Source organism: Sapajus apella, unplaced genomic scaffold (genome assembly GCF_009761245.1).
Source record: "Sapajus apella isolate SASKATOON/1434 unplaced genomic scaffold, GSC_monkey_1.0 scaffold10, whole genome shotgun sequence".
In the NCBI taxonomy this organism is placed as follows: Eukaryota; Metazoa; Chordata; class Mammalia; order Primates; family Cebidae; genus Sapajus; species Sapajus apella.
In genome coordinates, this window is record NW_022436950.1 from 35,057,708 (window position 1) to 35,129,796 (window position 72,089).

The following is a 72,089-nucleotide window of genomic DNA, read 5'->3' on the forward strand; positions in this document are numbered from 1 at the left end:
ATGTTTAATGCCAGCCCTTCCTTCCTGGGGCTGTCATTATCCAACACCAAAGATGGGATTCTGAGTCTTTAGAAACAACGGTGCCGGCACTTACACATAAAAAAACTGTGTCTAATGAATGAGTCTTGAGTGGAAAGTCAGGCGGCTCTGCCAGCTAACGCGAAGGTGTATGACACAGCTTTGTATTTGTTGCCCTGTCTGTAATGTGGATGATCCTGCTGGGCTAGGATAGGGTGATAGTTAGAGATGAGCTCTGGAACCGAATTGCCTGTTTGAATCCTGTTTTCACTACTTATTAGCTATGTGCCCTCGGGAAAGTCTCAGACTCTCTAAGCTTCTACTTCCTTGCGTGTACAATGGAAAGATGATAGGCATTCTTCAAAGGGAGTTGAGAGACTCATAGGAGATAATCCCCATAAAAACATTCAGCAAGAGACTGACATGTAGGAAGTGCTCTATCAATGCAAACTCTCACTCTTATTATTATGATTATTGTTATACATAACAGTTTTGTCATAAATGTGACAACTGATTTAGAATTCATGCCCAGGAGGCTCAGGTCATGGGTTCAACCCCAGTGAACTTGGCTCTGCTCCATAGCCACAGATTGCATCCTAGTCCCAGCCAGCTGTCTCCTAGGCAGCCTGGTGTAAGCATGATTAAATCATCAAGCTCCATTGTCATGGCCATCTAGGAGGAGGGCATTGTCTGTAAAGAGGGAAGGAGACCTGTATTCTCTAAACCAACCAGTACTAGGGAAGTGCTGAGCCAACAGCCTTATGGAAATAATGTAGACAGTGTCTTAGTTCTGACAGGGAAAAACAACAAGAGCAACAAAATGTTGAGCCTGTGGATTTTTTCTGTCCTCATCTCTGGTAGCTTTTTGAAGGAGTGTATGCTCCAGTAATCCCTTTCTGAACAGACTGAGGAGCACTGAAATGACTTTTTCCAGATACAAGTTAAGGAGCAACATGTAATGTGTGTCTTGCTGCAGCTGTCACCAATTGATAGTTTTGTGGGAAAGAGCTGTCTGCATCCCTTTTGAGAGAATTTGCATTGGAAGTTCATCTTAATACAATTTATCTTTATGCTCTGAGGTAATGTGGTAAATGGAGGAGCATAGATTGCTTTGGTATTGAGTTTTGCCTTAGGTACATATCCCAGGAGGGAGCCAGTCAAGATCAGCTTTGAAAAACTGGGGAGAAGTTTCTGCAGCGTTTCCCAAGGGGAGAAACTTCAGTGGCTTTCCACACACCTACAACTGTAGGAAGGAATTTCTCTTTTCCCAAAATAATCACTTCAATATTCATCTTTCAAAAACCACACATCAACACACCTATGGCTGAAAAATGGCACAAATGAGGAAAATTATAAAAAGCAGGGTTGGTTTTTGCTCTTCATACTCATTGGGAGCATCTATAAGACATAGCAGTGCATCTCTGTCTCTGCCCCATTGGCAGGAATGTTTTTGAGGAATCTATAGAGAGCATCATCCAATATCCTCAATATAAAGGACTTACAGGAGAAAATCCTCTCATATCTGAGTGCCAAGAGAGGGTTTGCTTCTCCTGAGATACAGCAAGTCTTTTCCTGATGGACACAATGAGTCACATTTTTCTTCTTTTGCTTTCACTGCCTAAAAGCTCAGAGCTCAATTTACAAACTAATTTTAATTGCTATGTAGGAACTTGTGGCTAGTATTTTTACTTTTCTCCTGTCTTACATTTTTAGTCTATCTATATATTCCCTTGCATGCATTTTTTAAATTTATTTTTTAATTTATTGTTTTCTTGAGACAGAGTCTCTCTCTGTTGCCCAGGCTAGAATGCAGTGGTGTGATCTCAGCTCACTGCAACCTTCCCCTCCTGGGTTCAAGCAATTCTTCTGCCTCAGCCTCTCGAGTAGCTGGGATTACAGGCATGAGCCACCACGCCCGGCCATTTTTTTAAAGTGCAGTGTAAAATGAATTAGAATATGAATAAATCATTTTAGAGCTAACACTCTATACTAGCAAAAGCACTGGCTTTGGAGTCAACCTGTTTTCAAGTTTCTACTTGTCCTTTTACTGGTTTGTAACTCTGGATATATCATTTAACCCATTCTTCTGTACTTTTATCTGTCCAAATAGGAGTGGACAATATGAATTACTACTGACCTCATAATAATTCTGTAAGGATTCAATGAGTTAACACACATTAAAGTACTTTGCAACCAATAAAAATGTATGCACATTAAAGTGTGCTTGGTCTAACAATGTATACTGTTGAACAAGGCTCTTTTGAAATTGAGAGAATCAACTAAATCACTCAAAATCAGTGAGAGTAAAAGATGGCTTTTAGCAATAGATCCAATGTTACCTCAGTTTAGGCTAATCAACCCACAGAACCAGTCCATCAGAAGTCGAGATATTCAGAGACAGGCAATCTTCCCTTAGGACCAAGTCTGTCTCCTATTTCTGAGCCTTCTAATACTCATTTCAGCATGCTAATTATATTATCTCTCATGGTAAGTGGGGCCAGTAGGCCCAAATAGCAAAGGATTCAGCCCAAAGAGGGTAAACAGAAGCCATCATTTTAAAAACACAAATTTGGCATATCCATTCCCAGTTTAGAGCCCCTCAGTGGCTTCCCAGCACCCTCAGGACAGAGTCCAAATTCCTTTCGGGACCTTGCCGTTCTCTACGTTTCCATCTATATCTCCCACTTAACCTGCTGCACACAGCCTGAGCTTCAGTCATTCTAGCTCTCTGAATGCATGCAGCTTCGGGTACCTCTGGGCCTTTGCACATGCTGTTCCCCCTCTCTGGAATGACCTTCGTCCTCATTTCCTCACCTAGTTGACTTATATTCATCCTTCATTGGGACCTCCCATGACTTGCTCAAGCATAAAAATATGTCCCTTCTCTATACTCCCTGTGTAAGTCAAATTCTATTACAGCAGATTCCTGACTTGACGGAGCTGTGGAGGAAAGAGTCTGAATTGTATTCATCTCTTTATTTTCAGAACCTAGTTGTTGTTCAATTAAAATCTGTTGAATGAAGATACTGAAAACATGCTCAGGGACCAGATGAGTCATTAGCCAACAAGGAAGTAGAGACAACGATTGAAGAGCTGGGGGGTGGGGGTGGAGGTAGGGGGAGCCCAGATGGCTGTAAGACAGAAAGAAAATGGCTACGCAGGGTACAGAATGAGAGTATCAGAAGGCAGGCTGCTCAGGTACCCAGGACAGCTTACTGTGGGCACTCTGGCCCTGAAAGTTTCCAGGATGCAGGCATTTCTTAGCTTCCATGCTAAGAGTCTGGGATTTCTGTTGACTTTCAGGCCGATGGTTCACAGAACCCTAACCAGGGCTACTTTGTATGGTTATGCCCTGCGTCATTTGGTGAAATGGATGAATAGAATTTAAAACCCAGTCTGCCCTCAGCTCACAAAACCACTCACCCGGGAGCTTCTGTTTCTGTCCCCAGTGGGGGCGCCTTTATCCAATTCACACAGAGGCATAGGTTGGGTTAAGCCCAACCTGCCTCATCCCAGTAAAAGAACTCCTCTTTATTTCTGACAGACCCCAAACAACTCACTTTAGGAGCCGTCCAGGATACAAGAAGGGCTTAGAAAGGAGAAAAGATTAATCCAAGGCTTAGGGCTTGGTGCTGCGACTGTGATTTTGTCTCCCAGAGCTGCTTCAGGCAGGAGCTTTAGGAATCCTGTGTAAATGACAGCCGCCTCTGTGACGCCCTCCACCCTCGCTCCCACCTCCAGGACCAGGGGCCATGGCATTTGTTCTTGCCTCCAGCAGGCAGTCTGAGGGAGGAGTTTCCTCGCCTTTAAGGTCTTGGTTTGGGGACATCATATACACTATATTCACTGACCAGTTTGATTTGACCTCTGAAAACTATGTACTGTGTGCACCCAATAGCTTAGCAGGCAGTGTGTGCATTGATTAAAGATAGGCTGTGTGCTCAATTCCATCTCTGCCATTACCAGCTATTAAATTTGGCCTGTGTGTTAACCTTTTTAGGAGGAAGGAAGAAAGGAAGGAAGGAAGGAAGGAAGGAAGGAAGGAAGGAAGGAAGGAAGGAAAGAAGGAAGGAAGGAAGGAAAGAAGGAAGGAAGGAAGTCCTCTATGCGACAGACATGAAAATATCCCTCTCAGGTCTCTTATGCAGAGAGCATAATTGGCCTATTGCCCCAGCTACTGTTCTCTGAACTTGTTCACCACTTTCACACTGAAGCCACACTTCACATGGACTTCTCTCAACCAATAACTGAGACTTGCAGGATGCAGGTGACTGAGGCCTAAGATAAGGCACAGAAGACGTGGGTCTCTGGGGAACTTGGCATAAAAACTAACTAACTCCCTGATGGCCTTTCCAAGCTTTCCTTTGAACTTTATTGCTCCCTTCTTTGCTACCTTTTCTCCTTCACTCAGTGTCAGATCTGCTCCCCCAGACTCCCCTGACTCCCGTCTCATTTTCTCTCATAGACACTTCCCCTAGTAAGTTTCATTCCTGTTTAATCCTGTCCTGATATCCTTTACTTGGAGGATCTGTGCAAATACACTATTTCTAGAGTTGCTGTGAAAAGTAAGTGGTTTAATGTATACAAGGCGTCTTTCAGTGACTAAGATGCAGCATACTCACTGGTCCTACTCACAAGGCGTTGACCAGCTGCCATCTTTTCTCAGCTGTGGGATTTCTCAGACCTCCTTACTCCTTAAAATGGTAGCTTCCCAATTCTTATCTCTGGTTTTTATATATTCCAGAACAAAACTGTGGCAGAGACTACAGCTTCAGCATCCATTCTGTCATTCTTCCTTTGAGAAGTATAAGCCCCCTACTGAGTTGAGCAGAACACACGGCCATCCCATCGGTGACTATGTTTTCCAGTCTCCCCTGCAACTACTGATGATCAAATAAGTTCTTAACCAGTGGAATTGTAAACAGAAGTGATGTGTACAATATTACCATCAGTTCCTCAAAACACATTAGCTTGAACTCCTTCTTTTCTCTTTTCCCCTTAAAGATGCCTGGAATACAGATGTGTTGGTGAGACAGCTTCAACCAGGAGGGTAAGAAAAATACTATCATGGATGTCAGAGCAATGAGATAGAAGGAATATGGGTCTCTGGTTGATCTTAAGGGACAGAGCTGCCTGTCTTGGGCCTTTCCCCATCTCTGTTTTATTTTGTCTTAGAGAGAAATAAACTATCTTTTCTTGAGTAACAATATTTTATTTATGGCATTTCTTGTTACAGCAGCTTAGCCAGTACTTTACCTAAGACACCTCTCTTTCTGAGCTATTCCTATATTCCCTCTGCCTTGGTTGACCCAGAACTGGTTGACAGTCCTGTCCCCTTAATCCATTAATCCCTACTCCTCAATATGGCATTTAATTATATTTGATGGCTTTGAAGGACAGCAAAGCTAGTTCCCTTTGGGCACAGGATGATCTCCAGTCAGGGTTAATAGCCTTAATGGTTTAAAATGGCACTAAATGGTTCTCTACATTTGGGCAAGGCATCTGGTCATTTGTAGATAAGCATAATAATAAGCACGCGGCCAGATAGCCACATATGAGCTGAAACACAGACATGTTCCAAATTATATACACTACAAAATTTACCATCCCTTACTAAAACCCAAATCACAAACTATGCCTTACTTTAATTGCAACAGCGAGGAGTCACTCAGACAATGTCACTGAAATGAATCTGACAGTAAACAAAGCCCCACTAAACCACATTGCTCGGACTCTAGTCAAGGTCGAAATGCAATCATAGCTCTGGGAAGAGCTTCTGAGCATGCACATTTGTAATGGCCCTTGGCTCTGCCCAGGCACGTACCTGGCCAATAGGTTTGTTTAAAATTGAGCCATTACAGTTGGGTAAAATAAAGTGGTTTTGCTCTAGAAGCATTTACATCCTCCGAGTGTGCTTGACAAGTCATAAAAGCACATTGAGGAAAGAACAAAATAATTTTCTTTGCAATAATAGCATTTACTTCTATCTTTTGCCTTCCTTTTTTTCAAGGTTTCTGCATATAGGTAGACTGCATATAGGCCTTAAAAAATCTTTAGCACTGAAATTATGATGATTATTTCCCATCCATATTTCCTGTTATAGCTCTAAATAGTATTAATAATGAAACTTAAACTAAGAATGTCAAGCAAAGTTCTGATGTTTACCATAAAGATTATTTATATACCAATTAAGTTTCAAACATTGGTGCCTTAAGCTGCGTACTAACCTGCCCATTGAGTCATCCAAAAATGCCCCTTCGACCTGTGGTGGCATTGATGACAACTTTCCAATTCCCTGTAAAGCCTCTCAAAAACCGAAATCAATTACAAGAAAGATGTCCTTGTAATGAACAAAGCACCAGAGAGACCAGTCACTGGCATTCTTGAATGCCTTTGGCAACAATGCCCCAGCTGCTTAATATGTAAAACAGAGATAGACCATAAGACTTGCTGGCCACTTACCTGGAAGGCTGTTGGAATGAGATAACAATGGGAGAATAATGAAAGAACAGCAGTGACACCTCATAAGCTATCATAAATGAAGCTTTTATATGCAAGTCACTGTGGCTTTATTTCCTTAGCTAAAAGCCATTGACCATGAACTTGATATAATGTAGAAGTCTTATAGTTCCAGTAGATGATTTTTGTTTTATCTCAATAAGAGATAAAACAACTAAAACCAGGGCAATAAGTGGATTAAATTTCCTGTTTGAATGGCCTGCAGACAGGGAAGGTTGAGGCAGGCCAGGTCTTTTCCTTTGATAGGATGAGATTTCTTTATCAGATGGGGCAGGCCAGGATTGAATGGGATTTGGGCTGCCCTAGCATATTTTAAACTCCTACCTAATTTGCCATCCGGCATAGCACCTGGGTCTCCTCTGGCACCAGCATGGTCCAGATTTCTTTCGCCCAATGACTATCTGCTTTTTGAATTATTTTTCCCCAGATGTAGTTTCCATCTAGCCAAATTTAACCTTGTTTTATCATTTCCTGCCCCTCATTTCTAACCTCTTTGGGGACATTGTGATCTGTCAGGTGTTGACGATGCTGCCTAATTTAGAAGCATCTGCAATTTGCATCAATAAGTAAATTCCTCTTCCCAATTTATGAATAAAGACAGTAAGAAATAATATTTCTATCAGAGACCATGCCCCATATTTGAAAACACTGGCATTTCTCATGGACAATTTCATTTATTAATTCTCAACGTATTTCCAAACCACATTCTTCTCCAATCCAATTTGATTTTGATGCCAAGCAAAATATTGAAACACTGGTTTTGAGGGGAATCGTTTGCTCATCTCCAAGCACATCCAACTTTGCCTTCATTGCCTGGTGGTTGGGAGAACACCACTACTGAAATAGCTTTATTTGAGTCAGTCTGGCATGACCAGTTCTTTGCACGTGGCTCATAGCTCCATTTTCCTTTTGGATCTTACAGAGGTTTTCCTTGTGTTCTGGGACTATTTTCCAAGTGGAATATAAACCTAGCATATCTGTTGTTTTCTTATCTCCTGGAATTGTGGAACTCTCACAACAAGGACAAGAAAGAGTAAGTGTTCACTCAACATTTTTTGTTAACTATTTATCGGGCCTCTATGAAGTATTGGGCTCTTCCTGGAACCCATTTATAATAAAGTATGTATTCTCTATATAAATTCTCAATGGACATTGTTTCTCCCTAGAAATCATCTTGGCTTCCTCTCTTACTTTCATCCCATCCCCACTACTACCCTGGGACAGGCTACCTGGTTTAGAGTGATCCTCTCCTAATGGGTCTCCCTGCTTTCAAGATGACCACTTCCTAATCCATTCTCTATACCCTCAACACTGATCACATCCCTGCACTCTTTAAATTCTTCTGTGGCTCTGCAATTGTGCTCAGAATTAAGTCTAAACACTTTAATACTTCCTACAAGGTCCTGATTTGACTTTTCAGCCTTGCAGCTGTCTTACACACACACACACACACACACACACAGAGCTCTGGTCATATTTGATAGTTTATAGTTACCTGAATATGCCCTGCTTTCTCTCACCTCTAGGTCTGTGTGATGATGGTCCCTCCTTGTAGAATCATCTGAGGTCTTCTCCACCCACTCTCTTATTTCTCTTTCATTTGCCTCCTTTGTAACATGGCAAACTTCTATCCATTTTTCAGATTTCAGTTCATCTGTCATTCCTCGAGGAACCTTGAGAAAGAGTTGCCATGTCTGGATTCTGTGACTGGGTTCAGCCCCTACCTCATCCCAAGCTAAAGATCTTACCGTACAATTTTGGCCCCACCACGTTACCATATTATAATTGTCTGTTTTCTTGCAAACTACAAATTCTGTCTCTCCCAAATGTCTGTAGATGTTCCTTGGGCCTTGTGCACAACTGCAATAGGCAAGCAGGAAAATCAACATGAGTTAGACATGGTCTTGCTGTCTTTGAATTTACACTGCCACCCTCCCTAATGCAGAAGTGTACTAGGTTTTAGACAGCTGATCAACTTTTCCACTTGCTTATGCTCTGGCTGGATGCATTGAAAATCAATGCTACAAGAAATGGAAGGTGCTCCATAATCCCAGGTGACTTCCTGCATATGGCAGAAATTCCTGAAATGAAGACAGTGGCCTGACTTTATGGATAAGAGGTTCTTCTAAACATATGTGGCAGAAGAAAAGAAAATGTGGCATCTACAGCTGAGGGTAGACATGTTTGACCTTCTCTGAGGCAGAAAAGGAGAGGGAAAAAAGTATTCCCAATTCTTCCTTAGGCAAATTTTTGTTCCTCAGCTTACTGGCCAAAACTAGCCTTAGGAATGAGTGTAGCACCCATATTTCTCCATGTACACTCCTCATCTGCAGGTAGAAGATTTTCTCTCTAGCCTTTGTCTATTCCCTCAGCTTATCTTCACCTTAGCTTTCCCCCACTACGGTGCCTCTGAGTATCAGGTAAATGCCTTCTTATTCTTCTAATCCCCTCTGCTGGTATACTTTTGGTCATCCATTCTATCTGCCTGGAATGCTTTAATCAAAGCAGCACATTCTTGTTTGGCTTTATTTCCAGGAGGTTTCTGTCTTCTTACTTCTTTTTTCATCTTCTTTCCCTTTGCCCATAAACTTTTATTGGACCTCTGTGAAGCCAATTGAGAAAGCAGGGAATATACATTATAATTCATTTGAAAAGGAATCGGCTGCATTTTGATGAGCGGGATCATTTAGCAAGGCGTGTGGGAAGCGTGGCTATGATTGCCCCCTCTCTGTCTGCAGGGTTGAAAAGCACCGGCTAGCACTTGTCTGTTCTCACCTCGGCTTAGCAGTCCAGTCACATAGGCAGCCTGGCACCAATTGCTAGCCATATCTCACCCTCACTATGGCAGGAGGCAATCAATAGATGGATTAATCACACTTTGGGGAGCTCACACCCCGGGAAGGAGAGAAAATGAGCATTGGAAGAGGAAGCTGTTGCCAACATGTACTGCCTGGAGTTTGCAGACTGGTGGTGCACACAATACAGGACTACAAAGAAATCCACTATGCCCAGAAGGATGACCAAGACCAGTTGCATAATGAGCACTTCTAGAAATTTACCATCAGCTTGATTTCAGCTCATCAGCAATGCTTTAAGAAAAATTAATACATGGCAAAGATGGTTCAAAGCCTTTATAAAAATGTATAATGAGACTTAAGTGATCCAGTGAATAAGATATGCTTTTTCATGCAGACTAATCCCCACATATGCATACTTTTCCATATGAAAGGAACCCTGTGCGTCTATGTGTGTCTTTTAATGTATTTCTAAAGTGTCTGAAATTTCAGAGGGTATTGGGTTTTTTTGTGGGTTTCTTTTATTTATTTGTAACTGGGAGATTTGTAATGAAGAACCCTAGAGAGTAAAAGTCACGGCGGAGTGGAGCTGGAGGAAGCAGGATGACGAAGCCCTGATTATGGACTAAGAGGCTCAGGTGGTTCAGGAGCCTGAGATCTACTCTAACAGAAGACATTGTATGTGCAAAGAGCACTGCCTTTCGGACCAAAAAATTTTGGTGTGAGTCTTCCCTCTGTTACTGACCAGCCAAAGGAAAGAAACTGAGTATCTCTGAGTCTCAGTTTGCTCATCTCAATAATGGCTTAAATCTGTTTTGTGAAGTTGCTGTAAGAAGCAGATACAACGACACAACCTGAAGTGTTTTATAACCTGAAGTGGGCTCTGCAAGTTCAAGAATTGTTATAAAGGTGTGCACTTGCAAAGGGTAAGGGCGGAGAAATGTCTGCAGGTTTGGACTATCATCCTGTAACTGGACCTCTACATGGTTATTAAAGGTAAAAGGAAAGTCACAGAATATGGTGTTATTTTGTACTTAAAAGCATAAAAAACCCCTCTTACTCCTGATTTTTTTCCTCCTGAGTAAAGGAAGGTAAAGCTATTTGCTTTTACCAACACTTATCCTCAAAACCTACTCTGGTTCAAGAGGACTCAGGGCTACTGCCCTTGGCCTTCAGACTGTTTGTTCTTCCTCCCACCCTGGATGGAATGATCATCATTTACAAAATGGTTTGATTAATGTTTAATTAAGGAGTTCTGACCTTTTTGGAATTAGTCTCATCATTACAGGGCTGTGGATCGTCCCTAGCTTCTTGGCAGCTCCCCTGGTTCAGACCTCTTTTCAACGACAATGAGTGACAGGCATTGAGGAGCAAAGCCCTGCTGATTCTATAATCACCAGGTACCATTTAAGTGCAGCTCATATCTTTGCTGCAGAGTAGAGAGAAAATGAAGTTGCTTTTGGGGGCTTAGGTTCCTTTTGGCTTTTAACAGCTTTCTTAATTCAATCACCACCTCCATCCACACAATAGCCAGAGGGGGCTGGGGGAAGGTAGAAGACAGTTTGGAAGCTGAGTCAAAGCCTTCATCACACTACCTTGAAATGGCTGGGCTGGGAGGGAGAACCAGCTGGGCCAGTTGGCTGAACAGCCGAGGCCACAGAATAGGCAGCAGGTGTTCCCTGTAACAGGACACGCTCAAACCAGGCGTCACATGAAATGTGGAAAAAGGGCCTTCCACTGCTTTGTAAGTATGGCTCCCTTTGGCCTCCAGAGTTTTCAAAAGCATAAGGGAAATGAGGCAGAATGTGAGAATCAGCCTCTTTGGTGGGAATTGTCATGTTTCACTACTCTGTTTTATCCCATTGGTGAGCTATGATGAAAGAGGAAAAACAGCGCCCCCACAGTCCGGCCAGCTTCCTCCACCACTTGTAGAAACCCTCCAACTAATGGTCCGTGGCTTCTGCTCTCAGAAGCAACTCAAGGAGAATTTCTGTCCAATCAGCACTAAGTCTGGTGCAACATTTTCCCCTGAGTGTGTGGGTTGCAAATAGGGGTCACCCGAGAAACATGTCCTGGGCATAAATAAGTTTGAAAGATTCCAGATCAAATAAATTTGAACAGGTTGCTTCACTGCAGGACTTCTCAGAGCCTTAAATTAATTAATTTGCCTAGTGAATCTCTAAACGAAGGTTAAAAATGCAGAATGCCTTAAATTTGGTAGACCCGTGAAACTCTTATACAAAATATCATTTGGGAAATGGTGGTCAGGTCCAGTCTAACCTTTTTTTCTTAAGAATGCAGGTTTTCTTCGTCTTTTGTCTGCACTTCAGACTTCATTGCTTTCCTGTGCATGTGTTTTAAAAGAATAAATACACTTAAAAGCATTGCACATCAATGTTACCTGCAAAGCATTCCAATGACCAGAATTTGTTTAATTTACTTTATGTAGAAGCACCCTGATGGTGTAATCAGTACTGAGATTCCTCCAGTATTAGCAGCTTAAGTCCAGGGACCATTGGTCTCTTATGCCCCCATAGACCTTCTCTTGGAATGTAAGTCCCTGCAGGGAAAAGATTCCTTGGAACACCAGATGCTGTGGACCTTTTCTTCTTCTGACCTAGTTTTCTTGAGAGAAGACTAGCGTAGTGCAACAACACTGGGTTTACATCCTGGCCCTGCCACTTCCAAGCTATATGGCCTTGGACAAGTCAGTTCACCTCACTGTGCCTCTATGTCATCTATAAAGTGAGGTTAACAATACTACGTGCATTATAGCTTGGTGTGAGGATGAAATAGCACCATCTCTTCACAGCCCTGAGAAGGTCTGGCTCCTCATTAGGTACCAGCTACTTTTATGACCCATAACATCCCATTGCCTAGCATGATACTGGGTAGAACAGGCAACCAGTATTTACTTAATTAAAGTGGATACTCAAAATCTGAATGTCAAGCTACATTTCTTTTGAATCCTTTCTTTCCATCCCTGTGGAAATCAACAGATGATAGGTGTCCAATGCTACTAAACTCAGGAAAAAAAAAGAAATTTAATCTTTTCCCAGGGTCATTGAAGATATTACTCTTCATAATTTTATACTTTTTTTGAAGCTTCAAGTGTGATTTTGTCATTGGGAATGTAAAGAAAGAAGTAATCCAATTTAAAAAGTTTTACAAAAGAAGATGCTTATCCACAGCATTATTATACTAGTGATAAAACAGAAACAAACAATATTTAAATACAAACTCTCAAGAAATTATCAAGAAATAATCAAGAAATGACCAAGTAAACTATGTTAGACTATATGATGGGATATTGTGTTTCTGAAAATGTTTATAAGAAGAAAATTGTTATAATAAAGTATTAGTGAAAAATGAGTAAAATAGTATCAAGAATGTGATTATAATTATGTAAAAATAAGGATTAAAATGATCAGATGAAAATAACCAAAATGGACAGTAATTTATTTGGTAAAGGATTTTTAAACTCAATTTTCAAAATGTCTATAGTAACCATTAATTATATGTATATTTTTAAATGATGAGTTTGTTAATAAGAGTAAGAAGTGCTTATTCTTTCTGGAAGGTCTTTAATTCTAATCCATTACTAAGAAATAGTTATTTCTTTAGTTTGGCACTCAGAGCTCTCAACAAGCTGGCTCCAAAGCATCTTTGCAGGATCCCTTCTGCTACTTCACAAGGCTTTTGCAACAATTAAACTGGCTTATTCACCAGGCCCCAGAATCTCCATAAAAAATCCTGCATTTATGAGCATAGCAGTATTGTCATTAAAACATCTCTCTCATGTATACTTGATCAATAGTGGGCACTTGCAGAGGAGAGGACTAAGATAAAGATGATGATAGTTCAGCTGTGAAATATCCAAAAAAGGGCACAAACCTATATTTTGTCTCCGTCTAGAATAGCAGTTCCCAAACTTTTTGGCACCAGGGACCAGTTACATGGAAGACGATTTTTCCACAGAACTGGGGATGGGGATGGTTTGGGGATGATTCAAGCATATTACATTTATTGTGTACTTTATTTCTATTATTATTATAATATAGAATTAAGTAATTATACAACCCACCATAATGTAGAATCAGTGGGAGCTCTGAGCTTGTTTTCCTGCAACTACACGTCCTCATCTGGGGCTGATGGGAGGCAGTGACAGATCATCATGTGTTAGATTCTATAAGGAACACACAACCTAGATCTCTCACACGAGCAGCTCACAGTAGGGTTCACGTTCCAATGAGAATCTAATGCCACCGCTGATCTGACAGGAGGCGGAGCCAGGCGGTAATGCAAGTGATAGGGAGCGGCTGTAAATACACATGAAGCTTCATTCACTTGCCAGCTGCTCACCTCCTGCTGTATGGCCTGGTTCCTAACAGGCTACAGACAAGTACCAGTCCATGGCCAGGGAGTTGCAAACTCCCGATCTAGAATATTTCCTTTTTCTTCTTCAAATATCTAAACTGTATTATAAAGTAAAACTCCTATGTATTTACCCAAAAGAAGTGAAAATGTATGTTCACACAAAAACCTGTATGTAAATATTTGTTCATAAGTGCCCAAAGCTGGAAGCAGTGCTAATGTCCTTAACTGATGAACAAATGAGCAAAATTATGTCCATACAATGAAATGCTACCTAGCCAAAAACAAAGGAGCAACCCAAAAATTGACAATGTGAATGAATTTCAAATGCATTTTGCTAAGTGAAAGATTGCATTCATTAATATCATTACCTATCTCATCAGAAAACTCTAAATATTAGAACTCTAAGAATTGGTATTGGAAAGCTGTCAAGCTTATGGTAATGGATATGTATTCCCCCAATTTTTTTTGTTTGGTTTTTTTTGGCAACAAATGCTATCAGTTGTTTTCCTTGAAGTGAAAGGCTTACTTTCTTCAGTTTCTAGAAAATGTCTGCCAAATACCCAAGCCTGAATAGCTATAGTTTGTCTGTTGTAATTCTTTCAAGAAAAAAATATGGTGTCATATGAGAAAAAAAAAAAAAAAAACAGCTATTTCAGCTCACAACTCAGGACTACAATCCTTCATTACGTACCAAAAGTGCTTTTTGTATATTCCCACTTTATCACACAGTATACAGTATGAAAAGATCTGTTCTCAAGAGCTGAGAGTTAATAAAATTATTTTACTTTTCCACCAATGATATTCTTAAGTGAAATTACAATTCTTTAAAACTATAACTATGAAACAGTGAAGAAAACCTATGCACTACCTACATAACGTAGTACCATTGCAGTTTTATCCACATTATTTTGTGCTATAAATACAAAGGTGAACACAGGGAGAAAAGGAATCTTAAATTTTTATAAAAACAGTTTTGATCTTCCAGACTTCTTGAAATGGTCTCTGGGAATCCCCAGGAGTCTTCTGATCATACTTTGTGAAACACAGATTTAAACTTTTCTCATTTTTATGTCCTTTCTTAAATCTCTCTATCTCCTTAAAATGTTCTCCTACTAACCACTCGGTAGCTCGCACCTTTGCCTCTATCTTCCCATGACCTTTGTCTCTTCCACCAGTGTATCTTGTTATTGTCCACTTTTTACCTGTTCTGTCTTTTCAGTTACTTTTCAAACCTGTTAAGAATGAGAAAGTTTTCTCTAAATCCTTCCCCAGCCTCTGCTACCACCCCCAGTCCAGTACCCAGAGTATCTTATACCTAACAGGCACTATGAAAAGTTTTTGATGATATGCAAATGTTAAAAATTATGCACAAGTAGATAGCTCTTGGCACATAGAGTAGACACATTCCAATGCTACTCCAATTTAGAAAATAAGCATTATTTAATGGCAACATCACTTGTGAATATTTTCAAGCTCCCGTTACCTGAGGCCAGCCCATTTGAACTCAGATCTTTCTCTTCTGGCCATTACACATTTATATTTTCTCCTTCATCTGCCTTCACTCTCAACTTACGTTAAAAAAGAGACTGTCATTTTATGGGCATAGCCAGTACTTTAGAGCAAAAAATTGTAAGTTCATATTTTACTTCTACCACTGAACTGACCTTGGCAAGACACTTAAGATCTCTGAGCCTTAAGCTATCCCATCTGAAATAAAGACAGGAATAACCGCCTCAGCCACCTCATAATGTTGTAAGGATTAAAGAAGATAAGATCTGAAAAGCACTTCTCCCAAAGATTTGCTGGAAAATGTCTGTTCCTTTGGCCTAAGTTCCATTTGACCTTAAATACCGAGAAGGAACAGCAGCCTTGTCCTAGCTGACGTTGTGTGCCCAGGCCCACTCTCCTGATTGTAAGAATGACATTCCCTTCTTGGTCAGTAGCTTTGAAAGAACTTTTCTAATCCTTGTTTGCTCACTACTATTCTCCTTACTCTCTAGTCATTTTATCCTTGGGTTAGCTGACATCTCTCAGTCCAATAATTCCAGTCATTGCACTTAGGCTTAAGCCATCATCTGATGTGTTGCCGGTCATGAAACAAGAGGACAGATGGACCCCATAAAAAAGTGTGCAAGACGCCTTCTACCAAAAAACATTTTCTTTATCTAAGAAAGGGAATGTTTGTTCTTTAAATATTTTTTCAAGTTTTCCAAGATTTGCAATTATTACATATGTTATTGGTGGAATTTTCCTTAATACATTACAAGTTTAAGGTCTCATTTAAGGCAAGGGGGTAATTTGTTTTGTTTTTTCTCATTTATTCAACTAGTGTTCTTTCAACATTTAAAAAATACCAATGTGTGTCTGATACTGTTAGAACCATAGGAATAAAAAAGAAATTCTCAGTTGGTATGATACAAGTCTGAGCTGGATACTAGGAATAAATAGCTTCAGCTTCTCATCCACAGCAGTATTGGGTATGATTTTATTACATTTAAATGCTAATCCATATCCCGTGGCATTCTGATTCACTGGAGGACTAATGTTGCTGATAGCCACACAGATAGCCTCATCGGATATTACATTCTGAGCAGCAGCAGAGCAAAACCCTCTCAACCTTCAATTCCTCCCAAATGCCCATAAACACAGTTTTCTGACTGAGCTAAGAAATATCCACAAAAGAAGAGAAATTCTGTTCATGTATATATACATGAATGATAAGTTTTTAAAATTTGGGTAAAAGTTTGCCATTACATTTTTTTCTTAACCTGGGTGATATGATTGGGATCTGTGGCCCCACCGAAATCTCATGCCAAATTGCAATCCCCATTGTTGGTGCTGGGGCCTGGTGGGAGGCATAGTGGTGGATCTCACCCTGTGGTGCTCTTCTCGTGATAGTGAATGAGTTCTCACAAGACCTGGTTGTTTAAAAGCATGTGACACCTCCCCCTTCTCTTCTCTGGCTCCAGCCATGTAAGATGTGCCTGCTTCCCCTTCACCTTCTGCCATGACTGTAAGTTTCCTGTGGTCTCCCAGCCATGTATTCTGTACAGTCTATGGGACTAAGAGCCAATTAGACCTCTTTTCTTTATAAATTAACCAGTCCCAGGTATTCCTTTATAGCAGTGTGAGAACAAACTGTACATTGGGGTACAGTTAAATTTATTCCACTCTCCAGTTCACAGAATATTATCAATTAGTAAAAGGATTTTTGTCAACTTTATTATTTCCCTTCCTCTCTCCCCTCCACATTTCCACACTTATATTTTTCTCCCTCCACACCACAGGTACTCTGTCCAATGTATCTGATATATGTCCTGATGCACATATTTATTCTTATAAAATTTTAATGCTGTTTTCTATGTATATACAATTTTCAATTTATAGAAATGGCAATATGCTATACATTTTATTCTGTTCCCAGCATTTCTTACTTACCACCATGTTTTAGTATCAACACATTTGTATATATATTTATATATAAAATATATAAATATATATATAAATGTATATATATATATATATATATATATATATAATATATTTCCTTCTGCATTTGGCAGAGTTCCAGAACAGCATCCACATTTGATTCATGCACTCTTCCTCCTTTATCTTCAACTTCTCACTAGAGCAAACAATACATCTATGAACATCCCTGTGCATGTTCCTTTATGGAACTTTGCAAGAAGTCTTTATGATAAAAGACTAGATTAGGATTACCACATTATAGGATGTATATGTATTTTAATTCACCAGGCACTAGCTGTGCAGTGTGCCTGTACCAATTTATAGTCATTCCACCCTTCAGCAGTAAATTATCTCCCTGTGTCCTCACCAACACTTGCTATTACTCATGTTTTAAATTTTTTGCCATCCTAGTGTTATTTCTTTCCTATTTTAAATTAAAGCTAGCTGATTACCAGGGTAATTTGAGCATCTCCTTCCTTAGTAATAAGTCATTGGGACCTCTCCTTCTGTGAGTTGACTACTTATCTTTGTTCATTTTTCTATGTGGTTTTCTTCCTTGCATCCTTGCATTTATGTAAGCAAATGGACATGTCTATGTTCTGATAAAACCTCATTTTAGGAGGCCACATTTGTCCTCAGGTCATAGTTTATCAACTTCTAATGTTATTGTGAATAACATTTTATTTTTTATGATATTTTCCAATTTATTCTTGTTGGTATAAAGAAACATTATTGATTTCGTTAGATAATTTTGTACCCATCAACTTTGTTGAACTCGTAACACTTCTAATGGTTTCTTAGTTCAATTTGATTAAATTTTCAATGGAGACAAACATTATCAGTAAAATATGATTCATCTATTTTTTTCAAAAGCTTTCTTTTTTCTTAGCTGAGATAATTGGCGAGGACATCTAGCACTATGTCAGCCAGTAGTGATAAGAACAGATACATTTATTTTGTACCTAATATTAATTGGAATAAACCTAGAGATTTTTCTTTCTTTCTTTTTCTTTTTATTTTATTCTATTTTTTTGAGATACAGTCTCACTCTGTGGCCCAGGTTGGAGTGCAGTGGCACCATCTCAGCTCACTGTAACCTCCACCCCCAAGATTCAAGTGATTCCCATGCCTCAGCCTCCCAAGTAGCTGGGATCATATGTGTGTTCCACTACGCCTGGCTAATTTTTGTATTTTTAGTAGAGATGGGGTTTCACCATGTTGGCCAGGCTAGTCTCAAACTCCTGATTTCAGGTGATTCACCCACCTCAGCCTCCCAAAGTGCTGGGATTACAAGTGTAAGCCACGGCACCTGCCAGATTTTTCTGTTAATACAATGTTGGTTGCAGATTTTAGGTATGTAGCCTTCATCAAATAATGAATATTTCACTTTAGTCCTTACTTACTGAATGATTATATTATACAAAAATATGATTAATATATTTTCTGTATAAACATATTTATATTTGTATACACACTATAACACACACACACACACACACACACACACACACACATACACACACACACACACACATACACACACAAATCTAACCTGATTCTTCTGCTCAGGATTAATCACTGTCATCAGGCTTTATCACTGTATTGAACTATATAAAATGCTTTACCTATAGCTATTGAGATAATCAGTGATTTTTCTTCTTTTGTCTATTAATGTGGTGAATTACTGATGTTAAACTATCTTTTTATTCCTCTTGCTCATTGGGGATTTGATTCTACTTGGTTAATTACCATTTTCTTGAAGATCTTTGCATCTATTTATAAGTAAAATGATTCTATTTTTCTTTTCTTATACTTATCCAGTTTTCAAGTCATAGTTATATTAAATCCATAAAATTTAGATAACTTTTTTCTTTCTGAAACAACCTATATAAGCCAAAGATGATCTCTTATTTGAAAATATGATAACTCTCACCTCTAAAAACATCTGGATCAGGGACTCGTGGAACATACGGAGATCATGGATTATCAATTCAATTTCTTCACTGGGTATGCTCTATGCCATAATGTAAACACAGACACACAGGCACATATATACGCACACTCACACTCCACATATTTCAGACATATGTCTTCTTTCAGCCTGCAGCTGTGTGAGTAAAAAATAATTCACATTTTTATATTCTCCCCTGTAGGGTTCCGGTGATTAAATACGTGAATATTATACATTAATACTAAAAATGCAGAATCCCTACTTCTTCAACCCATATAAATAACAAACTGGTGACTATTTAAATTATTTTTACTACATGATCTATCTGAGATCTCATAAACAAAAGAAAGCATTCTGGATGAATTCTATTATGCTTTAGAGCAGTGATTCTCAAACTTCAACATATAAAATCACCCAGATTCTTGAGTAAGATACATATTCTTCAGCTCTAACCCCAGAAATCATTATATAATATTTTGGAGATGGGGTTTAGGAACACTTTGATGCAGCTGATTTATGAATCATACTTTGAGGGACAGGGTTCTAGACATTTTATACAAAATGATATTTTGTTCACCAAGATACCAGAAAGAAACAGAACAAATCCTTGGCTAGACGTGGCAAGGTCAGGATGTCAGGAAATCAAGTTTGGAGCTTAAACAATGCATTTTCTGTGGCACAGAAGCCAAGGTCTAAGAGATGTGGCCCCTGCCACTTACCAGCTGTGTGACTTTGAGCAAGCCACTTATTTCCTTTGACTCTTCAGTTCTCCCACATACAATGAGAAGAATAAATTTGATGACTTTAAGGGTTTTTTTAAATTTTTACATTCTGTTTTGCGATTCTTCCAAAAAGCATATGTTTTAACAGCATGAATTTATCAAGGAATTAGACAAAGTCAAGCGTTGAAACTGGACTTGTAAAATATTCGTAATGCAGATTCTTTCTAGGTTATACCTCTCTCTACAATCTCTGCCCTTTTAGGGTGGATATCCAGTAAACATTTCCTTGCTACTTTAGTCTTTTAATAACAAGAGCTTTCATATTTCATATTCAAGGCCCAGTGAGATATCATCCCTGAGGTCATTAGCACTATAGCCTCTCATTTTTGATGAGATATTCCAGCCCAGTCTGAGACTATTTGCTATACCCTGGTCACACTATGTCCATCTCTTACACCAAATCTTCACCCCCCAAGTCCTGCCCTCTTTTCTCCACATCCCTTCCCCAAATTCCATTCATTCTTCATGTCCATGTCCCAGTAACCTAGTCCTGGATGTTCTTCCTGAGACTGATTTCTCTGACCTGGATTGATCACTGTACTCCTGTAACTGACTTCCTATAACACATAATTCATATATATATATATATGTATTTTTTTTTTACTTTTCCTTTTAAGAGACTGGGTCTCACTCTGTCACTCAGGCTGGAGTGCAGTGGCACAATCAGAGTTCACTGTAACTTCCAATTCCTGGGGTCAAGCAGTCCTCCCTCCTCAGCCTCCCAAATACCTAAGTTTTCATTAGTAGTACAGATTGGGGTCTTGTTACATTACACAGGTTGGTCTCAAACTCAGGCCTCAAGCAATCCTCCCACCTCAGCCTCCCTAAGTGTTGAGATTACAGTGTGAGCCACTGCATCTGATCATTTTACAATTTAACATTCAATTACACACACTGCTTGGTTGTATAGCTAAAATGTTTCATATAGGAATAATTTTAATCTCCTTTAGCTCAGAGTTCAAATCGCCCAAAGATCTTAGGAAAGTGTTAAGCAGAAAACATCCAGTAAATTCAAATTCCAATTACTTGTTCTCTTTAGCCCTTCTCTCTCAAATAGTTCCAGCAGAAAACCTGAAATGTGTTGAAAGCAGAACAAATCTAGCTTTTAAGGCACACAAACTTTCCATGATTCTGAAACTCATTTTACCTCCAACTCATAGCAGCATACTGGCTTCTACTTCCTCCTGATTCTATTTTCAGGTTTATTCCATCCCATTCTAATAGCTAGATGGAAGCAGAGTGCAAATGGATAATATTTTCCGCATACTTCTCCTTAACCTCATGCTGAAGTTTTCGTTAACATTTTGGACTTTTCAAAAATGTCTCAGTCCAAATCCCTTTGGTTCCCAAGGAATAATTTCACCCCACTACCTAACCACCATCTGTTTTGCATTTTTAAACCATGACTTTTATCTATAAGTACAGTTCATCCACAAAATAATGACTATGACCACTCTCTTAAGTGTATACATTAGTTTCTGAACCTTTCCTTCCATGAACTAGTTCTTACATTTGCAGAGTTCTCAGGATCCAAGGGACCAGATTTAGTTTGCAAATATGACCTCATCAGAGAAGAATGGCATTTTGACCAAGGAAGGGGGCTTAAGTTAGCATTCTTGTGTTCACATCCCCTCTCAGTTACCAACCAACGATGTTAGAATCGTGGAATGTTAAAGCTGAAAGAAAAGTCCGAAATAATTTAATCCAACCCCTTTAATTTATAGCTACTTAAAAATATCCTTGTGTAGTTTATTTCCATATTGCTAATTTGGAAAGTACCAAGCTCCATTTGGGAGAAGGTTCAAATGAAGTTAAATTAATTAACTTTCGTAAAGAACTCTGTTTGGTTTGTCCTTGATATCAGATAAAAGAAGGTTAAAAAAATAAATCCAAAGTGTTAATATCAATTACATTCATTGAACTTGAACAATAATGAGGGAGACGGAATGAGCAGAGAAATAGCTCCCTAGTGCAGTTTAAATTTCTTGATCACATACTTGCAGACCAAACAGAAAAAAAGATGGATCACTCTAGTTGCTTAAAAACTTGGAAACCTTAGAATATTCAGATTTACAGAGTGTCAATTATACCCTAAAGAGCTATCAAAAATGGCATTTTGTGGAGATGGTCTTAGCACAAATCACAGGACATGGCACAAATCTCACTATTATGGGCAAAAGATTTGAACAGACATTTCTCCAAAGAAGATACACAAATGGACAGTGAGCACATAAAAGGATAATTCGCCTATAATCCCAGCACTTTGGGAGGCCAAGGAGGGTGAATCACCTGAGGTCACGAGTTTGAGACCACCCTGGCCAATATGGTGAGACCCTGTCTCTACTAAAAATACAAAGAAAATTAGCCAGGCATGGTGGCAGGCCCCTGCATTCCCAGCTACTCAGGAGGCTGAGGCAGGAGGATCATTTGAAGTCGGGAGGTGGAGGTAGCAGTGAGCTGAGATTGCACCATTGCACACAGCAAGACTCTGTTTCAAAATAAATAAATAAATAAATAATCAACATCATTAGTCCTAAAGGAAATACAACTTAAAATGGCAACTTAATTTACATCCACTGAAATGGCCATAAAGACAAAAGAACAAGCAAAAAAATAACAAATGTTGGTAAGAATGTGGTCTAATTAGAACCTTCCTACATTGCTGGTGGGAATGTAAAATGGTGTGGCTGCTATGGAAAACAGCTTGGCAATTCTTCAATGATTAAACAGGGAGTTACCATGTGGCCCAGCAATTTATCTCCTGGGTATATACCCAAAAGAACGGGAAACTTATGTTTATACAAAAACTTGTAGACAGATGTTCATAGCAGTATTATTTACAATAGTCAAAAATTCGAACAACTCAAATGTCCATCAACTGATGAATAGATAAATAAAATGTGGTATGTCCATACAATGGAATATTATTCAGCCACATAAAAGAAACAAAGTACTGATACATACTAGAACATGTATAAACCATGAAATTATTACGGTAAATGAAGGAAATCAAACAAAAAAGGCTACATATTATAAAATTCCCATTTATATGAAATGTCTAGAATAGCCAAATCCGTAGAGACAGAATGTAGATTAGTGGCTGCAAGGGGCTCTAGGGGCAGGGGAAAGGGAGTGACTGCTAATAGATACAGAGTTTCTTTTTGGCATGATGCAAATGTCCTGGAATTAGATAGTGGTGATGGCTGCACAAACTTGTAAATATACTAAAACCTACTGCACTGTACACTGTAATACTATAAAACAGTGAAATGTGTGGAATGCAAATTATGTATCAATAAAAAAGAAGTAATTATTGATTCTTGCTTATGAATTCAGTCACTTTCCAAATGAAGCAGTGACCCCACATTCCTCCCATCCTTGCTTCTAAACAGTCACTGGGCCTCCTGTATTCCTCAGATGGGTTTCTACATATGGGAGAATTCTACTTCCACGACCATTACCCAAGTCCAGCTTTTCATCACCCTGTACTAGATTTATAGCCATTGCTTTCTAACTGGACTCCATTTCCATCCGAAGCCATCCCACACAACCTCCAAAACATTTGTAAAATATGTGTAACCTCTCCTTATGCACACACATATATTCTACGTCAGCCTAAAAACCCGTAAGGGCTCCCTATTACCAAATCATCAAATTTAAACCTTATCTACTATTCAGAGGCCTCCATCTAGCATCAGATCATCTTTTCCATCACAGCCTTTTCTCATTCCCATGCAGATGCACCCCCTCTAAATAGCCATGCCAGTCTCCTTCACATCTCTCACACATAGCATGTCCACTCCTGCCCTTCTACTTTGACTTTTACACACACTTTTTTTCTGGAATGCTCCTCTATTTCCTTTCATTACTCTGTCACTCCACTTTTTTTTAAGACTTTACCCACAGCTCCCTTCCTTCAGGATGCCTGCCACACTCAACAACCCCTTACTACAATAAATGTCACAAATGCTAGTTATTAAAGAGCTACACGACAGTAGGTGCTGTGCTAGGAGATTTAAGCACACTATTATTATGCAGAGACGTGGAGAGGTAGGTAGTGGTGTTTCTACTTACAAGTGAGGAAACGAAAGCTTGGAGAAGTTAAATCATACACACAAGGTCGTGCAGCAAGAACTGCCAAAGTTGAGATCTGAAATCATAACTATTAGACCCTAAGTCCGTGTTCTCACTTCCAAGACTATTGCATGATACATGTACAAGAGTTTTCTTTGAGAATGTTAGTTCTTCAATCTACAGAATATTTCTCAAGGGCAAAATATTGTGCCCACTCTCACCACTAAACTTTCTTGGTGACAAACAACCAAAAATAACTCTGGCTAGCAAGGAGAAAGCAGTTAATTGACCAATACCAGAATTATCTGGAAGGCTGAAGAACCAGGCTCAGAAAACCAGATCGGCCCAGGAAATGTTAGGCAAAGGAGAACATAGCCAAGGCCCTGCCCCAGGGATAATCTGCTGAGAAAGCTACTTATGACAGGACATGACTGTCCTGCTCATTTGATTTTTTTTTTTTTTTGAGACAGAGTCTCATTCTGTCACCCAGGCTAGAGGTGCAATCTCAATTCACTGCAACCTCTTCCTCTCAGGTTCAAGCAATTCTCCTGCTTTAACCTCCCAAGTAGCTGGGATTACAGGTATACACCACCATGCCCAGCTAATTTTTGTAATTTTAGTAGAGACAGGGTTTCACCATGTTAGCCAGGCTGGTTTCAAACTCCAGGCCTCAAGTGATCCACCCTCTTCAGCCTCCCAAAGTACTGGGATTATAGGCATGAGTCACTGTGCCCAGCTCTGCTCAATTGATTCTACTCTGCCAAGTGAGTGATCTCTCTTACCTCTTTGAGTCACTACCTCTGAATTGTTCAGCTGGCCAAGCCAGGGCAGTGTCCAGAGAGAAGAGATGTCTTGCTTCTTTAACCACTGAAGTGGGAGATGGAGTGCCCTGCACACCCAGGACTCATATTAGGGAAGTCAGGATTGTTTGGATTTATTTTCTGCAAATATTCACTTTTCTTTTCATCCCAACATGGGCTTAGCCATGCAATCTGCTTTAGCCAATGGCCTGTCAACAGGACCAGCACACGCAAAGGCTTAAAGTCAGCCTGCATGGTGGACCTGGCTCTCTCTCCTCCTGCCATAGCCATGAGAAGGATGCCCCTACATGAGAAGCAGCTGCCCCTTTACCCTAGACCCCAGAATGAACATCTGTGGATCGGAGCCTCCCCAACTAACTCACAGTCCCACAGTCGAGGCAGAGCTGCCCCAGCAGAGCCACAGAAGGGTGATTAGAAATGTAAATGGCTGTATGCCACTGCATGGTTTGATATAGCGGTCTTCCCCCATAAAGGAGGGTGATAAGAAGGATCTTCTGAAATGCCATGTCTCCTACTTTATCATATTTTCTATTTCCCAATCCCTTGCATGGAGCCCAATATAACATTGCAACACACCATATTCACTTAATACATATTAGTTAGCTATCCAATGATAATACACAGTTTCCTATTGTGATTTATAGAGAGAAGGATTTCAAGTCAGTTTTGACATTCTCTTGAGTCAACAGGCCCAGGAGCTTCCTAAGTTCATGAGTGTGAAATAAAAGATAATCAGTACTGCTCAAATAAGCTACTTTTTAAAATGGTAGGCAGAATTCCATAGGCTTGGCAATGAGACTCCCAAATACGGAGGTTTGACATGGGGGATGTAGTCACGTGGTTTTTGTTAGCACGAATGAGACATTACCTGTTGACTCACAACCAACCAGCTGCCCTGGTCATCCCAGCCAGGGAATTTCACTGAGATTACCCCGAGACTCAAGCTGAGACCTAAGCAATGGGGTGAAGAGGAATTCAAAATTCTAAACATCCTTTTTTAAAAAGTCCTTTTGCCTTTGTTCCAGTTCCACACCAATCAGTTGGCAAATATTTAAATCTTCATTTAGGTGCTCAGCACTAGACTTGTCCCTAACTTTACTGGGTCTGCATCAATAGAAACAAAAGTCCAACTATTTTATGTCTAAATATTGCAAAGTTACAAATCAAGCCAGCAAAGTACAAGATAACCTGTGTTCTATCCTCTGCCTCCTACCTTGACAAACACACTTTCATGAAAACAAATAGAACAATGACAACAAAATGGAAAGATACATAGAAAGCTGTGGTTCTTTCATGATGAAGGTTTAAATGACAGAATTTAAATATTTTGCTCATACCTGTGTGTTCTTCTCTAGGGCTTCTGGTGAAGCAGTTTGCTTCATCCTGGAGGAAGCAGGGTTTTTTCATCTGGGGTGGTGGGCCTAGTATTGCTGAATCTTCTGATTTTTCAAGAGATGCTAGAAATAAAAACGATGTGATGGATTAAAGTATTTAGTTTTTAAAATGTTGATGAGATTTTTGGAACACATTGTGTGGGCCAACATTTTGCAGTTGAGACATCTCTATGGGTTTTATTGAGGTAAAAACCTACTTGTTTTCAACCTCTACCAACAGGCTAGACCAGCCTCCATTACCCCCATTTCGTTAAAGGGTGTAGATAAGATGATGGAAAATAAAGCTGGAAATACTTTGTGTCTGGAAAGCTTTTATGACCTGTTCTATGACCAGAAACACCTGTATCTAGAGCAGCTCTAAAATATAATGCATGTCTTATATATAACCATGGATCTTCCAGCAGCCACATTAAAATGTAAAAGGAAACCAGTAAAATTAACTTTAGTAATATATTTTATGTAGCACACTATAGCCAAAATATCATTACTTCAACATATAATCAATATAAACATTTTTAAATGAGATATTTTGCACTGTTTCTAATATATATACCGTTTTTGAAGTCCAGTGCATTTTGTACTTACAGCAGGTCTCAGTGTAGAGTAACTAGATTCCTGGTGCCCAGAGCCCACATGTGACAGATCTGGGGTCTGCCCCAGTGCTGCTTGGGAAGGCACTAGACTAACAACTCAACTGTTAGGCATGATCTGATGCAGTATCTCTCTTTTTCTCTCTCATTTTTTGAGACACGGTCTCACTCTGTCACCCAAATTGGAGTGAAGTGGTGTGATCATGGCTCACTGAAGCCTCAACCTCCTGGGCTCAAGTGATCCTCCTGCCTCAGCCTTCCAAGTAACTGGGACAACAGGTGTGAGGCACCACTCCTGGCTAGTTTTTAAAACAATTTTTGTAGAGACTGTGTCTCATTTTGCTGTCCATGCTGGTCTTGAACTACTGGGCTCAAGTGATCCTCCTGCCTCTACCTCTCCAAAGTTCTAGGATTACAGGCGTGAGCCACCACACCTGGTCTGCAGTATCTCTCAAAGGCTGTTTTGTGAACTTCCCACTTGTGAATCATCTAGGGAGTTTGTTACCAATACAGGTTTCTGGGGCTTCGCTCTCAAACATTATGATCTAGAACCTCAGGGGTTAAGTCTATGGCATCTGCATTTTTAGTTGGCAGCCCCTGTTGACTCCAAAGCACGGTAAAATTTGAGACGCACTGCCTTAAATCCATGGCAGTTCTATTTTTTTTATGTTTAATAATGTCTTTGTGGCCTGGATAATTTTATAAACTCAGAATAAACTAGGAGTTGATTGTTGCTATGGTGTTAAAAACACGGCTGCTGTCAGCCAGTAATTATTAAAAACTCTGCTCCACCTGTGTAATATGGAGCAAATCACAGCAACTCTCCCTCCTGGCATAATTTCTCCATCTAAAACAAGAGCAGTGGCACTAATCTATGCCCACTCTGCTCCTCCTGGGGACAAACCCTTTTCAAACAGAAGTTTAGAATCTTTCTCTCTCGGCTCCTTGCAGTTTCTCAGTTCCAAATCCTGACCATTGTTTCATTTGGATTGAAAATGGACAGGGTGGCATTTTCGTTGTTGTGCCTAGCTTCCTGGTGTATTCCTCCAAGTGAGTGGATGCTTTCAGCTTTGCTCAGTGTGCTGGAAGGAAGTCAGAGAGGCTGTGAGCTCATGTGTGCCACACACCGCTGAGGTTAAGTTCCCAGATTCACTTCGTCCCTAATTCCCTGTTCACCTTTGTAACAGGAGCTTAAGGCTGAATTTCCAAACCTGCCAATGCAGTTTTCCTTCCTCCAAAAAGCCCTGGAAGATCCTTTATCCCGTGGTATTCAGATGCTTTTCAGGCTATGCTGGAGCTAGGATACTCACACTTTTAAACCATTAGAGAAAGGTATCTTAAGCAATTTTTTAAGATGCCTTATTTGTAAATAATTCCACCAGAGAGATGGGGTGCAAGTGATTTTAAACGTTTGACATACTGAGGGAAAAGAATCCCACCTGAGCCGGGGGTTGATGCTGGAGCAGAGAGCAGAAACAGCAGAAACTGTGAAATGAGTGTTCCCGGGGTGGGCGGGGGGGGGGGGGCAGCTGGGGATATTGGCCTGTTTCCTTTTACTTTCCTTTTCTTTCTCCTCCTCCTTTTCCTTTTGCTACTCCTACTTCCTGTTATTATGTATCTTCATGTCAGTTTCCTTGTAGTTTCCCACCCCCTGCCCCAATAAGGTCATAGGAATTCTAAGCTCCTGAAAGACAATTCTGTGATACTAATTACATGTCTGGAAAATGAAGCCCTGGATTGCAGGTGGTAACCGCCAGCAGCTACCACTATTACTGTTATTATTGTTATCCTTATATTATCACTTGGTATGGAGCCTTTAGCTTTCTGGGACTGAATAATCTTCCTTTGGTTTTGTTGCCATGTGCTGGCTCTGTGAGCCTTCATTTGCTTTTCTATATGGCATTTGTCTTATTCTTTTATGCATACATTTTTCTTTATCCAGAGTTAAATGTAGCAAGAAAGAATTCTTAGATATATTAAGAAAGATGGTAAGAAAATAAAATGCCGCTTTCAATCCAGCCAACATCAAATGGCAGAAATATTAATGAGAAGTGGGACATTTTCATAGCATTCACACAAATATTTGAGGGCTTTCACGTGCCAGGCACCCCTCCAGGCTCTGAGATACGTGAATAAACAGGACTAAAAAAAAGTCTCTGTCCTACTGCAGGAGGCAAACAATAAACAAGTTATTATTAAAACGTGCATTGGTAGTCATGAATATGATGGAGAATAAAAGCACACACGGGAGGGACGTGGGGCTGGTAGGTCGCTGCAATTTTAATTAAGGTGGTCTGGTAGCTTTCACTAAGAAAATGGCCTTTGAACAAAGACTCAAGAGAATAAGACACACAAACTCCCTGGAACGCTCTTCCCACCGACAGGGTTAAAGCAGGTGCACCAGCCCTGAGACAAGAGTGAGCCTGGTATGCCTTCCAGAACCTCATCAATTTGAATTCACATCGGCTTACAACAGAGCCGAGAGAAGCAACATTGGGAAGAAAGGATTTTGTTTGAATTGACACCTTGGGAGATCCTTTTAAAAACAACTTGACTCTATTTTGTTTACTAAAGCTTAGGGGGAAAAAATGATCACAGATGGACTGGGTCTTAATACTGCTTTGATACAAGCCTTCTAGAGAAGGGAACAGAAGAAAAGGGAACTTAGTATTTTCTTAGCAATAGGTATCTGAAAGGTTACAGGAAGGATCCCAAGTCTCAGCCACTTCTGAATATAAATCAGATCCCATTAACCTAAGTGCTCTGGGCTTTCTGGTTCCTTGCCCCATCAGCATAGGTAGGATTCCCAGCTCACTTTCAAGGTCTCTTCCTCCTGCCAGGTATTTCAGGGAGGCCCTGGAAAGTGTCACTTGTGCACTCAGGCATCAGCCTTGCCACAGCTTCTCTCTGCTGCCTCAGGCTGCCAAGTGCTCCTGCCTGAATGCCCTTCTGGCTGCTGCTCCCTGAAGCACCCTGGCCTCTGCAGTGCCAGCCATCAGTCACCACCACTGCTCCTGCCCACTGCTGCTAGGGACCTGAGGATGGACAGCGAGCGGCTGCAGCATTATCACACTCTATCCTCAAGAGTCCCTGCCAGCTTCAGTCTAGCATGAAGGCAGATGGAAGACATCACCCTCTTGCCTACATTAGCCTGACTGGGGGTCCTCAGCAAATGGCTGAGCCCAAATCCCCTGGGTTGGTGAGCCTGCTCCTCTTCATCCTTTCCTCCTAAGGATACCCGCCTTGCTCTAGAGTGACTGAATCAGAGTGAATTCAAGAAACAGCTATAATGTTTCTGTTTCTAAAATTAGCAGATCCCTGACCCTCAGGTCCATTACAGATTCTGACTTTTTCTTCCCTTAAAATAAATTCTATAGCGGGATCTCCCAGAGCCCGCCACCCCATGCCCAGTCCCTGGCTTACAATTCGATTTCTGTTAACCTCTCATCCCATCCTTCCCTCCCAGTTGATCAGAAGTGCTCCTCTGTACATTACCGCCTTTGCTGTGGAAGCCACTCCATAGCTACTTGCCTTACAGGCTTTTTAACAAATACCCTAGTTCATTCACTTTTAAATGACTTTTTTCTTAAGATAACTTTACCCCATTTTAGCATCTTTAATATTGGGATGTATCTTATAATCAATGAAGTGCAGAGTTTAATTGGTAGGGTTGTTTTATTTTTGTTCCTGTTTTTCATTCTTGGTAATACATAAAGCCATGTCATATCTTATAGCCAATGGTATCTTAGAACTGATAAGCTATGGTCTCTACCTCAGTGGGTAGGTAAAGTTGAGGGGTTTTCTTCATGACATTATTGCTAAATCCCAGCCCCAGGTTTTTCTTAAATCCATGTTACTCATGCTTTATTTGATTTCATCCTCATGCTGACTTTAAGGAGCAGGTACTATTCATTATTCCCATTCTAACTATGAGAAAATTGACCTGGACAAGTGTAGTCATAGACTCAAGGTCACAGAGAAGACAAGAAGCAAAAGTGGAAACAGAAACAAAGTCTGTCTGATTTTCTGTCCTCAAAGCTCAGCACTTTTCCTTCTTCATTCTGAACTTTCCACTCAAAAACGGCACAGAGAACCAGGGACTCATGTCAAAGCTGGGCAGAGTGCTGTGATCATGCAGCCCGAGGGATGCCCTTAAAGTTAGGCATTAGTTAGCTTCTTGGCAATCCTAACAGTCAAAACCCCCAGATGTGTTTGATGCTATCCCACTTGTCTATTTTTGCTTTTGTTGCCTGTGCTTTTGGGATCACATCCAAAACATCATTGCCCAGACTAATATCAAGAAGCTTGTGTCCTTTTCTTCTGGTAGTTTATTGTTTCAGGTCTTGCATCTAAGTCATTAATCAGTTTTGAGTCGATTTTTCTATACGATGTGAGATAAAGGTCCAATTTTATTCTTCTTCATAGATATCTGAATTTCCCAACAACATTTATTGAAGAAACTCTCATCTCCCCACTGTGTATTATCGGTGTTCTTGTTGAAGATCAATTGGCTATAAATGCATAGATTTATTTCTGGGCTCTAAATTCTCTTCTATTTGTCTATGAATCTATTTTCATGCTGGTACCATGTCATTTTGCTTACTATAACTTTGTAGTATATTTTGAAATCAGGTATTGTGATGCTTCCAGCTTTGTTCTTTTTGCTCACTATTACTTGTCTCTTTGGGGGTCTCTTTTAGTTCCATATGCATTTTAGACTTCTATTTCTGTGAAAAAATGCCATTGGAATTTTGATAGGGACAGCATTGAATCTGTAGATACTATAGATTGGGTAATGTGAACATTTTAACAATATTAGTTGTTTCAATCCATGAACACAGGATATCTTTCCATTCATTTGTGTCTTCTTCATTTCCTTCATTAATGTCTTTTACTGGTCAGTGTACAGATCTTTTACCTCCTTGCTTAAATTTATTTCTGAATATTTTTATACTATTGCAATGAGATTTTTTAGATTTCTCTTTCAGATCATTCATTGGCAGTATGTGAAATGCTACTGATTTTTATATATTAATTTTGTATCCTGCAGCTTAAAAAGCTTCTGCCCAGCAAGGGAAACAATCAACAGAGTAAAGAGGCAGCCTCTTTACTCTGGGAAAGAGTATTTGAAAACCACATATTTGACAAGGAGTTAATATCCAAAATACATAAGGAACTTAAATGACTCAATAGCAAAGGAAACAAATAACCCAATTTAAAACGTGTAAAGGACTTGAATAGACATTTTTCAAAAGAAGACATACAAATAGTTAACAAATATATGAAAAAATACTCAATATCACTCATCATCAGAGAAATGCAAATTGAGATATCACCTCTGGCCGGGCGCGGTGGCTCAAGCCTGTAATCCCAGCACTTTGGGAGGCTGAGGCGGGTGGATCACGAGGTCAAGAGATCGAGACCATCCTGGTCAACATGGTGAAACCCCGTCTCTACTAAACTACAAAAAATCAGCTGGGCATGGTGGCGCGTGCCTGTAATCCCAGCTACTCAGGAGGCTGAAGCAGGAGAATTGCCTGAACCCAGGAGGCGGAGGTTGCGGTGAGCCGAGATCACGCCATTGCACTCCAGCCTGGGTAACATGAGTGAAACTCCATCTCAAAAAAAAAAAAAAAAAAATAGATATCACCTCAACACCAGTTAGAATGGCTATTATCAAAAAGACAAAAGTAAGTGTTGGCACAGGAGTGGAGAAATGGGAAGCTGTGTACACCATTGGCAGGATTTTAAATTAGTACAGCCATTGTGAAAAACAGTATGGAAAAGCTCCTCAAATTTTTGAAAATAGAACTACCGTGTGATCTAGCAATCCCACTTCTGGGTATCAGTCTAAAGGAAATGAAATCAGTATATCAAAGAGATGTCTGGAATCCCATGTTTATCTCAGTACTATTTATAATAGCCAAGGCATGGACTCAACCTGAGGGTCTATAAACAGATGAATGGATAAAGAAAATGTGGTACACACATGTGAACACGCACAACGGAATACTACTCAGTCTGATTAAGGAACGAAATTCTGACGTTTTCAACAACATGGACAAACCTGCAAGGTACTGTTCTAGGTGAAATAAGCCAGGCACAGAAAGAAAAATATTGCACAATCTCACTTATATGTGGCATCTAAAAGAGTCAAACGCATAGAAGCAGAGAGGTGGTTGCCAGGCTTTGGGAGATGGGGGAGAAATAGGAAGTCATCGGTCAAAAGGCACAAAGTTTCAGTTAGGATAAAGAAGTTCTGGAGATCTGTCATACAGCATGGTGACTATAGTTAATAATAACATATATTTGGCCAGGCATGATGGCTCACGCCTGTAATCCCAGCACTTTAGAAGGTCAAGGCAGGCAGATCACAGAAGCTGGAGACCAGCCTGGCCAACATGGTGAAACCCCGTCTTTACTGAAAATACAAAAATTAGCCAGGTGTGGTGGTGGGCACCTGTAATCTCAGCTACTAGGGAGGTTGAGGCAGGAGAATTGCTTGAACCTGGGAAGCCGAGGTAGCAGTGAGCTGAGATGGCACCACTGCACTCCAGCCTGGGTGAGAGAGCAAGACTATGTCTCAAAAATAAATAAATACAATTTCCGTTTAAAAATAATAATGTATACTTGAAAATTTCTAAGAGGATAGATCTTAGATGTTCTCACCACACATAAAAAAATGATAAGTATGTGACGTGATGGATGTTAATTAGCTTGATTGTGGTGATTATTAAACAAGGTATACATATACCAAAACATCACCTTTATACTGGCAATATACACATTTTTATTGTCAGTATACCTCAGTAAAGCTGGGAAAACACTTAATTCAAAAATAAGATAAAAGTGAAACCCCAAGCTGCTTCCTTTTTTGTGTTTCTAGCCCCAAAATGAAATGAAATTCTGAGTTCTTAAAGCCACTCTTCAGAGACGATGGTCATTTCCTTATCTGTTCCATATGTTTTACTAAATGTGGTCTCAGAGGTTAGGAATCAACTTTCCTCTGCCCCCAATTTCCCTTGCTTCCTAAAGTGCAGAGTGAACCGGAGATGAGCAGGCGCATCCTCGTTTATAGGTTCCACCGGGTCTTTAGAGACCACCTCCTCACTGACTTTATTTGGGGGCTTGATCTTGTTAACTTGCTTGAATGCTTTTGTAGCAGCCCAATGCCCTGAGAGTTCTGGGAGGCACCAGATATTTATAAAAACCCATTGTTCCTTTATGCGTGCCACTTGATTACTCACTTGCCAACCCTAATCAACAGCTGAAAGAATTTTGAGCACCTCAGCGAATGATTTTCTCTTTCCTTTTATATCAGCCTGTCACTCTGCTTGGCGCTCAAAGTGTGGAAGGGTGAGATACTCACCTTGTTTACCATCAAAGTGGACATCAGAATTCTATAACAGAAAGAGATGCCTGAGTTTCACTCCTGCCTGTTATTTATAATGTAACCTTGTATAAGTGATTTAGCCTCTCTGACTCAGTGTCCTCGTCTGTAAAATGAAATCAATTGCATCTAAGGCATAGGGTTGTCTAAAAGATCAAAGGAAATCACATGTAATACCCTTAGCAAACAGCCTTAGACAAAGTAGGCACTCAAAAAAAAATGTTATTTCCTTTTCCTTGGGGAGAAAAAAAAATACACATATGAAGCAATTAGTGAAGGAGACAATGGATACACAAGGCTAAATTGCTGATAGATACAGTAAGTGCTCAAGGAGCCAGAGGAAGGAGACTTCAGAGTAGGCTGGAGTCTACAGGGAAGGGCTGAGAAGAAGGAAAAAAAAAGGGTCAGCCGCTGGAGGATGGGTCAGAGGGAACTACTAGGGGGTGGGGGCGGGGGGGGGCGCCAAGCTCATTCCTTTTACCTTTGGGTTTGAAACTGACACCATAAGCCCTTTGGGGACAAAGTGTTTTGCCCCATTTGGACTTCCTGATGTTTTGAGGTAGTGAGTGATACTAACTAATCAACCATAATAAAGACATAAAGGTTGTTTCTTTTTTTGTTTATCTGGCAAGGCCATAATGAAATTTGAAGCAGAAAGTGAAAATTTGCATCCAGCTCTGCTTGCAGGAACCCTGTTATACATTTTCCTCTTCCCAGATCTGTGTCCCTAGGCGGGTACAGCACTTGATGAAATACAGAATTCTCTGTTGCTGATATCAGCAGAAGTGATTAGAAGGGGTTGGGTGAGGCAGAAATCATCTTTTAGTTTAAATTGTTGTAAATCAGACCCGAAAACGAGGCAATATATTATGCTTTTGTTACCCTGAGAGTTAAATTATAAGGAAATGAACTGTGCATAATAATTCCCCACGCCTCTGACTTCCCTGCTTCTCAGCCTAATGTGCTCTCCTATGAAGCAGGTTTAGCGCTTGGAGCCATGGCTGGGCGAAAGTCGCCCTCTAGTGGCCATCTTCTGCAAGGCCGCCGGAGGGGGCGAGAGAGACTGTGTCCCTACCTGGACAAAAAGAAGTCTCATTCTCACCTGGTTTTGGAGACACTGGGCCACGAAGGTCAAAGGAAGTGGCTTCCAAGAGAACTGCGTGTCTTCAGTTGGCTTTTTGAAGTTGTCAGTAAAGAACTGTGAATTCTCGTTTCAATATCAGTTATCTGATGTCTGCGTCAGTACCTCCTCCAGCCAAGCAGGGAAATAGCGACCAGGAGTTCCCATTTAAATCTAGTGCATTTCACCCAATACTTGGTAAAAGCTGAATAGCACACAGCTGCCAACCCACTCCCGCCCTGACCTGCCCTCGCTTCTTGTTGAGCTCCATTTTCTGAGAGACAATCTCCTGGTATTTGAGAAGGCTGCCTCACTGAATTCCTTGCTGAATAGACTGAAAGGTTCAGATGATTCTGGGACCCTACAAAGGCTTTCACTAGAATGTATTATTTTTTCCTCAGACCAAAGCAATTTTTTTTAAGTCAGAGTTTCAACTACAGAACTCATAAAGAGGCTTCCCACTGACTGAGCTTAAACAACAACTGAAAACAAAAAGGTCTGTTGGAAGCAGGGTTTCTCCTCAGGTTTTCCCCTCTCTTCAGGTGACCAGAAACAGTTCACCCTCCGTCACCTGCCTCTGCTCATCAGTCATGACACCAAGAGCCATCCACACCCTGAACACTCCCTGGCACACCCTTCTGCCCTCTTTTTTGGAGGGTGTGGAGAGGTCACGAAACCACACAGCCTGAAACTGCTCTAACTGTAAACCCAGAAAATCTGAGACTGCTCTCAGTTAATTTACGGTCTATTTTGTTAAGGTTGAGGATGCGTGCCCTGCACGCCGTGACACAGCCTCAGGAAGTCCTGACAACACGTGCTCAAGGTGCTCGGGGCACAACTCAGTTTTAGGGAGACATGACACACCAATCCATAGATGTAAGAAGTCCATCAGTTCCATCCAGAAAGGAGGGACAACTGGAAGCAGGGAGGGGGGCTTCCAGGTCACAGGTAGGTGAGGGACAAACGGTTGCATTCCTTTGCATTTCTGATAAGCTTTACCAAAGAAGCCAATCAGAATATGCCACTATCTCAGTGAGCAGAGCAATGACTTTGAATGGAATCAGAGGCAGGTTTGCACTGAGTAGCTTCCAGCTTGAATTTTCCTCTCAGCTTAGTGATTTTGGGGCCCAAGATATTTTCCTTTCATATAGCCAAAGCCTTCTTGGTCCCTTCCTGCTTTCCCCTAGGTTGGGACCCAGAACCAGTGGCTACCTCATGATTCTGTCACATTCTAAAACCTAATGTCTTCCTGGAAACCCGAGAATAGGAATTCTCGCTTCTGGCCACGCGCAGGATGTCAAGCCCTGGGTTCTTGATTGGGCTGGAGTGAGTATGCCTGTACCCAGCATTCAGGGAGGCAGAGGAGGGTTGGGCGCAAACCCCAGCATGCAGACGCAGGCACTGGATCTAAGCCTTACATATGGACTTAGCCCCTGACAAGCTCACAGCAGAATTTATGGAGCGCCTCATTCAGGGTAACAGCAATAGGCTCCATTTTAATGAATCCCCTTGGTAGTATAATCATCACTCAGACAGGAACAACTGCCATACGGGGCTGTGCACCCTCTCACCGACCTTTGTGCCTTCCCACTGAAACTGAATCCTTTCCATACTTTTTTTTCCTATTTCACAAAAATTTCATTTTTAAAATGAATCAATATGTGCATAGGGAGCACCATGGGGTCGGGGGTGGGGGAGGAAGAGGGACAGCAGTTTGAGCCCTGGGTCTAGTGAGAGGAAGGTGAGTCGTTTACTGGGAGCCATGGTTCCCCTTCATAAACACCATGAAACAGAATTTCATGTTACAAATTAATGTGTGTGTGTGTGTGATTTTTTTAAAGAGCAAGTGCTTTGTTTCCGAGAGCGCACAGAAGCCACATGCTGCGGTTGCTATGGTAATTACTAGCCTCTGTTGAATAGGGACGCAAGGGGTTACATAGAAGAAAACCAACTGGCAAAAGTGCATGTTAGAATGAATGAACCCACTTATTTCTAAAAGGTTGCAAGAGGCACTCAAACCAGAAAATAAAGGAGGTGGAGGTAGGGGCACATTTTTACAAAGACTTAACAAAACTATTGCCTATAGCAGTTTTCATCATTAAAAGTATCAAAAGCCCTTGAGAGATTTGCTCCTGTGTTTCAACAGGCAGAAGACACAATCATACCTGCAAGCAGTACAATATTATGCAATAGTATTAATAACAACAGTAGTAATAAGAGTAATAGTTATAAGGATTATCGTTTATTGAGTGAATGCAATATTTCCAGTAACTTTCCTATCTCATTTAATCCACACAAAAATCCCAAAATATACTCATCAACTCATGTTTTCATTTATTTTATATTTTTAAACCACTTTGTATGAGGCAACTGAGCTGAGCCCCGAAGAAATGTCAAAATGTAGAAAATGTTGTTTCTCCCTCACGGAGCCCATGGTCAGTGGGAGAGGCAAATAGAGGTAAATAGGCTCATGACAATGCAAGGTGCTAAGGAAACTCATGGGGGAAGAACTCTCTCATGGACCTTGTGGGCAGCAGTGGTGAAGGTGGTAAGGACATGGTAGGTCTGCTGAAGAAAGTGACATATCTGAGCAGGGTGTAAGAATGGTGAGACTTCAGCAGAGGACCCGGGAGAAGGGGTGGTCTAGGCAGAGAGAAATCTGAGCAAAGCCTCCATTTGGAGATAGATTCTGACAGGTTCCCTGGAAAGGAGAGTTTACTGTGGCTGAACCTGGAGTGAGTTGGGGTTGGTGAGCCAGCTAGGGGGAATAGGCAGGGCCAGATGGAGAAGGGCTTTATGGTACATATAAAGAAGATGCCTGAACCTGGTGCAAGGGTCATGACAATGGTTCTTTGCCAAGTCAGTAAAGAATATGTAGTGGAGGAGGAGTAACACGATTCAAAGCTCACTTTGACCGCAATATGGAGGATGGATGGGGGAGGGTGAGATCCAAAGCAGAGATCAGAGGGAAGGCTTTGTGGTAATTCCAGTGAGAGAAAATGGTGGGCTGAATTCAGTAGAGTCAGGAAGGAACGGCAGCAGGAGAGCAGATATGTGTCTATTGAAGGGGCCTGATCAACGGGACTTGGCTTGGTGGCTGAGATGGAGGAGGCCAGGAGGTACTATTACCCCTATTTGATCCCTATTTGACTTTAGACAGAACTGAGGCTAAGTAAAGTTTAGCAACCTGCCCAGGTTTCCTGCTGTAAGTCGCAGGAATAGGATTTGAACCTGTGCCCGTCTGATTTCAGAGCCTCTTCTTTCCATTACATTGTGGTGCCTCCCACAGCTGAAGAAGAAGCTCCCTACCAAAATCTGCCATAGGAGGGTTGCTGACAAATGAAAGGCGCGCCATCTGGTTTGGCTAACTAAGGAATATAATGTCCAAAGGCAGACTGGGAAATTCTGTAGATGAACATGAAGCTTTGGAGACAGCACACAGAAACAATTTATAAATTTTGTAGTTAGCTTTTTCTCTTGGCTTAGCAAAATAAGGTAATATGCCATTTGCTTTTTAAAAGATTTGCTTTAAGAAGCATTTAGTTAATTTCAGAAACAATGTTATATCTTCTATAAAACCAGAGCTAAAGATATTTTCTTCTTTGTTGTTCCTCAGTGAGTCTTCTGTAAGAAGCAACATGATTGACCAACTAATTACTCTCAAGTGCTACACTTTATTCTAAGAAGAATTTAAGATAAAATACATGATGACATTTCTTTTTGAATTTAATAACAGCTATTAGTTTAAGTTTCCACATAAAATGTGTCTTTCAAAGACATATAGAGATGGAGAGGAAGAAAAAGTGAAAGCAACAACAAAGAAATTACATACAGAGAATTATATAACACATCGGGTTCTCATTTGTCTAAAGCTGTGGAATTTCATACTCGTTCTGCTTCCTTTCAGAATCACCATCTGATGTGTCTTTAATTGTGTATAAGCTCTCTTTCTTTATTAAACGTCTACTCTCTATATCTTTAAATAAAGGCCGCTTTCATTTGTTTTTGAAAATAGATAAAAATAAATACAAGGGCAATGGGTCTGTGTTGGCACTGAGTTGTGTCTTTAAGTAGAATGTCTGCAAAACAAGGACTGCCATGTCCAAGATAAAACAGCTTGTCTGCGTACTCTTTGCTCTGGTCATAGCTGCACCAGCGTCCACACCAAGATCAGAAGGGGCAGCTTTGGAAATCAAGACTTGAAACCTAGCTTGAAACCCTGAACACGTGGAACCCTGCTATCAAGAGACCACAGTGTACTGGTCTTGGGCACCAAATAAGCATTTCATGATGTAGTTGAAATGTTACAGTAGTGGATTTAAACAATATTTGACATTTGCAGAAGGAAACCAAAGTAGATGTTTGTCACTGTCCTCGTTCCCTTACGCCTCAACCCCTCATCACACTCTCATTTTTACCCTTGCCCTATTATTCAAACTCTTGGTGCTCCTAGCTTTGGAGGGAGGTAGGATATGGGGCAGAAATCGGAGTCCAAGTGCAGCAAAGAAAATCTGGGAAAAGGAGGGTGACACCCCAGAGGAGTCAAGTCAGAATTGTCAAGAGAGGACGCCATACTTGGGTCTTACAGATTCCAAGCCACGTTGAAAGGCACACCGATGCTGGTTTTATGCTCAGCAATTTGATTTTTGTCATCCAAAGAAAAGTCAGCACTTTAAGCTGAAAAATTCATAGTTCTTATGGGACTTCTTTTATTCATCACACAACCCAACTGTGAGGCCAGAAGGTGGTAAATGACACTCTTCTCTTTTGACAGACGCACAAACTGGGGTTTAGATCCACGGAGAGCTGCCCAAGGACATGTAGCAGGGAGTGAGTCATTTGACAAAGCAGCCCAGATCAACGTCTCTCCAGGTTGGCATTCATCCACCAGGCTACATTGCTTCAGTTTAGTTTAGGAGGCAATGTTTTCTGTAGCTTTGATTGTTCTTTTGTATCCCATTGGGACTGGATACAAGGTAGCACCCTAATTACATTCAGATGGTGTTGGCTGTGTTTTCTGGAAAAGTGAGGTCCCCTCTTTCCAGCTTCTGCCTCCCAAGATGAACAATGACTAACCAAAGTCTACCACAGAAGTATTTTTCCCTTTCCAGTGATTGGTGTACAGGTGAACATGTGACCCAATGCCAGCCAGTGAGACATGAGGGAAAGAGCTATCGGAAATAGATGTTTGCTGTCTTCTTACCCTCCTTCTTGCATTAGGACATTATCACAGGAAGACTTGGTGCTTAGAATCAGGGTTCCAAGAAAATTAAAAAGAAGCCAAATGCATCCTAATTGATATAGTTAGGATGGTCATTGTGTTGCTATAAAGGAATACCTGAGGCTGGGTAATTTATAAAGAAAAGAGGTTTATGTGGCTCACGCTTCTTCTGCAGGCTGTTCAGAAAGCATGGTGCCAGCATCTGCTTCTGGTGAGGGCCTTCATGTCAGGAGGCAGAGGGGGAGCAGGCATGTTACATAGCAAGCAAGGGAGCAAGAGAGAAATGAAGGAGGTCCCAGACTCTTTTTAACAATCAGATATCATGGTAACACGTTGCCATGGGGAGGACACCAAGCCATCCGTGAGGGATCTGCCGCCATGTCTCAAATACCTCCCACAAGGCTCCACCTCCCACACTGGTGATCACATTTCATCAAGGGGTTTGGAGAAGACACATGCATATCAGTCAAACATATTACATTTTAACAAATTGCACAGTGAGAGTTTATATCTTTCAGTGACTGTTTTTGGAGACTTAACATTTGTGGCACATCTCTACTTTCCTTTGTAAGGGAAATAGCACTTCTTCAGGTCACTAGGAATCAAAATCTTGGTTGAGTTTTCACATTGGTATTTAAAGTCCAGATGGAAATAAGGATCATGGCATAGCCAGGAGCTGACATCAGGGCGTCTTCTTGGCACCCGGGCCCTCTGGCATCAGCCCCGTGCATCTTCACAAGCCCTGGCTGATTATGTCAGATTGTCTCTCACCCAGGCCAAGAGAGCTTCTGGTTCTAAAGCCACATCTGTGCCTTCCAATTAGTAGGGCAATGAGTTACTACTGCACCATCATCAGCCCAACCTGCTTTGCTGTAACGGCTTTCAAATTCTGTTTTGACCTCATTGAATCACCCTTTGTTGAACAATTACAGCCTATATGGGCTATAATTACAATGGCAGTTTGTATTATTGAGCAGTGATACATGGGAACAAATACAGCTTATTTTGAAACAGACAGTATGCCCAAAGAGATTCATTTTGGATCTCTTAAAAAAAAAAGTTCAATAAATCATTAAAGGAAAAGAAGTGCTTATATTATGATTTAATAGAAAGGGTCTCCATTGTGCAAGGCAGAGGAGAACTCCTTTTGAATTTCTGAGAAACAATGTTTTCTTTTTTCTTTCTTTCTTTTGAAATGGAGTCTCCTCTGTCACCCAGGTGGAGTGCAGTGGTGTGATCTCAGCTCATGGCAACATTTGCCTCCCAGGTTCAAGCGATTCTCCTGCCTCAGCCTCCTGAGTGGCTGGAATTACAGGCACCTGCCATCATGCCTGACTGATTTTTGTGTCTTTAGTGGAGACGGGGTTTCACCATCTTGGCCAGGCTGGTCTTGAACTCCTGACCTTGTGATCCACCCGCTTCGGCCTCCCAGAGTTTTGGGACTACAGGCATGAGCCACTGCACCTGGCCAGAAACAATATTTTTAAAAGGCGTATCTGAATCTGAGCTCTCAACTCTTATTGGTGGTTGACACATGCTTGTTAATTACCTAGTGGGAGACTTGTATATAAATGGAAATACTGTGGCACATGAACCTTCTTTTCACTAATTTTTGAATGAAATTTGTGTAAATCAAATCACATTCTAAATATCTAATGAGTGAGTCCATACTTAAGAATCCTTTTAAACACTGAGTAGTTCAAGTGTATGAAAATACTGAAATTTGTGTTAGTTGAGGTTGTGGATTTTAGCCATGATATTTCTCATGCCAGGGGGAACGCAGATGACATCTATGTTGCTGAAATGTTGCTTATTGGTGCCCACACTTCATTTGAGGGCACTGGACATTGTATTATTTCTTTTTGATAGTAGTATTGGAGGCCATCGCCAGAGCACACCATCTTGGCTTGTACACAATAAACAATCATTTACAGTAAAAAGTGAGTAGAAGGGGAATGAGAATTTACATGGGAAGGGACATTTCTGAGTGCATAAAACAAGCTGCTGGAAAAAAAATTATCCAGGGAGGAAGGGCCTTGGGGCCTGGGAATTTGGTGGGATGAGCATGGGGCCACATCTTGAGCACAGATTCCTCCTGCCATCATCGCTGGCTGCTGTTTGGGTCCTGACTCCAACCCAAAGCGAGAATCTCAGAAGCCTGGTCCCTTGTCCCCTTGAACACAAATACCTCCAAGGGCAGCTTCTAGAAGCTGCGCTGCAGCTCCCTGCACACTATGAGGACTTTGTAAATGTCAAAGAAGAACAACAAACAAATTTTCCCAAAGCAAACTGTTTTTTCTCCATATTCTAAGTGAGTGTAAATGTGATTGTGTGGGAAACTTTAACAAGTTTTAAAGAACTGTGTAGCTGGACAAAAGGAGCATAAAATTGGTTTCAAGACACAAAGAACTCTTTGGAAAGTGGTTAACCTTTAAAGCAACTCCTAAGAAAGACAAAGATTTTGTATATTCAATGAGATCCTTGGAATAACAATCGCTTATGTTTCCACTGCCCAGGAGTGTAAAGAAGCAAACAAACCAATTTACATTTCCCTTAGCAGGAGCTTGTTTGTTGTTATTTTCTTTAAGAGTATCAGGGTCGGTGGCTGCAAATGGAATTTAAATATGTAGGGTAAAGAGTCATCAGACTAAAAGTAAATGAGATTTTGAATAACCTCTGTAATATTTATAATCTTGTATACTCTGAATTCCCGTCATTTCTTACTCATCCAAACAAACTCAAATGGGTTTTTGGCCCATGACCCTTTTTTTTTTTTCCTGCTAAATACAACACACACACACACAGACACACACACGGAACCACAATATGAAAATGATCTGACCTAAGACATTTTGATGGTACAAGAGGATATATTTGGAAACCTGGAAAATCCCTCATGGTAGAAGCCTTCAGTGGCTTTCCAACCAAATGTTTCAAGTCCGAGCCTCCAACCACAAGTCATTCTGGAGTTCAACATATGGGTCTGGTCAAAAGTGAGAGGGGAAAGGGATTAGTGAGTAATCACACTGAGGCAAAACCAAGGAGGAAGAACTCTGGGGAGCAAGTGGGAATCTGCATGGGCAGGAACACAAATTTCCTAGTAATCTACCACCTCCAAAGTGGAGCTGGAAAATGTCAGGAGCCTCTGAAGGACACATAATCAACTCCTGGAATGAAGTCAGCACACCTGCCTCGTTGAAGTGCACATGTTCTTCTGGGGACAGCGTCTCCTGGCGCAGGCCTCTCCTGGCCTCAGCAAGCAGGACGGCATGTTCTGTGATGCTGGAGCCTCGTGTTGTCTAGTGCTTCCCAGTTGGCAAAGTGCTGTCACCTGCATTATCTCTATTTTTTTTTTAACTGTAAAGTCTATACTTTATTTAGATTTTACTACATCCACTCATTTTAACATTCAATTAATCTTGCCTGTAGCAATTACTATGGTGGTTTTCTTTTTTTTTTCTTTTTTCTGTTTTTTTTAATTGCATTTTAGGTTTTGGGGTACATGTGAAGAACATGCAGGATTGTTGCATAGGTACATACATGGCAATGTGGTTTGCTGCCTTCATCCCCATCACCTATATCTGACATTTCTCCCCATGTTATCCCTCTCCAACTCCCCACTCCTTGCTGTCCTTCCCCTAGATCCCCCCCACAGAGACCTCAGCGTGTGATGCTCCCCTCCCTGTGTCCATGTGTTCTCATTGTTCAACTCCCACCTATGAGTGAGAACATGCAGTGTTTAATTTTCTGTTCTGGTGTCAGTTTGCTGAGAATGATGGATTCCATCAAGGACTTAGACATAGAAATTCCATTTGACCCAGCAATCCCATTACTGGGTATAATATTCAAAGGATTATAAATCATTCTATTATAAGGACACATGCACACGAATGTTCATTGTAGCACTGTTTACAATAGCAAAGACTTGGAACCAACCCAAATGTCCATCAATGATAGACTGGACAGGGAAAATGTGACACATATATACCATGGAATACTATGCAACCATAAAAAATGATGAATTCATGTTCTTTTAGGGACATGGATGAGCCTGGAAACCATCATTCTCAGCAAACTGCATTATCTCTTATTACTCTTTAAACAGTCCTGGGAAGGATACAAGGTATATATCACAGTCTCCATAAATAGGTTAAAGTCAAAAGGATTACAGCATGGGAATGATAAAGAATGATATGTCAGTTAACTTGGACTTTTCCTCCAATCTTGTCGAGGAAGACCCACTCTTTTTTTGAGTTGGAGTTTCACTTTTGTTGCCCAGGCTGGAGCGCAATGGCGCAATCTTGGCTCATTGCAACCTCTGCCTCCCAGATCCAAGCAATTCTCTTGCCTCAGCCTCTTGAATAGCTCAGATTACAGGCACCCACCACCACACCCAGCTAATTTTTTGTATTTTCAGTAGAGACAGGGTTTTACTATGTTGGCCAGGCTGGTCTCGAACTCCTGACCACAGGTGATCCACCTACCTGAAGCTACCTTTTAAAAGTTCTCAACCACTACTAGGTCCTGCCTCCTGAACAACATCCCAAGTCTGTTACCACAACTTCCTTTGACTTTTGTCCTAAGTTCATCCTTGTGGTATTGTTGCAGCTGCCCTACAGTTTTGTGGCTTGTTGGGGATGGCTTTGATTCTAGGGCTTGGGCTCCATGTGTACCCCCAAACCCTTTTCAGAATTCCCACAAGCTATAGGTCTGCTGGCCGCCTGTTAGTTGACCTATTAAAGTAAGCTTACCTCCTTGTTTTTTTCTTTTGATTTTCCCCCTGCAGAGTACAGTCTAATCCATATGGAAAGGGAAAAAAAGGAACAACATGTAGTCTTGATCTTCCAATCAATGGGTCCCGATTATCATGAGGAGCAGCTTTCATTTGTTTTTTTCTATATGGCATGAGGTTCCCACCACCATCTCCAGAAAACCCTGCACCAGTCTTTGATGGCTACTCTCTGTATTTCAAGAAGAGCTTCTGCCTTTATTTAAATGTAGCAATTACCGCTCCCCCACCAACCCCCATTAGGAGGGGATAGTCAATTTCTAAGTGGAACAGTTGAAATGCTAGCCTGATATGCTACAACTGGCTATGTAATTTGAAAGCCCTGTGAAAAATGAAAATGTGAGGCCCCTTTCACAAAATGAATAAATTTCAAGATGACAACAGGACAGCATTAAATCAAGAGTCCTCACTGTGCAAACGCACAGGCTAAATGGCCATGAAGTCAGCCCTGTTTGGCTACTTGCAACCCAGTGTACGCAAAGAACATAACCCTAACGACAGACACTGAGTGATTGGCCTATATTGATGATTCTTGAAGCTTAGCAGCGCCAGTGAAACAGAGCAATGCTAAATCATTGGGCCACAATGTGTTGGCTTAAAAGACATCAGGAGGTTCCAGGAGTCTTCAGACTAGCAGCCTCTGGGAACCTTCCCTAACTGCTAGGACCTCAGCTTTCTCCATCCTTCTCTTGCCACTCCCCAACTTTGCCCTTTGGATTCTCTGTGATGTTTGATGCTCAGACCACCTGTGATGCCTGTAGGTGCTCAGCCAGCCCTCTGCTTGCACTGAGACATGCCCAACGCACACCCCATGCCACATCACAGAAAGGTAGCCTGGTGACCTGGGCAGATGACTCTGGATCTTCCGATCAGCTCCCAGCTGGTCCACATGGAATGCATGCTCTGTGCCTCGCCTTCTAATCTTTCGGCCTGGAGTTCTGCAGTGATCTTCTTGGCTGCCTATGCTGACTATACAAAAGGTACTCCATAATGCCCATAGAAAGGAATCAAATGGCCTTTCCCTGCTAGGTTTGGCTGCCTGTTGATGAAGATGTGCTTGGTTGGGCCATGCTTGGGTGTTGTGGAGTGTAAATGTGGTCTGTGGTCTCAAAGGAGCGTCATATTTTAATTACCTGAAGTAATAGGCAAGAGGCAATTAAGTGGTGATTTACTTTTGCTTTCATACTGTAAATGGAATGTTCAGGTTATTGTTATCTATAACTGTTTATATACCATGAGCTTTAAGTACCAAAATCAGCAGATTCTTTTTTACCTCTGGAAATGAAAAGTACATTTTAAATTTGGAAGGAGAATGAAGTAGATTTCTTTTTAATGACAGGTCTTTTTTTCAAGAGTCAAATAGTGCTATCAGAAAGCTATTTTCAAAGCCTAATTTCAGCTCCACTCCTCTTCCCATTATAAATAAGACTCTTCTGTCTTATAAGCTTGAATCTTCAGTCTGTGGAAAGTGGTAATTCTGCTGCAAAGCTTTTCCTTGACCTGAAATTCTATTTTTCTACTTTGCAGCATCCTCTCAGATAAGTTGCTGGTTCCTTATTAGTCTAAGACATCTCCTTGAGGAAGCTGTAGAAGTTCCACCTCTGGGGACTCCAGTGGAAATTGATTTAATTGTCACAAGGCTCTCATACTAAGTACCTGAAAACTTTGGAGAATAAAAGGGGGAGACCCTTTTAAGTAATCATTTGCAGCACTATGCTACTGAGAAGTGAAAATTTTTTTTTTTTGTTTTTAAACGTGAAAGCCTGTCAGTCCTGATGGTTTTCTTTTTAAAGGTCAGGAAACATCCTGTGGGATTCTTCTTTTCACCGGCGGTTCTTATCTAGCTTGAAACTTGTTCTGGATTGATGGCCAGAAGTCTGATGCAATACATTACCGAAATAGAGCCATTGGGAGTGGGCCACGGGAGCTCTCCAGCGGTCCCGGCTTCCTGACATGCCCAACTGAGCTTCTTATTGAAATGTGGAAGGAGTGAGGGCTTCTGATACTCTTTTCTTCTGTTTTATTCCCGAAGATCTGGAAAAATATGCTTAGGTTGGCCATCCTCTCTTTTTTTTTGAGACGGAGTTTCGCTCTTGTTGCCCAGGCTGGAGTGCAATGGCACCATCTCGGCTCACTGAAACTTCTGCCTCCCGCATCAAGAGATTCTCCTGCTCAACCTCCTAAGTAGCTGGGACTACAGGCACAAGCCACCACGCCTAGCTAATTTTTGTATTTTTGGTACAGACGGGTTTTCACCATGTTGGCCAAGCTGATCTCGAACCCCTGACCTCAAGTGATCCGTCCGCCTCAGCCTCCCAAATTGCCAGGATTACACGCGGGATTACACAGCACCCGGCCGCAGTTGGCCAACCTCTCAAGTCTCCGTTAGACTTAAAATATCCACCAACCCAGTTACTCAGGAGGCTGAGGCAGGAGAATTGCCTGAACCCAGGAGGCGGAGGTTGCGGTGGGCCGAGATCGCGCCATTGCACTCCAGCCTGGGTAACAAGAGCAAAACTCCGTCTCAAAAAAAAAAAAAAAAAAAAAAATCCACCAACCTTGCTGAAAGAAAATGTTTCAGTCCATTTCAACTTATCTTCCCGAAATCATTCAAAAAAGAAGGGCAAGATTAAGAAAAGAGGCAAGATTTGTGGGATGGACCTAATTTAATGTTTGATGATTATAAAAGGCCCAAACCTGTAGTCACAGGCACTCTGCCAACACCACTCCAGGACAGAGGGACCATTCCATGGAAATGTGGAACATGAACAATTTCAGGATTAGGCATCAAAACATTTGCGCTGATGCTTCTCAATTGCCAATTACAGCTGCTTGTACAACTCGGTTACCAAAGCATTGTGGTCTGCCTTGATGAATAAACACTTATGACTAATTGGAAAATGTATTTCCAGAGTACCATGTTGCAGCCCTACATGGCTCCTTTATTACAGCGTTCTGGCATCTTGCCCGTCAAGCGGAGACCACTTTCCTTTGAATAAGGCTCAGATGTGATAGGCGCACGCTTTCCTTCCTCTACCCGCTTCAACAACACAGCTGATTATTCAACCATTTTCTCTACCCTTTGCTGCCTTCTGTTCTTTTTTTGTTTCTTACCATTTAAAAATTCTGGCCATGAGAAGTTCCAAAATTACTAGTTCCCTGAAAGTATGCCTTCAATGCTCACTTTGCATCCAGTATATAAAAATGTTTCTCTTTCGTACAATTAGGAGTAGTAGGGAAAACATGGAAATATAATTTCCAGCAGTTGTCTCATTTGTTTGTATGAAGGTGAAGATTTAACAACGGCTAAGTATATGCAAGTGTATACATAATGCACACACAACACGTGAGGAGCTATGTTAAAGTTAATGACTGATGCTAGATACTGTGATTCAAGTGATTTTCTTCTGTATAACTTTTTATCTTGACCAGGTATCACTTGCATAATCAGAAAAAAGTACATGTAAAATGACATGAAATACTGTTTTCTTTATATATGATTAATTGTATTTGTTGTTTGTTTGTTTTGAGACAGTCTCACTCTGTCGCCCAGGCTGGAGGGCAGTGGCGGTGGCGCAATCTCGGCTCACTGCAACCTCCGCCTCCCGGGTTCAAGTGATTCTCCTGCCTCAGCCTCCCAAGTAGCTGGGCTTACAGGTGTGCACCGCCACTCCCCACTAAGTTTTTGTGTTTTTAGTAGAGACAGGGTTTCCCCGTGTTGGCCAGGCTGGTCTCAAACTCCTTGACCTCAAGGTATCCACTCACTTTGGCCTCCCAAAGTGCTGGGATTACAGGCGTGAGTCACCGCGCCTGGCCTTAGGATCATTTTGCTAAACAGAGAGATCATCATGAAAGTTAGTAGTCTTAACATTAGTCTTTATTTCTGGTGGGGTGAGTGAAGAAAAGTAAGGAAGAGAGGCCCATGTAAATCCTCATTTACATTTCTAAAAGTATCTCCCAACTTGCTTTAAAGGCTTTGAAAGGGTGACGATTTCAACCTCATTTTCAGGGCACAGACCAAGGTAGAGTGTAGCAGGGTCGCCTCTCATTTCCCTCTCTCTGCCTCCTAAGTCTGCTGGCAAACTTGCACTCTGTAACAAAAGAGGCAAAAATGACTCCAGGGAAATGGAATTTTCCCTTAATGGTTACATCTGAACTTCCAGATGTGACAGTGCTGCATGCTTTTCAGAGTCACCATTTAATTGCTTAAAAACAAACAAACTAAAAATGAGAAATAACTGCTTGAAAATACAGGGAGTGAAAAGATTCTGAATACTTAAAACTTGCCTTCTACTAAGGAGGTTAGAGAGAAGGAAAAACCAGTACGGAATATTAACACACTGAAGTCAGAGAGAAGTCTGCCAAAGCACACTTTTTCATACACAAAGAGAAAAACAAGCATACTATAGATTTGGGCAACAAAAGGACTAATCTCACAAGACTCTGAAAGTCTCTGCTATTCTCAAAAAAGACTCATGAATCAGGGTCATTTGTTTTAACAGGAGGGTAGAACCGTGTGGGTAAAAGTAATGTCAAAGTTTAACTTTACTGAAAAGGAACAAATAACTATGCTGGACAGAAGCTTCTTCTAAAGGGAATTGAAATTTTCTTCTTGTCTGAATCACATATGTTTTATAAGCTATCAGAGAAATCTTTGCCAATTTCACTATGGCATTTCATACCTAGAAACAATAGGTACATTTATTGCTGGCAAAATAACTAGAGTCAAGTGTTTTCCCCCAAGGGAATAATGCTAAATCTCAATCAATAGGCAATGTTGTCATTCAAGCAGTTTTCTTACCATCTGTACCAAATCCTTTCCTGGGGTTTCTAAAGTGGTCCTAAGTCCTGCCAGATGTGACATGTATGAGATCCAGTTCATATCAAAATCCAGTGGTGCAGTTTGATCCAACATTTATTGAGCACTAAATATATTGAAAGCATTTTGATGAATACTGTAGGAGATAGCAAAATAGGCAGAATACTATTCTTCCCCCCAAAATGCTAACGATATGAAATAATATACACTACATCAGAGAATCACCCTAAGCAAGTGCAACTATAACAAATCTTCATTCACAGAAAGAAGAGTCACCATAATAAAAGCTGGAGATTTTTGAAATGTCACTGGAATAAGGAATAGAGAAGCTGAACTGTAAAACTCCAAACATGCTCTCTACCGGGGGTGGTTGGTGGTGGGCGTTCATACCCCAATTTCACTGATGCCTGGCAATAACCCTGAGATATGGGGCTTCTTGCTGTGATAGTGTACAGATTAGGGAACTGAGGCTCAGGAGTATAGAAGAGACTTTGGAAAAAGAAACGAAGTTACACTTTTTTTTTTTTTTTGAGATGGATTCTCTCTCTATTGCCCAGGCTGGAGTGCAGTGGCGCCATCTTGGCTCACTGCAACCTCCGCCTCCCAGGTTCAATTGCTAAGTTACAGATTTTTGTGACTCTCTCAGTTCTTTCCACCCAATCCAAGGAGAAAGCGATTCTTCCTTCCTCAGGCATCCAGGGTCTTCTGTGTCACAAAATGTGGGGAATGGGAATTGAGAAGCCATGTTACTCTACAGAATAAAGTGCTGAGTCCAAGAGAATAAAAGAGAGGAGAAGAGAGAATCTGTATGGGCCGAGATGCAGGAAGAGTTCTCGGGAATTTGCGGTGGGAAAAAATGCCTGGTGATGGAAATATTGAAAGGGAAAGAGAGGGAAAAGATGGGTGGTTAATAATATGTGACTTATTAAGAGAGTGTTTTCCCATCTACCCATATAAGAGTCCACAGTAAAGATTTCAATGTGTTTTAGTGACTTAAATGCTGGAATGACATTTCTGGGGTTGTGACACTGTGCTGAGCTGGGGATAGGAGGCAGTAGAGATTTACAAAGATTCCTGTCATTTAACAGAAATTGACAGAATGAGGTTTTGAAACCTTTACAATAAGAGAGGACTTCATGGAGGCCACCAAGGGAAGATGTTTGAATTGCAGATGGGAGGAGTAGTGTCCATCTGGATCCGTTTCTCTGGGTTGGCACAGCCCCTGTTCTCCAGAGTGGAGCAAGTGGAAGGAACATAGCATAGACTTTTCCAGCACAAAAGAGGGTTAAAACTGTGGCAGGGCAAATCCAGGAGACAGACAGAAATATTTCAATCATGCAAAATGATAGAGATGTCCCTATCACATCGGGATGTGCAAAGCGACGCCACTCTTCCACTGTAATGGGCCTCACATTTTTCAAGGATTCATTTTGTAATATTAGGTTGGAAATCCATTTAGTTTTGAGTCAGTACGACCACACAGATACAATTTCAAATATCGGTTTTCATTATTGTATTTGCAGATTTCAGTGGCATATTTACATCCTGTCTGCATAGGAACCTGATAAACAGTTTCCGCAAATTGGATTGGAGTGCTGAGGAACAAAAGAGCCTTCTTCCGTGGCTTTCCACAGTCGGCGTCGGCATCTGGGCTCAGCATCTCTCACTGGCCCCGTGTTCCTGCTGCCTTCCTTCAGCTGTTCTTCTTGACAGCAAAGAATACTGACAGCCTAGCTGAATTCTCTAAACTCTGATTTTCTATCAGACCAAAAGATGACAAATGAGGTTTTCACTCCTGTTGATGAGCACCTCACGAAAATGACATAATGGTGTAATTTTTCGCCCTGAGACAAGGAAAAAAAATGTATTGGAAATCACTGTGTTTCATGTTTTTGTTCCCTTTCCACCTTCATCTGACCACAGTTGTCACTCAGCACTCTAAAGAGGAACAGAAATGGATGCTGTTGTCGGGGGCTGCTTTGGTGTATGTCTATGACAAGGTCATACTCGTCACAGTGCCTGGGACATGCTTTTCTTTTCGAGAGGGGTTATCCCAGGAACATTTTAAAGGCTGTCAGCTGACATCTCTGGAATTGGATGTGACACCCCAAATGCCACTTCTTGGGGAGAAGGCTTGACAGACACCCATCTAGAGAAATAACTACTTCTATTTATGCACTACCTAAAACAATGCCTGGGCAGCACACGTGCCTTCTCTTCAATCTTTGGAATATTGCTCTTGACCCATTTTTTCACAGTGAGCCCAAATTGACCTGTTAAGTTATTTAGGTTGAAGTTATTGGCAAGGTGAGCGTCAGAACCATTTGTGTTTAGTTTGGTGTCTTTTATCAAATCTTGTCAAAATCACCCAGTGTTACTCACTGAAACACTGCTCAGGCTGGGGCCACATTTCAAGTTCAGCTTAAAGGAATCACTGAGCATGAAGGTCCTGGTGTTCACTCCCCAGGTGTGGCAGGATTCACAGAGAGCTGTGGGGAAGAACTATGCAATCCAGTGCTGATCCGATGGAAGGTCCGTGACATGTCTGCCATGTCTTCCAACTTCAATCTAAAAGTTTGTTATCAGGGGTGCCTGGTAGAATTTTCTCTTCAATAAGATTCTAAAATCAGCAGGTGAGGCCAAAAGTGTTCATAATCAAACTTCTTATTCAAACATGGACAGATTTCCCCCTGTATTTGTGTAAGTCACCATTTCTTTGATTCAGTAAAAGGTGGTTCAGAGGGCTTGCATTTTGCAGACTTCAGTTTTGTTTGTTTTTTTGTTTGTTTTGAGACAGAGTCTCGCACTGTTGTCTGGGCTGGGGTGCAACACCGTCTCAGCTCACTGCAACCTCTGCCTCCCGGGTTCCAGCGATTCTCCTGCCTCAGCCTCCCCAGTAGCTGTGACAACAGACACATTGCCACCATGCCCAGCTAATTTTTTGTATTTTTTTTTTCTGTAGAGGCAGGGTTTCACTATGTTAGCCAGGCTGTTCTCAAACTCCTGACTTCGTGATCCTCCCACCTCGGCTTCCCAAAGTGCTGGGATTACAGGTGTGAGCCATCGTGCCCAGCCCAAACTGCAGTTTTACACTCTGAGGGGCTAGGAGTATACTACCTCACACACACTCTGAGGTTTGTAAATCTCATGGCATCACTGAAATCATTCTCACTCTTCCTGTGCTTTCCATGGGCATTTGCATTCTCAAATATTAAATGCATGAATGATGTGACCTGACTGTACCTAGTTGGAAAACTTTGGAAAGCTTTGAAGGGTGATTTAGAGAAAAATCTAAGGTTTGAGTTTCACCGAAAGAGTAATTTCCTTCATACTCACATACTCTCCTGCTTAAAGGCTTGCTGGTAATACTTATTTATTCTGTTCTGACCAACCAGGCTGCCATCGTTTTTTGTTTACCAGTGACCAACCTCAATTCTGTAGTCCAACCTATTTGGCCACTTTTATGAGAACTTAAGACTTATGGTTTATGGTTTCCCCATGGTAGACTGAATGCATTAATGGCTCTGTTTTTCATGCCTCCTGTATCTGCAGCCTTTGGAAGTGCCCTCCCACAATGACTTTGGACTAGGCCATACAACTTGTTTTGGCCATTAGAACAATAGCAAACTTGACACAAGCATAGACGTGCAAAACTTGAAAAGGTTCCTGGGTTTTCTTCACCCTCTTCTTACTCCTTGCCGTCACTGTGAGAATATGACCAGGCTAGCCTGCTGGAGGAATGTGAGAGATGCATGAAGGAGGGACAAGTTTCCAGCCAAAAGCCAGCACATCTGGAGCTGATTTCAAATGGGTGAGGCCCCATTTAACTGCCGCCTAAGCCCTGAGCACCGCCCTGCCCTCCCAGCCCCCAGCCTATATCACCCACATGCAGACTATGAATAATGAATGCCTATTGTTATATGCTACCAAATTTTGTGGTTGTCACTTGGCATTTTTAAGGCAATGGATCCCTGACCCTTCCCCTCATATCAGTGTTTGTTTTGGCACACGTGGCATCAAGAAATGTTTTGTGGACCAGGCGCGGTGGCTCACACCTGTAATCCCAGCACTTTGGGAGGCTGAGACAGGCAGATCACCTGAGGTCAGGAGTTTGAGACCAGCCTGGCCAACATGGCGAAACCCTGTCTCTACTAAAAATACAAAAATTAGCTGGGCATGATGGCACATGCCAATAATCCCAGCTACTCTGGAGGCTAAGGCAGGATAATCACTTGAACCCAGAAAGCAGAGGTTGCAGTGAGCCAAGATCACACCACTACACCCCAGCCTGAGTGACAGAGCGAGACTCCATCTCAAAAAAAAAAAAAATGTTTTGTGGAAAAGAATAACATAGAGTAGTATAAATGCATAGCTAAGAAGGAGCTTTTAGAGTCTCTCTGCTTAATAGTAGTTTTCAAGTCTTTAAAGTAGAGGGAATTTATAAAAGGAAATTGTATCTGGACCTACAATATACAAAATGAGATACACGTGATTAGAGAAGTGTCAGCAATGGAGCCTACTTCTACTCACTACCTGTTAGCCACAGAAAGGCACCTTCTCAGGGCTCTAGGCCTCTGTGAGCATAGTTTGAAAACACTTCATATTTCACAGACAAGGAAACCAAGACCATAAAGGACTTAAGCACTTGGCCAACCAAGGTCGTGTGGCAAATCAGTGATGAGGCCAACACCAGAGAAACCAGGCTTCCTTACAGGATATTAGAGTTATCAGATGCTCAAGATAACTTCCAGTGTGAACAATTCTTGGCAATCCAGCTGCAGTAAATATCTAATATTACCTCCCCAAGACTGCACACCTAAGACCTATTTTTCATACCTTCCAGACTTCACTGGTTGGACACTGTTTTAGTTTGTTCTTACACAGCTAATAAAGATATATCCAAGACTGGGTAATTTATAAAGAAAAAGGTGTTTACTGCACTCATAGTTCCACATGGCTGGGGAGGCCTCACAATCATGGCAGAAGGCAAGGAAGAACAAAGGCACATCTTACATGGTGGCAGGCAAGGGAGCGTGTGCAGGAGAATTGACCTTTATGAAGCCATTAGATCTCATGAGACTTATTCACTACCACGAGAATAGCATGGGGAAGACCTGCCTCCATGATTCAATTACCTCCCACCAGGTCCTTCCCACAACATGTGGGGATTATGGGAGCTACAATTCAAGATGAGATTTGGATGGAGACACAGCCAAACCATATCAGCCTCATGACACCTACTCTGGACACTATTTGGTAACAGCAAATAAACAAACAAGAAAACCACCTTACTATTGTGGGAAATGATCTCAAGGTATGCAAACCATACATAGCTGCACTATGGCCAATATTACAGTTCTATTGTTCCCTAGAATCTTCTTTTCCTTCGAGTAGCTTTTTCTTGCCTGCAGCCGTAGCTCTCTGGTCAGCTCCCTTACATAATCCAGCCTCCTCGTGTTTTTGCTGGTCTATACTTTCTCCTCGAATCCTTGAACAAGTTCTCTTGTAGTTTTGTCCAATTTCTTCAAAACCATCTTACTTCTCATTATGCTACCTTTTTCATCTTCTTGCTTACAGTATTATTTCAATTCAAGTTCACCCATTCTCTTCCTAGTACCAATATTAGCACGTCTAAAATCTATATTTAAAACTTTAGTACTTTTTCTTTAGAAAAAGATGTTATAATCCCCAGACTACAGAGAATGTACCTTCAACCATTCCTTTCTTTCTTTAGAGATCTATTTAGAATTGAAGTCACTTATTAACTTACAAAGCTTCTTTTTTAGTATAGTCATTATATCAGATATCACCAATCAGGGTATTTTACAGTTCTAAAATTGGAAGGTCAATTTAGCCACATGGCCTACAGAAATTCTTTCTCATTTTCTTGAATATCAGTTAAAGAGTCAAAATAGTGCCACTTTGATCCAAAATTTGGCCACCTAGATGATAATTTTCATACATGCTAGAATTTTCTAGAATCATCTTCAGGGTGTACTGTTGTTTACTAAGCATAAAATCACAGTTTCCAATTGAATGCAAATTCTTTGGAGGCAAAAATTAGAAATCCTATTGATTAAACCCTCAGAGTAAGAAGTTTTGAACCAATGACTACAAAGGCCAAGATATTTTCTCAGCCACCTCCAAACTATTTCAATGCATCAGAAAAGAGAGAGCTTTTGAAGAAGCCAGTACAGAATATATCTCCTAGGGGTTCTAAAGAGACCTAAATTAACAAGTGGTTTGGAATTGAATGAAAATTAAGACTTTGTGGAAACCTGATACATAACTGATATCTGAGCATTGTCATTTCTTTCTTGCCTTCAGGATAAAGATGTTGTCATTCATTCTGCTCACAGATGTGTGTGTTCTCATTTCTGTTTCATTTCTGTTCATTAGGAAATAGTCATTTATGACCAGTTGTTCTGTTTTCTACAATTTCAACACAGGTCATTTTTCACACTCAGTAAATGCCTGTTATGAACAATTATATAAATATGTCCCATCAAAATGATGAGGAAAATTTTTTGAGAAGTACAAAACCAATTTTGTCCCATTTCTGACATCCTAATTTTTAAGTTACCTTCTCAATTCCTAAGTGTGAGCTTGTGTTTGGGAGTGGGTGTGTGGTGTAGGAGGGCATTTAGGTCTGAAGGCAGATTGCTATAAAAATCCACCTCTTCATCTGCATACAAAAAGGGTAAGAAATTGCCTTCACAATCTGAAGACAGGTATTGCTATTTTGCATTATTATTATTCATCATCACAATGCATCATCATTTTGCTTATTTCTGCTTTTATGGCTTAGAGAGAGACATGAATAAAGCAGAAACACCTCCACTTCTCCCTGAATGTAGAAAAATGAACCATATTTAAGCATCTACCATCACACCCTTATGTCACTTTCCAGAACCTTCAAATGCTGGATGATCTTAGCAATGTACCAGCTAGAAGTTTACTTTTATAAAAGAAAACAAGGTAATTACATACTGAATCTTCCAGATCATTGCCCCAGATTTGGCTAAGAAATACTTTAAAAAGCATGAATATACTGTACTGATATTAAGGTATTATAAGGTTGGCTTTAATAATGTCAGGGATGTAAATTAGGAGGAAAACTTTACTGGCTTTTAAGAACCAGCTAATACCTTGTCATTTTTACTAATGAAAGGCAAATTTACCAAAATCCATATGCTTTCTTCATTTTGCCCTCTGCCCTGTTGGATTTACTTTCTCTAACAGTAAAGAGGAGTGGGGAAAGTCCTCAGAGAATATGAATTATATAGTCTCTCACGGGCTACTCTATACCCAGTTGCTCTGAGAAACAGGCTTCCAGCAACCTTAACTGGCCCAACCTCCACTTTCTCTGTAAAACAACAGGAATCATTTGAATACAAACAATAACACTTTGGTCCTCTCTCTTCTCCCTCCCAAATCTAGATGATCACTCAGTAGTAGACAGTAATTTCAGATGCACTCTCATCTCCGAACATATATCCACAAATACCTAATGATTCTTGGCTCTCCTGTATCCAGGAACAAAGATTTTAATACCAACCATAAGTCAAGTTGCTGATTAAAGTAACACATAGACTGAAACTTAAATAAATATTTTTGAATCAATGAATTTCCAGAAAAGTTTAATCAGCTAATTAATCAGTGAGTGTCAATTCTTCACGGTCCTAAAGTGTGGAGAAGGCATGGGGTATGCTAAGTTGGAGAGGAAGAGATTGCCACTGAGTCAGGGGTGCAGAAAGGTACCCAACAGAGAAGGGGAGGAGCTAGGTGACTTGCAGTTTGAAGTGGAATCAATATTTTTTTTTGCTTTGAGCAGGACAGAGGCAAAAATAAGCTCTTTCAGAAGGCATTTTTGTCCATTGAGTACACTTGGCCCACTCTACTGTGTATGATTTATAAGGAGTTAATCTCATTTTTAATACAGGCACTTTATTATGAAAGAGCTTCGCTCCTAAGGGATTTGTTAATTGAGATGTCAGTGTACTCCTGATGGTTGTGAATCTTCATCCTTAGAGGATAGATGTGACCTTTTGGAGATGGCCAAAAGTCGTTTAGAACCAAGCAGGGTGGGTGAAGCGGCGAGATCCAGCTGGGTCATACAGTCTAAGGACAAAACAAAGCCAGACCATAAAGCAAGAAGAGTGATTCTTGTGTGTGGCCCATAAAGGGGTCTGGAAGCGGCTTGAGAGGACTCCAATATGTTTGGCACAACATCCTTAGAACAAATATATCACCATCCAAGGTGAAGTCTCTCAAAAAGAGGTTTCATTGGCATGTCAGTATTTGGATATATTTATATTAAGACAAAACTCATAGAATCATAAAATTTATCATGTAACTTATTCTATCCATATGTGTTTGGGGCCAAATACTGACATGCCAATTTTTTTTTTAAGATAACACAGAAATCTTTTAATTACACTCAAAAAGATCTATTTTGTACCATCTATTGTATACTAAGTACTAGGCTAGGTAGATCCCAAACTTCTAGACAGAATGTAAACATATTTAATTTATAACTGCAAATTAATGTTGGCCACGCATTTTCTAATGGGGGAAACTGGACACAGTGGCTCAGGTTCACAATAACAGCACAAAATAGTATTCTCTGTCTCACTTAGCGCAAATTATAGGCCACTTCCGTTTCCTACCAAATAATTCTGAAAGTATCTTGTTAAAAGTGTCTTATTTGTTTCTCTTTAAGTGAAAAAAAAATGTGTTGGTGAATAATAGTCTCAAAAATGATATAGTTGCCAGATTTAGAAAATAAAAATATAAGATGTGTTAACTTTGATATACTAAAAAGTATTCATCATTCATCTGAAATTCAAGTTGAAATGGATATCCTGTTTATCTGGAAATGCTACAAAGGAACAAAACAAGCAGGGAGAGTTGGTGAGAGAGCTGAATGGGAAGTGGGGTCTTTGTGCTCCCTTCAGAGGGGAATTGCAGGGTCTCCAGCATTCTTAGAACAGCCCAGACAGGTGTGTTTTGCTGGCCCCAGGGAAAGAAGAGTCTGTGCAGGTGTTAGGGAGTCCTTTCTGGGAGTTAGGCAGGCTGGAGGGTCGAGTGAGGGGTTTAGGGAAAGAGAAGCTCTGGAAACTGCATGCATGGGGTGTTGTGTGTGTAAAAGAATTGAAAGGGAGAAGATAGGGGATTTTCCCACATATTGCTGTAGATTATGAATTGGATCCCTTTTAATGTTCCTTGAGAGAACAAGTAAAGATTAAAATTGCTTTTTAAATTACTTTCAGTTAACTGGATTGTGTTTCTTTCAGTGATACTGCACTAAGATTAAGTCATAAATCCTTGGGGATTTATTTCAGTTGCAAACTGTTATTTTTCCTGTTCCCCTTCCCTTTGGTTCCCTGTGATGGCAAATGCTGCCAAGCTGCCACCCCAGAGGCCACAGCTAGGAAGCTACCAGGCAGCTGCCCAGACCAGATACATGACCCCCTCCACCTCCCCCAGGTCTGACTTAGGGCTTGTTTCTCCAGCTCAGATCTGTCCTGATCCAAGACAGCATCAGGTGAACTCGAGATTTCGATGTCTAACAGATTCCTAATGAAATATCTTCCCTCTGCATGTGCATGTCTCTGTGTTAAACATACGTCCCTGTGTAGCTACAGGTTTCCTGCTTCTAATAAGGATTTGAATTAGCTATATTCTGTAAGACTGAACCCATTAAAGTAAGAGAAGAGAGACAAATAAAGGGGGAACGAGGCTCAACTGGAAGTTTAGAGTTCTTTAAATGACAGAAAAAAAAAAAAAAAACAGCGAACTTCCTCCTATCAGATTCAGTTGGTATCCTGGAAAACACTAACCAATGGCAATCTTTGGAATTGATCCACCTGCTGCCTTGACTGTCACCATTGACTTTCTTGTGTATCACATTATGCCTTGGTTTGCTTTTCTCCCATGTGTTTCACCGTGGTACCTAAATTAACCAGGTGATTGAATCTATGGCTTTTATTTCTAATTTGTTTTCAGCGATTTGTATTTTTTTCTATTTCTACCACTTACGGCAGTTGGCACCAATCCCTTAGAAGAAACATGTGTCTCAGAGTATGATTGAAGTTCATTTTTAAATGCTAACAATGAATTTAAGAAAAGCCCTGGCACACTTCTGAGAGTACACAGGTAGTATTATTTTCCAATGGTTTTGCTCTCTTTAAGTTTTCTTTTCCCATTGACTTTTTCCCTTTTTTCTTATAAGAAATGTGTATTTGACATTTGCTGAAATTCCAGATATGAAACCAGAAATGCCAGATGCTCTTCTTGCCATTCAACAAACCTCTCACTGTTGCCTGAAAAGTTAACAGGGAACAATTATTGTGACAGAGTAATTTGCAACCATGATAGGACTTTGTGAATTGGCAAAGAATTTTCATCGACACCAGTAGGTGCTTAGGAAGAGGGCTATTTTAGTTTCTAAATTCACACCTTTTTTCGTAAACTCAATTTTCAGTGGGAGAAAGTGATTCTTTCACTAGTTTATCTAATTTCTTAAAGCGTTCTTAAACTGCATCTCTTTTTTTCTGATGAGAGTTGGCCTTTCATGGAGAAGAATACAGGTAGCTACCGACTCCATGTGATTTGAGGGGGAGCCAAACAGCAGGTTTCTTTGGCAATATCTCTACCACAGGCCTATCTTCCTTTAAAAGAAAGATAAGTCCGGCCGGGTGTGGTGGTTCGTGCCTGTAATCCCAGCACTTGGGAGGCTGAGGCAGGTGGACCTGAGTCAGAAGATCAAGACTCCTAGCTAACATGGTGAGATCCTATCTCTACTAAAAGTGCAAAAAATTAGCCAGGCGTGGTGGCACACAGTGTAGTCCCAACTTTCTGGGAGGCTGAGGCAGGAGAATCGCTTGAACCTGGAACATGGAGGTGGCGATGATCCGCGATCACACCACTGCACTCCAGCCTGGGCAACAGAGCGAGACTAAGTCTCAAAGGAAAAAAAAGAAAAGAAATCCTCGCCGGTAAAAATTATTTCACATCTCCTTTATGTTCATGTCCCAACAAGAGACACATAGACTGTGGTTTGCCCAAACTAGGCACTCATTGAATGTATGTTTGTAGAATGCCATTGAATTACCTGGCCTGTAGGCAACGGAAAATTGAATTAGTAACCAAACAAATATGCTTAAATGGTGAGAATGGGGGCTTTGAAGATTTCCACAGGTTCTCTAGTTCTTTCTTCCACCATGGCTTGTATGAAAGAACATAAATAAATGAAGGAAAAATTAAAAGGCTCATCAAATTTGTGGATGACTATGAGGCATATGGAAAATGACTATATCCGGAGTCTAAATGTTTTTGACTGGCGAGAGCAATAATGAGGGGACTAAACTGATCAGATTTGACAGGGATAAATAAAAGGTCTTGCAATTGTGCTGGCAAATCTAAACATACATAGGCAAGGCAAGAGTGGCCCAGCAGTCCGTTTAGTCAATAGGAAGTTTAATATTTTCTAGATCTACTTTATGAAAAATGATATCCAAGAATGAGCTAAAAACAAAAACCAACAGGAGAACCAAAAGCAAAAGTCAGTGGCTAAAGAGGGAGCCAGGACACGACTTAAAGAACAGGTCAAGGAAGACTACTTGATGCAAAAGCTGTGAATGACAACTTGGTGCTTGGTTTTCTCTTAACTAGACAATAAAGCTAGAGGCAAGAATTAAAGTACAAAAACCCAGGGTGTTGCGAGTGAAGCAGAAAAGGATATAAGAAAAGGAATATGCAAATCTATACAATGTTACGTATTTCTACGTTGGCCCTGCTTCAGAAGTCAAGCAGGACTTCTCCAGAAGAGAAGCAAGAAGGGAGAAGGGATGGGGAATTTATCTGGCTTTTTGCTTTCTCCTGTTTCCAATTGGGCAAGATTGAAGTGAACTTGCTCTCTTTCATGTTGCATTTTCCAGCCCCTTGATGACAACTCATAAAACCAGATACCTCAGGGTGACTTTTCAACCAAGATTAGAAGTAAAGGAACAAGTCAGCATAGGTGGGGTGCTGACCAAGAAAGACAAAGATAGAGGTCATCAAGGTGTCAGAGGCATTTGAACAAGAGCAACTCCATCTTGAATAGGGGCTAGATAAAATAAGGCTGAGACCTGCTAGGCTGCATTCCCAAGAGGTTAAGGCATTCCCAGTCACAGGATGAAATAGGAGGTAGACTCAAGATACAGGTCATAAAGACCTTGCTGATAAAACTGGTTGCAATAAAGAAGCCAGCCAAAACCCAGCAAAACCAAGATGGTGATGAGAGCGACCTCTGGTCACACTCACTGCTACACTCCCACCAGCACCATGACAGTTTACAAATGCCATAGCAACGTCAGGAAGTTACCCTATATGGTCTGAAAGTGGGAGCTATACATAATCCACCCCTTGTTTAGCATATAATCAAGAAATAACCGTAAAAATGAGCAACTAGCAGCCCTCAGGGCTTCTCTGCCTATGAAGTAGCCATTCTTTTATTCCTTTACTTTCCTAATAAACTTGCTTTCACTTTACTCTGTGGACTCGCCCCAAATTCTGTCTTGCATAAGATCCAAGAACCCTCTTTTGAGGTCTGGATGGGGACTGCTTTCCAGTAACAAAGGGAAGCTGAAAGACACACAGAGCTCTTATCCAACAGAGGACCCTTTTATCTGGTTTCCAGAATGAGGAAGATGGGCCGACAGGGCCACAGAAGGAGCCACATTGGGCTGGAAAAGAAAAGTTAATAATATGGCCTCTGAAAGAAGCTGGGGTCACCATCTTAAAGCACATCATGGAAGTAGTGGCTCCTCTACCTCAGTCAAATGATGTGAAAGACTCAGTGTTATTTAGTCTCTAACCACACAGCACTTAGAGCCTGTGTTCCTTTCAAAGGCTTATAAAAATGTTTTAAGACCTCAAAAGATTTACTATTTCTAAAATATAAAACTGATATTGAAATTAATATAAAACTGATAGATTGAAATTAATAAATGTTAAATTAAACATCTACAAAATGTTACATGATGTCAACTTCATTATTTGTTATATTTAGTGTTCATAAAAATTTCATTTCATTTGAAAACAATTTGTAGGTTAGGTTTTTCTCATTTCATAAGGATTTCTGAGTATGCATGATGCTTGCCAAGAAATCATTGGCAATCATAAATTAACTTGGTCACTCTTGATAAATTTTTTTTCAAAAGATTGTTTTAAAATCCTTTCAAAAATTTTATGATAGGAAATACATTTCATGTGGCTATCAATGTACTTTACTATATTTTATATGGTATAGTGAAGTACCCAAAAGAAAGCGTTACCACTGAGAGCTATTTGCTTTCAGATATAAGGGCGATGGTCTCTACTATGAACAAGGTAGAGACAAAGCACTATCTTTAATTCCAGTTGCTACCCCTTCAAAACATATACACACACTCAAACTGGAGGTTTGGGGTTCAATTTTTGTTCAGATGTCCCACCTACCACATATTCGCTGTGTGAACCAAGATCACTTACTTTATGAGCCACACAGTTCCTCGTGGCTAATATAGGCCTTGCAGGATAGTTAGGACTATTACAGAACCCAGCCCAGGACCAAATAGGTAGTGGATCCTCAGTAACTATCATTAATAATAGTGTTTTCCTTGTGAAGTCTGGAGGAGGAGAACCAGATTACAGAAGTTTCTGTGTTTTATAAAAAGTTGAGAGAACTGAGAGATTTTAGATGAAAGAAGAGACATGAACACAAATGGACTGGAGACTCCTTATGGGAAGATACGGGTCTATTCAACTTTGAATAAGACACTATGGACACTATAAGCTGCAAACTGAATAAATTCATAAGTTAAAGATAGCTGGATTTTAATGCATAATAAACTACAAGATGGAACAGGGATTTAACTTACATTTTTTGGTTCTAGGGGGCAGACAAGGACCACTGGTTCAAAGTTACATAAGAAGCAAGTATCTCCTTATGATAGGAACAGGAGGCAGAGAAATTCTAGGCAGAAAAGGGAGGGGTCCCTGGCGAAGCCCCACCCTCAAGCCTAGAACCATGACCCAAAGTGACAATATCCCCATTTTCTCACCTGAATGTTATCTTTTCCAAAACCACCCTGGCCCACCCCGTCCCCCATCCTCTATCCTGTACCCATAAAAACCCCAGGCTCTGCTGGCAGAGGAGCAGCAGAGAAGGAGAGAAGAGAAGAAGCAGCCAGACGTCAGAGAAAAGCAGCTTGACTTCAGAGGGATGGCTTGACAGTGGGACTTCGGAGAAGAGCCTGGCTGGAGATGGCCAGACTCTAGGGGAAGACCACCTGCCTGATCCATCCCCTTTCCAGCTCCCCTTCCCCCAAAAGCCAATTTCTTTGGCAATAAAATCCTCTGTATTCACCACTCTCCAATTCGTTCATGTGACCTGATTCTTCTTGGACACCAGACAAGAGCTTGGGAGCCACGGATGCAGACACTTGAGCTGTTTAACACTTATTCATGGATGGCAAAGCTAAAAGAGCCCTGTAACACACGCCCTCTGGAGCTCCAGAAGCTGCCGGGAGGCTGCACAGAGTTTTGCTCCTGCCAGCCCTCAGAAACCCTTGTTCTGGCTCCTGCACCTGCTCACCTGAGTGCTACCCCTCCTGTGAGGGGTTAACAGCTACAGGTTGAGTAAGAAAGGCACCCCAAGGAGTCGGGGGATATTTCCTGCTTCACTTATTTTAAAGAACAACTTTATCACAATTAGAACTGGCCAAAATCAGAATGGGCTTCCTCAAGGGAAAGTGCATTTCCTATAAATAGAGATATGGAAGAGAGACTGGAGGGAATTGCAGGCTAGACCAAATGATACCTGCACCTCTTCCAACAACTTTGACCTTTCTGTTACCACCTCAGCTTGGATCAAACGATAACCTGATTATCAGTAGGTTCTCAATTGTAACTCCCAACCTTACCATGCTATCACTGAAAAATCAGATGAGATCAGGCCTCTGGTACAGGCCCAAAGAGAAAAACTTGCTAGCCTGTTGTGGAACTCCCACCCAAATGGATGTAAGACATCAGGAAAAAGAATGCCCATTGAGAAGCTGTTCTTGCTTGTCCTGGCTGCTTTCTGTTCAGTTATGACTATAAGTTTCACAGAAATCATAAGCATTCAATAAAATACTTCAGGTAAAAGAGAAAGTGCCCAAACTCTCCGCATTATGGCCAGGAATTCTTGGATTAAATAGAATTCAATCTAAGTGCTGGCTGAATTATGCAGTGATGTGTAAAAATTGTTTTGAACAATAGTTAATGTGTTCACGTTGTCAAAAGACAATATAGTTAAAATGCGGCGCAATCCCGTTTATGGTGCTTAAAATCTGCTTTATCTGGGAGAACGTTATAAAGTGTCTAAGGTTACGACTTAGTTGCTTGGCTCTACTTAACATCTGTAGACACCGGGTGCCTCTTTTGACTGCTTTACACTTGATACTGACAAATTTTTAGTTATTTCCATAAAGGACAAAGCCAATCTGGATAAACTAGGTCACCATCATACAAACAAGCGTGGCCTGAAATAAGCAATCATCTACCGAAAAGGGCCAGGCAGACATTGAAGTTGCATGCGATGTGCTTTCACATGCATATTTTCAAGTTTCCTTTCTCAGCTGTGCCCACTCTTTCCTCCCCCATCCTCATAATGTGTCTCCCATTTGGGACTCATGAATCAGGGCCAGGGCTGTTTCAGGAAGCACTACAGGAGACCTCTCATTTGGGCCTGTTTATATTTTGCCCAGGGAAACTGCAATTCAATTGTGACCACGTTTCTTCATACATATATTTTGGCCCAATCATGGAAAAGAAGCGGGCTTTCTAGCTGGGCAAACACCCAGTACATCAGTGCAGCGCCGAATGCCTTCGCTTTTCCTCTTTGTGTCAGAAAGTGGTGGCCTGCGCCTGTGGTAAGCCGTGTCATCTAGTTTACTAAAAAGTCCAGATGACTTGGGTTTAGCTCTTGAATCAATGCTCTCTCATTGCCTGGTCCTGGGTGAAAAAAGGTAACTTTACCTCTCTGGGTCTTTGATGCTACTCTGCAACACTGCAGTAAAAATCCCTGTCACTATCATTTCATATTCTTTATGAAATGGAGAATGGGAGAAGAATGGGTGTGAAAACGTGCTCCAAGGAAGCTCCACCTTTCAGCCTTAATACGATCGTTTCCAAAACATCTGCCCTGAATGTAGGAAGGTGATTCCACTGAGAAATGCCTTGGCTTGTTTTTCCAGCAGGGGAGGGGAATTTGTGCTGTGTCATTCTCACTCTCTCACCTGGTTTCCCCAGGGACAGGGCGGGCTGAGTTTGGGGTACAGTCCAAGTCTAGGAAACAGTCTTTATTTTCCCCCATTGTATGAAGCTAATTGGCCTTTGTGGAAATTGGACCCATGCCCTTGGACTAATTAACACTATTGCCTATTAGCTCCAGCTGAATGAACTTCCTCAAACTTACACTCATTTTATTTAGTACATAGTAATTTGCATTTTTAAAAGATAACCGGCCCATAGCCTCTGGCCACTAAATATGCCTCAAATTCCATATGCACCCAAAGCAGTACAGATTGAACTTCACACTCTGGTTACAGAGGTGTTAGAAGCTATTTAAAACCTGTTAATTTGTCAGTGTGGCATAGGTGGGGGTGGGGTATGGGTGGAGCCCTGACTCTGCCACTAACTAAATGACCTTCCTGGAGTACGTGATTAGCCTCCCAGGACCTGTTTCCTCTTCTTTAAAGCAAGGGATTTGACTAAATGATCTCTAATGCCCATTCTGCATTTAAAATTCTACGATCTTTACAATTATATGTTTTGAGGGCACGCAGCTTCATTAATAAATGGTAGTATTCACTGCCAGTGGGAGAGCAAGACTCAGTTAATAAGCGTGCCTCCTCCTCATGCTCCATACACATAATTCTTAGTGAAAGTTACTGGGAATTAGAAACATCACCAGCAAAACAATCAATGTCAACCCTTTAACCAGTGACCTCCTGGTCTGTTATTTGTTGCCTGCATCTGATCATCCTTTCACAACTTGGGAGACCTGATCTCGGAGCAAAATGTGCTGAAGAAGATTGACATCAGGACACACTGACCTCTGTGAAGAAGGTGTGTTCTTGTCAAAAGCCACATCCTCGAGGCAGAGCAGAAGCAGCCAAGATAGATGGAGGAAAGGTGCATGCATTGCACCCCATTCTTAATGGGGTCAGAAGTTCAGTTTCAAGTGAGATGCACCGAAGGGAGTTGCTGGATGATCGCAAAGTGAGGTTTCATAATGTGCTCTTCTCACGACGTGTTTTCCATACACCATTGCCACTACATGCAGTGTGATTTGCCATTTAGGTTATTAGATCGATAGGATCTGATAATGAATTTTACATAAATCTATGTTATCTAACCAACACCACACAGTTTCAGTTAAATTTCCTGGCTTATGTATACACAGGGAATTGGCAAACCCACAGTCTCAGATAATGCCCCCCCTAAAGCCCTCAATTGTTCTCTAGCTGTTTGGATGGCTGAACGTGCACCATAGTCACAGGAAAATCTGTTGTGGTTTTCTTTCCTGCAGGAACCAAAGACAGCAAACAGGAGGAGCACATGTGGCGGAGCCTTTCCTGCCTAGCCCCGGCTGGACACAATCTGGGATTTCTCACTGTTCCCTACATTCTTACCCTTGACCCCTTGGTGCTATCCAGTTCCCCAGTGTCAGGTCCCTCTGAAAGCTGCGATTTCCTCTCCTGACAGGCAGCAGGAAGGGGAGAAAGCTGCAGGCCAACCTTTGCTCTGAAAGAACTGGAAGCTTATTAACAAAGGGAGCACTGACAGAGTGTGCTCAGGAAATATTGATAAGGCAAGAGAGAGAATGAGGAGAGAGAGATGCCTTCTCAGCCCTCACCCACCCCCACCATCGTTCTCTCTCTCTCTCTCTCTCTGCAGGCTGAGATATTATGTGCACTATTTTAAAAGCTGATTCAAATAGACTTCTGCAATACCTCTTAACCTTATCGCAGAATGGTTCCCAGCCAAAAACTCTGGCAGATAAAGCTATAGGTTCCTTGTCAGTAAAATGGGAATAATATTAAAACCTACCTCATAGGAAGTAAATGAATCAATATACAGTACAGGGCTTAGAATACAGCCTGACATAAAATAAGTGTTTTAGAAGTGTGAGTTACTGTTAGTGTATTATTAATGATGAATTATCATGTTATCTTAGGGAAAGTAGCCGCACCACAATAACAGACAATTTCCCACCTTAATTTTGCTTACATGATGGACAAGAAGATCCGCAACCTAGAGGAACAGCAGCATAAATGTGTTCCCATAGCCCTTGCTCATTTCCTTTATTCTGTTCTTGCTAACTCTCTTTTTTGCAAATCTTTGCCTAGATAGACAGTAGTCTGTTCAACTTTTGTGGCTTGCACTTGTTTTTGTTTTGGTGGTTTACACTTATCATCCTAGCACTCTGGGAGGCCAAGGCAGGAGGATCACCGAGGCCAGGAGTTCAAGACCAGCCTGTGCAACACAGCAAGCCCCTGTCTCCATAAAAGATAAAAATTAAAAACAAAAACAAACAAACAAACAAAAAACTGGCTGGATGTGATGGCTCATGCCTATAGTCTTGGCTACTTGGTAGACTGGGCAGTGAGGATTGCTTGAGTCCAGGAGTTCAAGGTTGCAGTGAGGTATGATCGCACCATCACGTTCCAGCCTAGGCAACAGAGCAAGACCCTGTCTTTAAAAAATAAAAATAAAATTAAGATATATTGTATCTATGTTACACACACACATACTTACACACACACATACACACACACACACACACATATATATATGAGGAGAGAGGGCAAAAGCACAGGTACAAAGGCAGAAAAACTGGATCTAATCTCAACCCAGATATTTACTAGCTAATTAACCTTGGACAAGTCCCTTAGTACTTCTGACTGAGCTTCTCATTTGTAGAAAAGCATAATAAAGTTTACCCTGACTGCCTCATAGCATTGTCATGATCCAAAGAGACACTACACTATGTAAAGACACTGGGAAGTATAAATCACTATATGGAAATGCAGGCAGAGTCTAGATTCTTGAGTTGGCTCTTATGCAATGGTTATAGCCCAACACTTGTTACACGGTCTTTATTGATAATGAAGATTTGTCACCAGGCCTAAGAATCATTAAATTGCATCCCATCATACCTGCATCATATCTGTCACACTCAAAAATCTTCAGCTAGTTATGGAAAGAAAGCTTAGTTGTTCAGTACTCCGCAACACCACCATTTACTAACTCTGATGTCAGCCTTTTCTTCCCTACGAAATTTTAGCGCTATAATCATGCTGCAAGCTCCGTCTGTTCAATGGAGGTTTTTACCCTTTGCCTTTAATGTAAAATGACAGCCAAATCTTCAGAAGGCTTGGTGTTAAGATTATGTCTTTTACATTCCTACAGTCTCTGTTGTTTAGTTCAGCTTGTCAGGCTGTCAGATAAAGGCCCACGGAGCGTTCTACAGGAATTATTAATGAAGATTTGACTGGTTTTTCTTCTGGAAACAGATCACTTTTCATCTCACTGCTTTTTACATTAACAAACTAAAAATAGCCATGAGTATTCCAGGGAAGAAATTACCAATATTTGGCAGTATATTCCTTGCTTTCCAGTTGTTAGATTTGGTTCTTTGCCTGGTTAGGACACAGAAAAATGAATAAACCTTAATAGTTTAATCCCCAAATTAGTATCCATGTATCTTTACCCAGAACATGAAGAGCTACATCTGGTTTCAGAACACCTGGTTTTAAGCATAGGCCGTACTTGGCTTGCCCTGGAAAACGGACATTTAAACACAAAGTTTAATGATGATGGCTTTAAGAAAGTGGCCCACTCTGAATTCACACTGCACCAGCCCAACTGCTGTCCTTCTGCAAACATCCATTCAGAACACTGACAAGTGAATCTCTGCCAACCACTGTCTGGTAATCCACACTGCTCTTGTTTCTGTGCGTAAATTCACTGTGGTATGTTGTAGTTCTCCACTCTGTAGAACCCGTTGTAGCCCATCTTCATCCGAGCTCCCATTTAACAGAGAGAGCCACGTGTGTCAGAATATCATATGGATGAAGTTTGACATCTTTATTCATCTTCTATTTATGGGATGAACGTACAGTTAAAAGGTGGCTTGAGACCATCAAACCCACATCTAGCTGTGATCTAAGTGGAATTTAACGTAGGTCTCCTGAGGTGAAGAGAGAAATGAAGGAAGGAAATGAAGTGCCTGTTTCAATTTAATACTTTAGGCCAATTTTTTTTTTTTTTTTAGAGAGAAAAAAAATCAAACGGCTGGGACCTCCTTGGCCCCCTGAAGTTTTAGGGTTTCAGATGCTCAGAGATACAATCTGCACAATTTCTTGGCATCTGTTTTTTCCAGACAGTATATTACCACTATAAAGTAGCCTGAACAGTGGGGTCCTCCCTACTGGGGGCCCACTTCAAAGGCAATGTTTGATCCCCTGATGCTGCCTGTGGGTGAAAGCACGGATTGTTGCGTTTCGTTTATTAATTACTTAAAACAAAAAAATAAAAGCCAATTTTCTTCTAAATTTCTCTCTGTCTTCTTTGAGTTAACATCATCCAATCTGGTTTTTGTCATACATGAGTAATTTCAGTTCCAAATACTGGTATGATGTCATTATTTAACACCTTTTTATCTAAGGATATTGGCGTGTCTTGCAGAAAATTACATTGCTGTTTTGTCCTCTATTTAGAAAACAAACATTTAGAAACTAAGAGAGACCACTCCATCATTCCAAAATCACACCACAGACATAGTCAGAGATAGGAAGAAAGCTGGATTTCTTATTCAATTTCATCAGAAAAGGAGAAGCCTTCCCAGAACATTGGCAACTCTGGAATCCCCCTGAAACCCAAAGAAAAAAATGTCCCCCTGCTTCCTCATGAGCCCAATGTTCCACCAAGCTTTACTTAGAATTAGTTGTTTCACTGCAACCACAGCCTGCTTTTTGCTAAATACTTTCTCAAAACTAAAGCCCGTCAGCAGAGTTCTCTGCGGTGTGAGGCAAAACAAAAACACTCGAAGTTTTTAGGTTGTCACCAGACAAAAATTTGCTAAGAATAAGCAGAAATGAGGATTTAATGGATCCCATATGTGGCCACTAACATAGGTTTATGAGATTTTCCAAGAGATTTCTGAAGATTCGTATAGCACAAAACAAGATCAAACAGCCACCTTCCTGTCAAACAGGACCACAAATGCTCCATCCATAGCTCCCCTCTTGGTAAACCTGGAAAGCAAATTTGGCTGCAATATCTGCCTTGCAGGGAGCTGACCACAACATGTGGTATCCTGGAGCAGGAAAGAAGGCCCTTAAATATGTAACCTGTGTCCTCACAGCACAAGCAGACCCGCCCTTAGAAGCCCACTGCGTGGTATGAGATGCAGTCTCTGGAGGAGGGCTGATCAACCGAGGGGGAGAGCTGGACAATTTCATTCTTCCAGGAAAATTGCACGCGCACAAAAATAGCCGTTTTCTTCCAATGCCCATCAGCTCCTTCAAGTTTCAAACTTCACGGAGGGATCAGAAGAGGCATTTCCTCTACACATATTTCAGTATCACATTGGGCAGTTCAGCCACACACAGCTTCCGTCACGGGGGCTGTGGTTGTGGCAGAGTGAACCACACTGGGCAGGCGTAGGGGATTTGCTGTTGTCGTGCCTGTTTTGCTGTTGTGATGGAGGCAGGGCAGCTGATGGGGTTAAAATGGTTTCTATTGTCATTATTTTCTTTCCGCTTTTGTGTACTATGAACTCTGAACTGGAGAAACAAGAACTATCTCCACTGTTGTTAGTGGAATGTCCTCTGTGAGGAAATTCCAACCACTAGAATGTCAGTGTGAACTGCAAAGGCAAGCA